This window comes from Cervus elaphus, chromosome 15 (genome assembly GCF_910594005.1).
Source record: "Cervus elaphus chromosome 15, mCerEla1.1, whole genome shotgun sequence".
NCBI lineage: Eukaryota > Metazoa > Chordata > Mammalia > Artiodactyla > Cervidae > Cervus > Cervus elaphus.
Genome location: NC_057829.1, coordinates 72,936,245 through 73,007,280, shown reverse-complemented (window position 1 = coordinate 73,007,280; position 71,036 = coordinate 72,936,245). Strand labels below are relative to the sequence as shown.

Sequence of the window (71,036 nt, the reverse complement as noted above, 5' to 3'; positions counted from 1 at the left end):
CCTGCACCTCCCCCTGTAGTGAAGCATCAGCTACTCTGGGTTCCAAGTGCTGCAGACTTGCATTCTACCTCTGCCTATTCTGACAACAACTTATTTTAGCAAGAGACCAATCTGATCTTGCTTAGCTTGAGCATGGAAATGGAAGTGTTAGTCACTCTGTTGTGTCCGACTCTTTGCAACCCCATGGCATAGTAGGGCCATTAAAGTAGATTTTTTTCTACTTTTAATTCCCTCTTTATGCTAATGGTTCAAAGGCAAGACTTAGGCAAATAAAATCTTCAGAGAACCAATCAACACTGTATTCTGTTCTTTGAGGAATAAAGAAGTGAAAGTGAAAGTCGTTCAGTCATGTCTGATTCTTTGCAATCCCATGGACTATACAGTTCATGGAATTCTCCAGGCCAGAATACTGGAGTGGGTAGCCGTTCCCTTCTCCAGGGGATCTTCTCAACTCAGAAATTGAACTGGGGTCTCCTGCATTGCAGGCAGATTCTTTACCTGCTGAGTTACATGGGTAACCCTAAGTCAAGGCAGCTACTAGTCACATGTGGCTATTTACATGTAAAGCAAAACTAAATAAAATTAGTTCAGTTTTTAAGTCATACCAGCCAGAGTACTATTCATGGGGTTCTCAAGGCAAGAATACTGAAGAGGTTTGCCATTCCCTTCTCCAGTGGATCATGTTTTATCAGAACCCTCCACTATGACCCGTCCGTCTGGTTCATTGTTTTACTTGGGGCTCATTCTAAACTCAAATGCATGTGAGCTAAGTATTAGGAATATATACAGGTTGCTTCACTGGAGTTCAGTTCAGTTCAGTTCAGTTCAGTCGCTCAGTCATGTCCGACTCTTTGCAACCCCATGAACGGCAGCACGCCAGGCCTCTCTGTCCATCACCAACTCCTGGAGTTCACCCAAAACCATGTCCATCGAGTCGGTGATGCCATCCAACCATCTCGTCCTCTGTTGTCCCCTTCTCCTCTTGCCCTCAATCTTTCCCAGCATCAGGGTCTTTTCAAATGAGTCAGCTCTTTGCATCAGGTGGCCAAAGTATTGGAGTTTCAGCTTCAACATCAGTCCTTCCAATGAACACCCAGAGTTACTACTTATTAAATGAGTAGGTACTCGGTAAGTACTACTCTGTAAGAGCCAGATTAGGTACTCTGTAACCACATGTGGCTAGTGACCACCATATTGGACCGAGCGAAATGAATATTTTTCCTCTCCAGAAAGTTCTATTTGGTAGGGCTGGCCTTTAGTAATAGAGACCAACTGCATTCAATAGGTATGCTTGGGCTGGGCTGGGACAGATAGCAGAATTAAGTAGAAGAGAAGGGGAAGGGCCTTCCAAGTGGGAGAAACTGTGAAACTGTGCTCGGATGTTGGAGTGAACCTGACAGTTTGGGGCGACACCTGGGGGGAGAGATGAGCTGGAACACAGAATTCCTCTTGAGGAACTGCGGAAGCCATCAGCACTGATTCCCAGAGTGAGAATGAAAGGAACAAGGCTATCCACCTCTTCTCAGTTCTCAGCCCCAGATGCCATCCTTCACACTCACTCTACCCCCTCACAGGGAGAGGGTTCTGACTGGACCCTAGCTCCTGATCTCAGAGGAGGGACATCTTGGCATCATAACTCTTGTCATCTGCTCTTTTCAAAAACACTGCTGAGAATGGACTAGGATGGGAATCTAGGACCTGTGACCTCTCTCTCTCTACAACCTGGATGTCTGATGAGCTGACCTCTAAACCTCCTTGGCCGAGTAGAAAGTGGGGTAAGCCTAGAAGTCAGGCTCACCTGAGTTCAAGTACTGGCTCAGTAGCCATATAATTTAACTCCAAGCCTCAGTTTGAAGTGAAAGTGAAAGTCACAACTCTTTGTGACTCCAAGGACTATACAGTCCGTGGAATTCTCCAGGCCAGAATACTGGAGTGGGTAGCCATTCCCTCCTCCCGGGGATCTTCCCAACCCAGGAATCGAACCCAGGTCTCTCACATTGCAGGCGGATTCTTTACCAGCTGAGCCACAAGGGAAGCCCAAGAATACTGGAGTGGAGGGCCTATCCCTTCTCCAGGAGATCTTCCTGACCCAGGAATGAAACCCAAGTCTCCTGCATTGCAGGCAGATTCTTTACCAGCTATCAGGGAAGCCCCAAGCCTCAAGTTTAAGCATCTGCAAAATAGGGGTGATAATAGCACTGAACTCATAGGGTAATTATATGTATAATGGATATTCAATAGATAATGTTTGCAAAAGGTGTGGCATAGTTTATGACAAAATAAATGCTACCGATTCATTATGTTATTCCTTAGGCTGAAGCTGTTTGCATGTTCATTGCTGTTGTTTGTTTCCCTCTTTAGATAATTTTTGTGTAATCGATTAATCATTTTTCCTTAAAGATTTGTGTTCTTTGTGTTTTATTTTAGAAATTGTCCTTACCCTAAGATCTTAAAGAGAGTTTTTTTTTTTTATTTTATTCTGAAAGTACCTTTAAGTAAAATTTTCACTAATTTGTTTATAGGCAATTGTGTGAGCTGTAATAGTGCGTCTCTATGAATTTTCACAAAGTCAGCACATCCGTGAACACAAACCTAGATCAAGAAATAACATCATCCACTCCCTGGAAGCCACATTTCATCCCCGTTGCTCTCTTGCTAGGCTAACTACTAACCTGACTTCTAATGTTACAAATAAGTTTTTCCTGTTATTGAACTTTATAAAGGCAGATTCATACAATACCTCTTAGATGTTTGGGTCCTGTTTGTGAGAGTCATCCATGTTGTGCATGAGCAGTAGTTTGCTCTTTCTCATGGTTTTATTCTATCGATTGTATGCATACACCACAATTTATCCACTTTACTGTCTATGGACACTCGGGCAGTTCCTGATTTGGGGTTACAATAAACAGTACTGCATTTGTAAGTGCCTCTTAGTAAACATATGTCTGTCTGTCTGTAGGCTGTGCAGACTCAGGAGAGGAATATCTTGGTCATTCTTCACTTGATATTAGAGTCACCAAATGCTAGAGCAGGGGCAGGGCTTGAAGGACATCTGATCTTCCATATTACAGAGAGAGAATTTGACCCAGTGGGGACAGTGACCCCTGAGGTCACACAGTTCAGCAGTTGGCAGAAGCAGGTCTCCAAAGACACTTTCTCCTTCCAATTCTTCCTCTGCTTCTCTGAGAAATCAGTTGGATCTCCTTTTCCTTAAGTGCCATGCCAGTCCCCCACCCTCTGCTGCCCCCAAACACACACACACACACACCTGGAAGCACAGCTGCTGCTCCAGGGAACCTACAGCCTTTTAGAGCATTCACCATGTGCAAAGGTCCTGAGGCATAAGGGAAGGTCCCACTGAGGAACTTGATGGGGAGGCTGGAGCCCAGAGTGAGGTGGAGGGTTGGACAGAGCCTTGCCCAGCACAGCAGCAGCTTAAGGTTTTTAGACTTTCAAATCCTGTTTGCAGTAGACAAGTGATCATGTCACACTGTTGCAGGGAGGAAGCCAATTTTGACTTCATGTTGGAAACTGTTTGACTTGTTTTTATTATTATAATCATACTCAATGGCTTGCCAGGAGGACCCTGCCCCTCTGCTTAGCTGTAAACTAAAGTGCCTTTGTTCAGCTCATGGAGATATAGTTTGTCCCTGCCACCTGTGAATAGAAGAGATTAAAGAAATTGCACACCCCTTCTGAAGGCTTTCCTTTCCCTTGGAGATGTTTTGCAAGACTCAAGAAAGACCCTTTCGCTTTACCTCCCCACTGCATCTCCCTCTTTATTCTGCCTTTTGACTTTAGTTCCTCATTGCTTCTTTCTCTCTGAAAGAACCTGGCATCCAGACCCCAAGAAGATGGTTACTTTGAGGCACTAGCCTGCCACCTTCTCAGTCTGCCGGCTCCCCAATTAAAAGTCTCTTCCTAGCTTCAACACCTCCTTTCTCGATTCATTGGCCTGTTGTGCAGCGAGCAGAGCGAGCTTGGACTCGGTAACAGCACAACAAAACCTTCTTTAGACAGTTTCAATCTATTACATTTATTTTTTATTACTTAACACCCACATGATTCCAATTCCACCTAACTTCAAAGGAAGGAAGAAAGACCTGGTTGGTGATGAGGTCATAAGATTGAATACTTTGTTTTCCTCTCTCTGTTGAAGAGCAGTTCCGCCTATGCTCCTACTTCCTGAAGCCACTGCATGGCTTCTTTGTGCCAGAGAGCTGGGGGCCGCCAGGGGGCCGGGCTGTTTTCACAGCTGTGCTGAGCTCCCACCCGAGCTGTCCATCCCACTGCCCATACACTAGGGCTACCCCAGCGAAGAGGGGAAGGATGTAAATCATGCTCTCCCACACGTGTTCCCGGCTCATTTGTCTCTGAGCCTCACCCAGGGGCCTCTTAAGTTCTGACTATTAAGTGGTGAGCCAAAACTGCCAGGAAAGGTGACTCTTTAGCATAACAGTGGGGCCTACCCCGCGGGCAAGTCGACCCCGGAGTCTACAGGTGCGCCTTGCTTTACACAATAGGGGCATTGACAGGACCCTAGACGGAGGGGACCACACACGGATCCCGGCCACCGCCTCATCTGAGGGAGGAGGAAACTGCTTTCCCTGTAAGTTTAGGGAACTGGATGGTCTCCGCCGGCTCCTCAGATTTTGACAGTTGTGATTTTATGAAGATGTATCGATATCAGTTTTTTTCAAATGCACTGGGGGAGCTCGCCAGTAATAACAGAACCAACACGGCTTGTGTTCTTTCTGGGCTCCAGACACAGCGCAAAGTGCTTGTCTGGCGTTCTTTTGTTTAGTCTTCGGAATCGCCTTTAGCGTCCCTCGTATTCTTTTTCCCGGGTCACCAGTTAGCAATTGATGAGATGAGCTGATGGTGCTGCACCGCAGAGCAAACTAGATGGCACTTTCTGGAAACAGCAAAGCCCAGCGCCTCCAACCTAGGGGGCGGAGGGGTGGTGAAGGGCCCCAGCTCACGAGATGGCCTGCTGTTCCCAAGAATTTCTCTTGCTCTGAGGCTACATACCGTCCCCATTTCTCTGAAATCTGTGGCGGCCTTGCAGCATCTGCTGCTTATTTTTTGAACCGAGGCAAAAAAGAGGCCCCACAGCCCAACCCCCCCCCACTCTGCTTCTCCCAGCACTCTGGTGTTCCTGTTTTGATTGTCTGCTCCCCTGAAAAGTCCTGCAAAGATCTCAACTGCCCGCAGGTATTTGGCTGGCTGGCTGGTGTGCATCTTTTCTCTTTAACCAGGGTCCCATGCAGAGAGGGAGTACTGCAGACAGCAAAAGCACTGAGGCCTCACATAGATCTCAGTTACTTGGACTAAGAGCCCTAAATTCAAGTACTTTCAGGAACAAGGCAGGCTGCATGATGAACGGAGCCCACTGGGATGGGCATTGGGTGGTACTGCTCAACTCCAGCTTGTTTGTTGCAGGAACCACAGACCCAATATTAATAGATTTGGGGGGCGGGGAGGTGAAATCTCATTTTTATGAGTTGGCAACTATTTTTAAAAAATCTTAAAATACCATGTGTGTGCATGCTAAGTTACTTCAGTTGTGTCTGACTGTGTGCTATCCCATGAACTGTAGCTCACCAGGCTTCTCTGTCCATGGGATTCTCCAGGCAAGAATACTGGAGTGGGTTGCCATGCCCTCCTCCAGGAGGAGATCCTCCTGACCCATGAATCAAACCGATGTCTCTTATGTCTCCTGCATTGACAAGCGGGTTCTTTACCACTAGTGCCACCTGGGAAGCCCCAAATACCACGTAGCCTAAGCTAAACATACCTATGAGTTAAGCTCAGTTCTCGGGTACCCAATTCACAATCTTTGATCTAGGTTTTGACTTGAGTCGGTTTTGTGGTAGGAATTATCCAGAGAATCATCTCATTCTTCTCTTTGCTTGGTGTGTGTATGGATGCAGTCCTTGCTCTTGAAATTATAACTGTCCTGGTATTTGCTGAGCTGGGTTTGCTCAGATCAGTGAATGATAGTAGAGAACCAGCAGTGCTGGGATCCAGGCTTATTCTGCAAGAAACCAGCTGCGTGGCCTTGCTCACATGAATCTCCTGGGTTGAGCACTCTCATTGATAAAAATGAAATCACTGGTTGAGGGACTGCTAGGCTTCCTTCCAGTTCCTAAATTTCATAAATCTATAGCTTTAATTTACATAATTGAATTACTTTCCTTTGTGTGTATCTAAAATATCTAGACTAGGTACTTACAGACCTTGGTACTTACACATCTGATTTACTGGAGTAATGGGGACCTTTGAAATATAATTTTTCCAATGACTTCCCTGAAAAGAGAGGCTAAAGTGAGTGGGTTCTCTAAAATGAAGTGCCTCTTCACTTCCGCAGTGGCAAAAACCATTTGAAATTTCAGTGAAATCTGGGGAGAGTTAATGGAGAAGGAGGGCAAACATTTCAATCAAGAATAGTAAGAACAGGGACTTCCCTGGTGGTCCAGTGGTTAAGAATCTGCTTTGCAATGGACAGGATGTGAATTCCAGCCCTAGTTGGGGAACCAAGATCCCATATGTTGTGGGGCAACCAAGCCCATGTGCCATAACTAGAGAGCCTGTGTGTCACAACTACGGAGCATGCATGCTGCAATGAAGACCCCGCATGCTGCAACTAGGACCCAATGCAGCCAAATAAACATTAATGTGTATATATATATATACATATATGAAAGAATAGTAAGAACAGATAAGGATGTGAAGGAATTGCAACCCATATTCATCACTGGTGGGCGTATAAAATGGTGCAGCCACTTTAAGAAACAGTTCCTCAAAATATTAACCATAGAGTTACCATATGACCCAGTTGACCCAGCAGTCTAGTCGTAAGCATATATCCAAGACAAAGGAAAACTTATATCTACTCAAAACAACTTAAACAAGAATGTTCATAGCAGCATTATTCATGATAGTCCCAAAGTGAAAACAACTTAAATATTGATTAAAAATCAAATTAATTAATTTTTGACTAGTAAAAATTATATATATTTAGATGTACAATGTGATGTCTTGATATATGTATACATTGTGGCATGATTACAACAATCATACTAACACGTCTATCACCTCCCATGGTTATATTTTCAGTGGTAAAAACACTTGAGATCTACCTTTTCAGCAAATTTCAACTACATAATACATTATTATTAGCTCTATTCACCATGCTGTACCTTAGGTCTCTAGAACTCATTTATCTTATAACTAAGATAACCCTCTGATCAATATATCTTCTGTTCCCTATCCACCAGCCCCTGGTAATTGCTGTTCTACTCTGTTACTAAGAAATTGACTTTAATATTTCATACATTAGTGAGATCATGTGATATTTGTTTTTCCTGTGTCTGGTTTATTTCACATCATATAATGTCCTTTAGACTCATCCATATCTCAAATGAGAGTCTTTCCTTTTTTTTGAAGACTGGATGATATTCCATTTTGTATATATACCACATTTTCTCAATCCATTCATTTGTTGATGGACACTTAGATTTTTTCCATATCTTGGCAATCGTGCACAATGCTATAATAAACATAGGAGTGCAGATTTTTCTTTGAGATTGTGATTTTATTTTATTTTTGGCAGTATACCCAGAAGTGAGATCACTGGATCATATGGTAGTTCTATTTTCAACTTTTAGAGGAACCTTCACACTATCTTCCAAATGGCTGTACCAGTTTACATTCCTACCAACTGGGTAGAAGTGCTTCCTTTTCTCTACATCCTTGCCAACATTTGTTATATTTTTAATTTTTTGAAATCATAGCCATCATAAGAGGTGTGAGATGATGTTTCATTGTGGTTTTGTTTTGTAATTTCCTGATGATTAGTCATATTGAATACTTTTTCATATACTTATTGGCTGTTTGTAAGTCTTCTTTGGGAAAATCTCTATTCAGGTACTTTGCCCATTTTTAAACTGGATTATTATTATTATTGCTACAGGTTTGTATGAGTTCCTTATATCTCCCAAATGTCTATTTGGACAGATAAATAAAAAGTGGTATACCCATAAAGAAAGAAAGAAAGTGAAGTTGCTCTGTTGTGTCCAACTCTTTGCAGCCCCATGGACTGTAGCCCACCAGGCTCCTCTGTCCATGGAATTTTCCAGGCAAGAGTATGGGAATGGGTTGCCATTTTCTCCTCCAGGGGATCTTCCTGACCCAGGGATCGAACCTGGGTCTCCCACATTGCAGGCAGACGCTTTACCGTCTGAGCCACCAGGGAACAATGAAATCTTATTCTGCAATAAAAGGGAATGAGGCACTAATGCATGCTACAACATGGACGAACCGTGAAAGCATTATGCTAAGTGAAAGAAGCCAGACACAAAAGACGCCATAATGTATGATTTCATTTATATGAAATGCTCAGAAGAGACAACTCTACTGAGACAGAAAACAGATTAGTGGTTGCCCGAGACTGAGGTAAAAATGGGAGAAATGAGGAGTGATGATGAAAGGTAAGAATTTTCTTTTTGGGGTGATGAAAATGTTCTGAAATTAGACAGTGTTGATGGTTGCACAGTTCTGCAAATATACTGAAAACTACTTACTTGTCCACTTGAAAGGGTGATTTGTTTGGTATGTGAATTATACCTCAATAAAGCTGTTTTTAAAAAAGAAGAGTAAGAGGACTTCTCTGGTGGTCCAGTGGTTAAGAATCCACCTGCCAGTGCAGGGGACACAGGTTCAGTCCCTGGTCTGGGAAGATCCTACATGCTGTGGAGCAACTAAGCCTATGTGCCACAATGACTAATTCCGTGCTCTAGAGCCCGTCCTCTGCAACCAGCCCCAGTGAGAAGCCCAAGCACCACAACTAGAGAATAGCCCCCGGTCGCTGCAAGACCATGTGCAGCAATGAAGACCCAGCACAACCAAAAATAAGTAAATAAAAAAAAGAAGAGTAAGAATAAAAATATTTAAATGAAAGAATGGATGAATAAAGAGTTAAACAAAAATTAATGAGAAATAGGGGAAAAGAATGTTCTATGACCAGGTTAAATTACTAATATATCTTTTTAGAGATATTTTCATTTTATTCTAAGAGAGGACTCTTTTTTTTTTTGACAGGCAAATTATGATCAGGGAAAAGGATGGTTAGCAATCAGAAATTGTGATTTTCCACTCTTGGCAATGGTTTCAAGCACAAAATTGTTTTCTGGTATTTTTGTGCAGTGTTTTGAAGCTCAGGCAGCCTGTTACTTTATTTTTCAACTACATTTGTTTGGCTGGTTTGAGTTAGTGATGAGGACGCATTATGGCAAGGGACACTCATGACATCAGTATCAATAGGGCTGCCAAAACTCTGGAGCCCTTGCCAAGCCCTATGCCTTACAAAATCCAAATCACAAAACAGGAAGAGTGGGGGAATTTGCTGAATTATGCTATGTTTTGGGGAGTTGGTGTTTAAGTGCCAAAGGTGAGAAACATTCTAGCAAGAAGTATGTGTGTTAGTCACTCAGTTGTGTCTCATTCTCTGTGACCTCATGGACTGTAGTCTGCCAGGCTCCTCTGTCCATGGAATTCTCCAGGCAAGAATACTGGCTTGGGTAGCCATTCTCTTCTCCAGGGGCTCTTCTCAACCCAGGGATCGAACCTGGGTCTCCTGCATTGCAGACGAACTCTTTACCATCTGAGCCACCAGGGAAGCCTAGCAGGAAGTGCTTGATTAATTGCAAGGGTCATTTCAGTGGAGTGTAAATTCAGTTCGTGCTTTGTCAAATTCTCTAAGAGAAGGAATTACAAACTAAGATGTATACAGGGGCCTAGCAGGTAAAATAGAAAAGATCACGTGATCCCATCCCACGGGAGTAGCGCCTTCTCCGGCTGGTTGCTGCTACATAGGAGGAAGGACTAGTGTTGCCAAACCAAACTTCTGATCTTCAAAAAGAAGACGAAGATGTAACTTTAAAATTTTTATTTATTTATTTAATGAACTTACATCCTTTCTTCCCACCCTCTTTTTTCTCTTTTGGCTATGCCATGTGACCTGTGGGATCTTAGATCCCTGGTCCCAGGCCCTTGGCAGTGAAAGCTTGGAGTCCTAACCACTGAATCACCAGGGAATTTCCAAGATGTGTGTGTGTGTGTTTAAATAGAGAATGTCTCCTTTTGAAGTGTTGCTATCTAACTAGAATAAAAGATGCAATGACCCACAGAATGGGAGAAAACATTGATATTTCTAAGTCATATATCTGATGAGGGAATTACATCTAGAATAAATAAAGAATGCTTATAACTCAATAATAAAAGAAAGAAATAATCCAATTTAAAAATGGGCAAAGCATCTGAACAGATATTTCTCCAGTGGAGAAATACAAATGACCAAAAAGCATGTGAAAAGAAGCTCAACATCATTAGCTACCGGAGAAATGCAAATCAAAACAGAGAGGTACGATTACGCATCCAGTTAGATGGCCAGAATCAATAAGAAAAATAATAATGCATATTGGTGGGGATATGGAGAAACTGAATTCCTCATACACTGATGTTGGGAATGCAAAATGTGTAGCCACTTTGGAAAATATTTCTGTAGTTCCCCAAATGGTTAAACACAGAGCGATCATATGAGTCAATGTTTCCACACATAGGTATATAATCAGGAGAAATGAAAACATATGTCCACAAAAAAACTTAAACATGACTTCATAGAAGTCATATTTATCATAGAAGCTCATAGAAGTATGAAGTTCACAGAAGTATTATTTACCATATCCTCAAAGTGGAAACAATCCACATGTTCATCAGCTAAAAAACAGGTAAACACAGGGAATATTATTTGGCAATAAAAAGGAATCAAGTACTGATATACATGACACCATAGATAAACCTTGAAAACATTATGCTAAGCTAAAGAGGCCAATGACAAAAAAAAAACCCACACATATATTATGATCCCATTCATACAGGTCCAGAAGAGGCAAAACTATAGAGACAGAAAGTGGCTTAGTGGTTGCCTAGAATGGGGAGGATGAAGGGAATTGGGGAGTGATGGTAAAGGGTGTAGATTTCTTGTTGATGTGATAAAAATGTTCTAAAATTGATAGTGGTGATGGCTGCCCAGCTCTGTGAATATGCTAAAATACCTCTGGATTGCAAACTTTAAATAGGTGAATTGTATGGTATGTGGATTATACACCCATAAAGCTGTTACTAAACAAGAATACAGTGAGGGCCACATAAAACATATCTGCTAGGCTGCCAACTTCAGGTTCTCTTACTAGGACTTGATCAAATGAACAACAGGTCTGGAAGGGGCTGGTCCCATATAAATTTTTAGGAAACCAGGAAGAAGTTGCCCTGCCAGTTTTAAAGTCACGTGCCTTTTTAGAGGCAGAGCCAGGACCAGAGTTTGTCTTTTGACTTTGACCTTTAGGCATGCTGAAAGTGCAAGTGAAAGTGCAAGTCGCTCAGTCATGTCCCACTCTTTGCGACCCCATGGACTATACAGTCCATGGAATTCTCCAGACCAGAATACTGGAGTGGGTAAACTTTCCCTTCTCTATCCCAACCCAGGGATAGAACCCAGGTCTCCCACATTGCAGGAGGATTCTTTACCAACTGAACCACCAGGGAAGTCCAAGAATATTGGAGTGGGTAGCCTATCCCTTCTCCAGAGGATCTTCTCGACTCAGGAATAGAACTGGGGTCTACTTCAGGGCAGGTGGATTCTTTACCAGCTGAGGTACCAGGGAAGCCCTTCTATCCAAAGCCCCTCTTGCAGGGCACAGCCAGGAAGGGAATGTGAGAAGTCAATGTCAGGAGCAGCGAAATATACTCTTTCTTTTGCTGCATCTTACAAAGGTCCCCCCAAGATTTCTTGAGAAAGGGATAAAATACAGTTAAAAGGAATCCTCCTTAAGGGAAGAGACAGACTGCACTTTCCTGAGCCTTTTTTTTTTTTTGTATAGCATGGGAGGGTGTGTGTCTTTTAGAGTCACTTACTCAGTATGTTTCTGATTCATTTACACTTAGCTCATCAATATGTTGTTTGTGCAAGAAACTTTTGATGTCCAAGAAATCTTCTGGGCCTCCTGAGGTTTTTTTTTTTTTTTAAAACCAGAAAACAGAGCTTTGCCAAGAGTAAATGGAACTCAGATATCAAAGGTCTGAGTTCAGTTTTCATTGAATACAAAGGGTGAGTGGATTCTGATCTGAGCCAAATGCATTCTCCCACCCTTAATTTACAGTACATTGTTTTGGCAGACTCTACGATCCTGAAAGTTGGCTTTTCTTCTCTGATTCCTTTCTAGGGTGTAACCACAGGCCTATCTTTTAGCTAACATTACAGAAAATAAGACCATATTAAAACAATTTATAAGAGCCTCACTCATCACTGTTCCTATAACTATCAATTTTATTAGAACAAATTGAAATGTTTGAAAAGGTTAAAACCATCCAGTGAAGTTGTAATTTTGTTTAATAGCCTACAGGAATCTCTGTCTTTTCAGTCCTCTCATTTGGGGGTTTACCAACAGGGATGCCCCACTTCCCCAATCAACGGTCAGGCCATCAACCAGTTATCAAGTTGAACATTGAAGGACTACTATAATTTGTGATGCTCATATTTGAGGGATGGAACAACTTCCCTTCTTTCACCTTCTCTCTTCAAAGGTGAAAGAATCAGAGAAATGATCAGTATTGATACTTCAAATTTCTTTTAGATTAAAAAAATCTCAAAAGAACCAAAGAAGCAAAGCAAAATTAAGATCATCCCAAATTCTGCCACTTTGAGGTAAGCATTATTAATATTCTGTGGATTGCTTTCTTTTTATTCTTGATTATTTATTTATTTAAAAAAATTTTGGCCACACTGCGCAGCATGTGTGATCCTAGATCCCCAACCAGGGATCAAACCCTTAACCTCTGGCAGTGGAAGCATGAGTACCAACCATTGAACCACCAGGGAAGTCCCTGATTACTTTTTATTGTAAAAAATAAATCTTTATCAGTATTAAATAGGCGTGCATGCTAAGTCACTTGAGTCATGTCTGACTCTGTGAGACCCCATGGACTACAGTCCACCAGGCTCCTCTGTCCATGGGATTCTCCAGGCAAGAATACTGGAGTGGGTTGCCATGCCGTCCTCTTGGGGATCTTTCCCACCCAGGGATTGAAGCTGCATCTCTTAGGTCTCCTGCATTCGCAGGCTTTTTTTTTTTTTTTTTTACTGCTAGTGCCACCTGGGAAGCCCAATATCTTAATTCACAATTGTCAATATTAATACAACTATATCCATTTCATACATAAAATCCAGTTGTATAGATGGAACATAACTTACTTAAATGATTCAGTGAGGGTTCTTTGATTGCAAGTGACAGAAAATTTATGTCAAACTGACCTAAACACAAAAGGAAATATTTTGGCTGACTTCCAAAAAGTCCAGAGGGAGATCTGGTTTCAGGCTTGCAGGATACAGGGCACAGATGATATTATGAGGTTTCTGCTTCTCTTTCTGTCTCCCTGCCCCGCCTTCTGCTGCTTTAGTACCATTCACATGTTACATGGAGAGGCAGCAGCTCCAGAGTAGGTGCTTCTGGGTTCTTGCGTGGCAAAGGAGAACAAGGCTCTCTTCCAGCAATTGCCACGCAAATTTTGTTGCATTGGTCCTATTTCTGAGCCTATCTCTGTGGCTTGTGCTGGAATCCAGGTGTTTCACCAAATAACTTGGACTGAGAGTAAGAGAGGGAAGGATGGAAGTAAAGATGGATCCTCAGAGGGAAATAGAAGAATGGTTACCAGAATTAGAATGAATGAGTGCTGTGTGGCCAAAATAACAGTTCCACAGTTCATATACTTGGATGTTTAGAACTCACTTTATATTGTTTCCTAGGGCTTTTGTAACAAAATACCACAGACTGAGTGGCTCAAACAGAAATTTATTATCTCATAGCTCTGGAGGCTGGAAGTCCAAGATCAAGGTGCCCTCAGTGTTGGTTCTTTCTGAGGACCATGGTGGAAAATCTGTTCCAAGCCTCTCTCCTAGCTTCTGGTGGCTTGCTGGCAGTCTTTGGAGTTCTTTGACTTAGAGAGGCATTGCTCTGATTTCTGTTCTCATCTTCACATGTCATTGTCTCTGTGTTCAAATTCTCTCTTATAAGGACATCAGTAATTTTGATTAGGGGTCCACTCTACCTGAGTACAATCTCATTCTAACTAACTATATCTACACTGCTCTACTTCCAAATAATGTACCTTTTGAGGTTTGGGGGTTGAGGCTTCAACATATGAATTTTGGTAGGACACAAGTCAAGCCATAACATATATCCATACAATGTTTCTTTGTTGTTGTTGTTCCCTCACTAAATCATGTCAGACTCTTTGCAACCCCAAGGACTGCAGAATGCCAGCTTCCCTGTCCTTCAGTATCTCCCAGAGTTTGCTCTAATTCGCATCCATTGATGCGGTGATGCTATCTAACCAACTCATACTCTACTGCCCTCTTCTCCTTTTGCCTTTGATCTTTCCGAGTATCAAGGTCTTGCTTTGGTGACTTAGATAGTAAAGAATCTGTCTGCAATGCAGAAGACTCAGGCTCAGTCCCTGGGTCAGAAAGATCCCCTGGAGAAGGGAATGGCAACCCACTTCAGTATTCTTGCCTGAAGAATTTCATGGACAGAGAAGCCTGGTGTACTAGAGTCCATAAGGTCGCAAAGGACTGGACAAAACTGAGCAACTAACAATGTTTCTGGATACATTTAAAATCCATCCAGTCTGAGTTGGAATGATGAATCCAGTTGCTTCCTGCTTTCCACTGTGTGGACTAAGAGATTGTATGAGGTGAACCCTAGTCAGTTAGTTCAGTCATCCACTTGTGTCCGACTCTTTGTGACCCCATGGATGGCAGCACGCCAGGCTTCCCTGTCCATCACCAACTCTTGGAGCTTGCTCAAACTCATGTCCATCGAGTTGGTGATGCCATCCAACCATCTTGTCCTCTGTCATCCCCTTCTCCTCCTGCCTTCAATCATTTTCCTTCTCCTCCTGCATCAAGGTCTTTTCTAATGAGTCATTCTTCACAACATGTGGCCAAAGTATTGGAGCTTCGGCTTCAGCGTCAGTCTTTCCAATGAATATTCAGGACTTATTTCCTTTAGGATTGACTGGTTTGATCTCCTTGCAGTCCAAGGGACTCTCCGAAGTCTTCTCCAACACCACAGTTCAAAAGTTCTTTGGCGTTCAGCTTTCTTTATGGTCCAACTCTCACAGCCATACATGATGAGACTAAGATATTATATGAGGACTACAAGATTGTATGAGGTGACCTCTAGGGTTCCTTCCATATAACCTAGTGATGATTCAGTGTCTGAGGGCGAGGAAACCATCCTGTCGCCTGAATGTACACCTCAGTCCAACCACTTACCAGCTTGAGAACTTTGGGCAAGTGACTTAACCTCTGCAAATCTGTCTCCTCAACAGTGAAATGAGGATGACAGTCTTTTATTCCTTGGGTTGTTGTGGTTGAGGCACAAAGTAAGTATTAGTCAATATGACTATTCCATCTCTTCAGACACGTGCGGACTTCAGAGATCGGAGGAGAGCCTGACATAACCCCAGTGTTCTCACCCTCGCTGATGATTTGGCTCAACAATTTCTCCCTGAGGTTCTTCTGAAAGAAATTCAAGATGGGGAGGGATGCTTTGTTATCCTGCAAACAGAAATTCAAATCCGGTTCAGAGAACACAAAGTATTTTTCTTTCTCCCCTAAAGCCAGATGCGATAAATTTTGAGCAGACTCTAGGCGATGTGATTACGAAATACCTGCTCCCTTTAGGTTCCACTTAATCTGTCTCTCTGACATCTATTTTTTTTCCCCTTACAACTTGATCTTTCCCACCATCTTTCAGATGTGGGCTGGAACCAGTCATTTTATTTACAATCTTTTTTTTGGCTTCATAAATTTGGGGAAATGAAACAGACATCTGCTACTTTCCAAGGCGCCACATCTTTTAGTTCTTTTATACTTTTTCTACAGGCCCTAATTTAGCTTGTCTAGATGCTGACTGAATAACAACTAGGACTCCAAGCTCTTGCATGCATCATAGCTGCTTGCTACAGATGTATCAGGGCTTCACCAAGGTCAAAGGAAGAGGTGTAGATTGCTTTCATTTAGTAAATATTTCTGAAGTGCTGACTTTGTTCCGAGTGTTGGTTTAATCACCAGGTTCATAACAATGAACAAGAGAGCCACTGTCCCTACCCTTGAGTACTGCACATTCTGGGGACATTCATTCAAGCAGAAAATGAGAACTTAGTACATGTCAGGTATTGTTCATCGTTAAACAACACAGACACCATTTCTGCACTAATGGCTATGATGTGTGTGTGTGCTTGTGTGTGTGTATAAGGTGGGGGCAGAATACAATATACACATACATATATATTTTTTTATCATGTTAAAAGGTAGTAAGTGCTGTGGAAAAAAACAGGTCAGGGTAAGGGGATTAGGAATTTGGGGGGTTTACAATTTTAAATAGGGTGAGCATGGTAGGTCTGTTGAGAAGGTGATGCTTGAGCAAAGACTTGAAGGCAAGAGGAGGGAAAGGTGAGGAAGGGAGCCTGGATATTTGGGGCATGAGTGTACCCAACTTTTTCAAAGAAAGCAAGGAGGTCAGTTTTGCTGGAGCTGAGAGAGCAATGTGAGAACAGAAGGAAATGGTTAGGGACAAATCAAGCAGAGCTTTTACCCTGAGTGAAATGATGAACAAACAGAAAGTGCTAAGCAGAGCAGGGACAGGATCTCAGACGTGAAAGGACTGACCTGGCTACTAAGTTTAGGCTAGGCTGTGCAGGTGCTGGTGGTATTAGGGAAGCCAGAATCATCAATCACAAGGGTGAGAAGGTAGTGACATAGGAGCGGGGACAGGTCGGGGTAGTGAGAAGAGGTTGGATGACGGATCTGTATTGAAGACAGGACCAACACGATTTTCTGACAGACTGGATGTAGGGTGTGAAAGAGGAGGCAAGGATGCCTCCAAGATTTATCCACTGACTCGGGGAGCACGGTTCTGTTTTGGTGCGTTGGGCCAGGAGTGCCGTTCGGACATAAGTTTGAGATGCCTATTAGCTATCCAAGTGGACTGAGCAGCTGGCTTTTGCCTGTATAATTGACTTTGGGAATATGCTTACGCTTCAGGAAGGAAGTGAGATCGTGTTGAGGCACTTTCAGAACTGGGTACGTCCTCCTCCTAAACGCTAGATCATCCCTGAAGGGCAGCTCATCGCGCCGCTGCAGCCCCTTCGGCCGACAAAGCCCTTCTTTTTCCTCTTTGGGGAATGGCGAGAAAAATGAACCGAAACCACACGCCAAGGCACGGCCTCCATTCCGTCACTTGCCGCGAGGAAAGAAGCCCGGGGATTGAGAAGAGAACGCAGATGGGTTCAGCGGGGTGGGCAGTCCGGCGGGGGAGTGGGCGGGGCCTGGGGTAGGCGGGGCCGCGGCGCGGGCGCCCGCCGCAGGGCGGGGCGTGCCCGGCTAGGCGCGCGCGCCGGCCTTCTTAGCTCCTGCAGGTCCGCCGGCGATCAGCTGGTCTGCGCTCCACTGACGTGGGCCCCTGCACGTCACCGCCGAATGGCAGCCTCCAGAAAGGCACCGCGAGTAAGGTGAGGGCGCTCTGCCGGGGATCCGGCGTCCGGGCAGCGCGCGGCCCCCCGGGCCTGGGCTACGCGTGTTGCACCCGGGAGGACAGGGACGAGCGGGTGAGGAGCTGCGGGCGGCCCACCGCAGTCGGGCGCCGGCAGGGGCTGGCTGGAGCCCCCAGAACGAGGCCACGGGGGAGGGAACCATGCAGCCGGGCAAGTTCCGGTTGGTTTTCAGCGGTCGCGGCACCCCCAGGCAGCCCGAGCCGGGTCCCCGGACGTGTGTGTGTGCCGAGCTGCGGCTATCGGCCCGAGGGGGCGGTGGCCATCGCCGCCCCTTCCCGGGTCGGGTGAGGAGGCCCCGCTCTGGCAGGAAGTTGACCCCTACCGACTCTTCTTGGGGTTCGGGGAGGCGGGCGAGCCCCTGCCCTCTCTCTTCTACCCTGGGAATCTAATCCTCAAATTACAACCCTGACAGTATGACACCTGCAATTCGCCTTACTGATCTGTCACCGCCACAAGGATCGGCAACCGCGGGCCCTTCCCCACCAAGTGTTTTCAGAGGCTAGGGAATAATACTTGGGCATAATCTCCAGGAAAGTCCCACCAGTAACCTGCCCCGAGTTCTCCCTGGATTCAGGGAGGTGAGAAGGATAATCCTCTGGTCTCACATTAACAGGTTGCAGCCTGTGCTTCCCCCATACCCAGGGAATACTTATCAGAGCAGCTAACAAAATGGGAGCAGGCTGAGAGATACCTTGAGGGTCACAAAGGTCAGAAGCCAAGCACCCTGGCAATCCACACGAGGTCAGCCATCCTCTAATCAGCTGAAACTTGAATGAATAAGCTTCGCAGCCTGGGCAGACTCACTTGCTGAACACAGACCAAGGTTTGTGCTGGTGTTTGTGAGTGGACAAATCCCAAGCCGACCTTGAGTTGAACTTGGCCTTGCCACAGCATGTTAGGGATGAGTAGAGAACCTGCCCACCCTGTGAAAGGGTGTCTGATGTGTGGCTAACCTGCACGGGGAAGGAGCTGCCTGTGTGTTAGGTGCTGGAGGTGGGGTCAGATGAGTGGATCCTGAGTTAGGCCCCTAGGCTGAGAAGTAGCCTTTGAGGACCAAGTTGGTCTTTGCTGGCTTCATAGACTCACAACATTTTAGGGGTAGAAGGGTCTTTAGGCATCAACTGAGAGAGACTTTCTTACCACTGAGAGCTGAGAGAAGGGGGGCCATTTGCCCCAAGTACTTCCCCTAATGGCAGAATTTGAGTGCTATTATTGTAAACATGACTCGGTTTAGATGATGGAAACTAAACTCAAATTGACTTAGTTAAGGGGTTGAACCAGCTTCTAGTGCAGCTGAGTCCAGGTGACCACACCAGCTTCAAAACTTGGTTTCTCTCTTGCACTTCTTGGCTTTGATTTCTTTAGTGTTGTCAGGCAGACTTTCTCCTTTGGCAGGTTATGACAGTTGTGGTCTGACAACCCCAGCAGAAATAGGGTCTTTTTACCTAATGGTTGGAGCAGAAATTCCAAATCTGATCCTCACTGGACTGATTTGGTCCTATGTCCATCGCTGGTTTGGAAGGATGGATTGATCCTATGTCCATCGCTGGTTTGGAAGGATGGATTGATCCTATGTCCATCGCTGGTTTGGAAGGATGGATTGAGCAGGCCTGGGTCCCAGAACTTGGTAGGTGAACAGGTGAGACTCATTCCAACTCTGTGGGCTGAAAGTGGAGAAGAGACATTTTCAGAAGGAAAACCAAGGTGCTCTGATCAAAAGGAGGAGGGTTGGATCCTGGGTAGGCAAAAATAACATTGCCCACTTCTTCACCCTAGAACCTGTTCTGTTCTACCCTTGTCTCACCTTACAGGGCATGACTGAGCATCTTGGTCCTTGATTTGCCCCATCCTGAGTGATATACATGTGTGATTCTCATCATGGACTGGGGGCATGGGGAGGGTAATAACACTGTAGGGATTTCTTTAAAAAGAGAGAGGGAGAAAAATGTGCCATAACCATCTTATAAATAGATTGAATAGGAAGTTCTCTGCATGCTTCTTTCCTCTTACTCATCTCATGGCACATCATGACATCGAGAAGGTGTTGGCTGGAGAAGAGGCTTCTCAGGTGGTTCAGTGGTAAAGAATCTCCTACCCAACAGGAGACATGGGTTCGATCCCTGGGTGGAAATGGCAACCCACTCCAGTATTCTTGCCCGGGAAATGCCATGAACAGAGGAGCCTGGCAGGCAGCAGTTCATGGGCTTGCAAGAGTCAGACACACGATAGTGACTAAACAACAACAGCCACAGGCTGAAGAAGTCCTGGTCAGGCAAAGAGCACTGAAGTGAAACTTGGGAGGCCTAGACTCCAGTTCTAGACTAGCTGTGTCATCAAATAGCTCTGAGGCCTTGAGCAATTTGTTGATCTCTGTCTCTCAGTTTCTTTCTAGAGGTGGGAGCTGAGTTGGATCATCCCTCAGGTATATTCTAGCTCTAACATTTAATGATAACCTTGCTCTGAGAGCCGGAGAATGTGTCTGTCCAAGCAAGTGAAGGGTGGATGGATCTCAGACTCTGCAGAGACCGGGATATGACAGGAGCATGATTGTTTTAATGTGTAGCTGCTTTGTGGCTCCTTTGATCCTTACAGGAAGATGGAGTTGGTGATGCGGACAGAGAGTGCTTGAACTCAAGTTCTCTGGGAACATCACCTGTCAGACTGATTTCTGGTCTTGTCTTTGCAGCTCCTAATGTTTATGGCCTGTGGCGAGTTGTTTCTTCTCTTGTAAAGTGAATGAATAGGGCTGCTTTTGAATAGTTTCCCTCCAGCGCTCTTGTCCTGTCTGTGAACCAGTCACTGGCACCAGTTAAACTTGAGTAGGTAGAGAAATTGACATCCTTGGCTCACCATCTTTTAAAAGTGTATATGAAGTCAAGGGAAACCAGGTGAGAATGTGACTTGTTTCCTGTCCAAGGAAAAGAGGTTTTTTTACTTTGTAAAATATTATAACAACTTTATTGAGATATAATTCGTGTACCACACAATTTACCTATTAAAAAGTACAACTCAGTGGTTTTGAGAATATTCCCAGAGTTGTACAACCATTACCATGATCAGTTTTCAGGAAATTTTAATCCTCCCCGGAAGAAGCCCTGTACCCAGTGCAGTTAGTCCTTATTTCCAGCTCCACCCTAGGTCCAAGCAACCACTGCCTACTCTCTCTCTATGGATTTGTTTCTTTTGGACACTGCATATGAAATCATACAATATATGGTTGTCTTTGGCTTTTTTCACTTAGCATAAAATGTTTCCCAGCTTTACTAGGTTGTAGCATATATCAGTAATTATTCCTTTTTATTGCCAAATAATAGTCCATTGTATGCTTAGACCACTTTTATTTATCCATCAATTGATGGATGTATGGGTTGTTTCTACCTTTAGAATATCATGAATAATGCTTCTGTGAACTTTGTGTGCAAGTTTTCATGTGGACTTGTGTTTTCAGTTTCCTTTGGTATGTACCTAGGAGTGAAATTTCTGGGTCATAGGCTAAGACTGTATTTAATCTTTTGAGGAATGCTGGACTGTTTTCCAAAGCTACTGTACTATTTTACATTCCCACCAGTGATTTTCTGGTTGTTCCAATTTTTCCACATCCTTGCCCATACTTGTTACTGTCTTTTTTTTGTTGTTTTTAATTATAATCTTCCTAGTGGGTGTGAAGCGGTATCTCGTTGTGGTTTTCATTTGCATTTCCCTTATGAATAATGATGCTGAAAACCTTTTCATGTTGATTACTGGCCACTTGTATATCTAATTAGGAGAAATGTCTATTTGGAACCTTTGACCATTTAAAACTTGTAATATTTTTTTTTTTATTGTTGAGTTGTAATAGTCCTTTTAAAAAAAAGTTTTATGTATTTTTGGCTGTGCTGGGTCTTTGTTGCTGGGTGCAGCCTTCTCTAGTTGTGGTGAGCAGAGGCTACTTTCTAGTTGCAATGTATGGGCTTCTCGTTTCAGGGGCTTCTCATTTCAGGCTCAAGGGCATGTGGGCTTTAGTAGTTGCAGCTCATGGGATTAGTTGCCCCATGGCTTGTGGGATCTTCCCAGATCAGGGACTGAACCCATGTGCCCTGTATTGGCAAGTGGTTGCTTAACCACTGGACTACCAGGCAAGTCCCTATAGTAGTTCTTTATATACTCTGGATACCAGAATCTTATCATATATTTAAGTTGCAAATATTTTATTTTATGGGTTGTCTTTTCACTTTCTTCATGGTATCCTTTGAAGCATTAAAGTCTTTAATGAAGTCCTGTCTGTTTTTCTTTTGCTGCATATGCTTTTGATGTCATATCTAAGAAATCATTGCCTAATTCAGTCAGGCAGATTTATGTCTGTGTTTTCTTCTAAGAAAACATTTATGTCTGTGATCCATTTTGAGTTAATTTTTGTATATGGTGTGAAGGTGGAAGTTCAACTTCCTTGTTTTACATGTGGATATCCATTTGTCCCATCATCATTTGTTGAAGAGACTATATTTTTCTCCATTAGATGTTGTTGTTGTTGTTCAGTTGCTAAGTCGTGTCCGACTCTTTGTGACCCCATGGGGTGCAGCGTGCCAGGCTTCCCTGTCCTTCACCATCTCCCAGAGTTTGCTCAAACTCATGTCCATTGAGTTGGTGATACCTTCCAATCATCTCATTCTCTGTTGCCCCCTTTTCTTCTTCCCCTCAATCTTTCCCAGCACCAGGGTCTTTTCCAACGAGTCAGCTGTTTGCATCAGGTGGCCAAAGTACTGGAGTTTCAGCTTCAGCATCAGTCCTTCCAATGGACATTCAGGACTGATTTCCTTTAGGATTGACTGGTTTGATCTCCTTGCAGTCCAAGGGACTCTGACTCTCAAGAGCCTTCTCCAGCACCACAGTTCAGAAATATCAACTCTTTGGCATTCACCTTCTTTATGGTCCAGCTCTCACATCCATACATGACTACTGGAGAAACCATAGCTTTGACTATATGAACCTTTGTTGGCAAAGTGATGTCTCTGCTTTTTAATACGCTGTCTAGGTTTGTCATAGCTTTTCTTCCAAGGAGCAAGCATCTTTTAATTTTGTGGCTACAGTCACCATCAGCAGTGATTTTGGAGCCCAAGAACATAAAGTCGGCCACTGTTTCTATCCCCCCTGCCCCCAATCTATTTGCTGTGAAGCAGTGAGACCAGATGCCATGATCTTCGTTTTTTGAATGTTGAATTTTTTCACTCTTCTCTTTTACCCTCATCAAGAGGCTCTTTAGTTCTTCTCTGCTTTCTGCCATTAGGGTGGTATCATCTACATATCTGAAGTTGTTGATATTTCTCCCGGCACTCTTGATTCATCTAGCCCAGCATTTCTTATGATGTATTCTACATGTAAGCTAAATAAACAGGGTTACAGTATACAGCCTTGACATACTCCTTTCCCAATTTTGAGCCAGTTCATTGTTTCATGTCTCGTTCGAATTGTTGCTTTTTGACATGCATACAGATTTCTTAGGAGGTACATCTGGTTATTGCTGTTTAGTCGCTAAGTTGTGTCCAACTCGTTTGCGACCCCATAGACTATAACCCGCCAGGTTCCTCTGTCCATGGGATTTCCCAGGCAAGAATACTGTGGTGGGTTACTATTTCCTTCTCCAGGGGATCTTCCTGACCCAGTGACTGAACCCATGTCTCCTATATTGGCAGGCAGATTCTTTACCACTGAGCCACCAGGGAAGCCCTCATTGATATATAAGTCTATCTTTATGCTAGTACCACACTGTCTTGATTACTATAGTTTTATTAATTTTAAAGTCAGGAAAGGTTGAATCCTTCAGCTTTGTTCTTTTTCATGATTGTTTTGGTTATTTCGGATTCTTTGCATTTCTGTATGAATTTAGGATCTGTTTATAGTGGAAGAAAATTCATGAATTAGAGACTGAGATTGAGATTTACCTGCCATGGTGATGTTTTATCTGAAACTTACTTATTTCATCACTGATATTGGGGTGAGAGTTTTTCCATCTCATAAAGGAAGATTGCTAAGTCAAGTTGATGTTCCTCTCTGACTAAACCTTGCCACGTTTACTGAGGTCAAAGTCTGCAATAGCCTATTCTTTCTTTTCCTTAGGGCAAACTACCAGGATTTTCAGCTGAAAAATTTAAGAATAATTGAACCTAAAGAGTTGACATACTCAGGAGACCCAGGTGTGGAAACAGGTAATAATTTTGCCTCTTACTTTAGACGGAACATCTCGGAAGAATTTTAGATTCCTCAACTTCAGCACCAAGTTGAGAGAGAAGGGAGGGTAAGGGGTTAATAATTGATCATGACTAGAGATGAGGGGATGTATGTCTGGAAATTAAAAACCATTTTGTCCTTTGGCTTCCTGGGTTGTTGGTTATTGTGTGTATGTGTGTATTTTGTGTGTGTGTGTATATATATATATATATATACACGTGTCTATAGCATTTTTGTATGTTACTTTTTTTCAGTAGAAAGTAGAGACATATGGTTTTTGAATTCATTGTTCTTGGCATGGTGGTGGTGGTAGTGGTAGAGATAGGTTGTTATTGAAAAAGTTCTAGTCTGATTTTTCTAATTTCTAATATAATTTATTGACATCCTTAGAGATTGGCTTTCAGTTTTCATCTTAAGACTATGAAATAAGTTTATAATGTATTATTGTGCTTTATAAATTGAACAGGCATTCAGGAAAATCCTTTGGGGAAAGATTTCTGTAACCATATCCTCTTCCCAGAACTGATTAGTTATATCGTTGGGTTGCCAGAAACCCAAATTCCGAAAAAAAGTGGTATTTTTCTATATTTCCAGTCCCTTTTCTGTGGACTACCCAGGAGGACTACAGTGTTTCCTTCTAGTTGACTGAAAAAGATCAATCCCACGAAGCACATTAGAAACCATAACTGATCTCTCTTTGGAAGATCAATGCTGTTACTATATGCAATTTTAGGTCCTTTTTCTTTAAAAATGTGGCTGTATCCAACACATTTTGGGCCATGTTAGGAGGAAGGAGAGGAAGGACTGAGAAGAAGAGGAAGTAGGACAGGGAAAAGTGATAGAACCATTGGATTTAGAGTTTGGTGAGAACTTCTCTTTTTATTACATATGAAGAAATAGAGGTTCAGGGCGCTTCAGTTGTCTGAGGTCGTAAATTCCAGCTGGAAACTGGAGCCCACTTGTTTTGACTCCTTTGGTCTTTAGAATTGCTTTAAGAGAGCCGCCTCTGTTATGTTCTCTAGATAATATGATGTATCAGTGCATGGGCTTGGTAATTGGATAGGCCCTGGGTCCTCGTCCTGATGACCCACTTGACTTGGGTCATCAAGTATTTGACTTCTGTTTGTTTATCTGTGAAATGGGAAGAGTCGAACCTCCCTGGCAGGGATTATTATGAGGATTAACCACTAGTGTATAAAGCTCTTGGCGCTTGCTCAGCAGTGGGACAGAGCAACAAACTCTAAAAGCTCTGGGTGCTGGAAGAGCAGCTTGGCATCTGTGAAAATGTTAAGATGCTGAAATTGGAGTAAACCAGCCCCTTCTATTCTGGTAACAAGACATGTAGGAATCCCAGCTGGTGCTTCAGATTCAGATTGAAGTCATATTTCTTAAGCTTCTACAGTGTATCAGTTGCCGTTCATGATGCTTTCACACAGGCTCTCATGTTAAATTCTTCTAGCCACCCAGTGAGGTAAATAGGGTGTGCTCTTCATGTAATTCCAAGCGGTGAAAAGTCTTTTGTTTGTGATAAAGGTTGAAGGCTTAGGAACTTATTTCTAAAAGCAGACCCACATATGCAAGAGACTTTCAAATGAGTCATTCTTTTTAGAGCATGATTTAAAAATACCTGGCAATGTATGGGCTAATTTTACATCATGCACTAGGTTTGTTGTTCTTGGCTCCCCACGTCTCTGCACACCCTGATTAGCTCTTGGCTGCTTCTAACGTTTTTGAAAAGTAATGGGATGTGGAATGAGCAGATGCTAAAATATGGCATCTTTTAGGATGCTAGCTTTCTTTCACAGAAGATTCATCCTTGTTTTGTTGAGTCTGAAAAGATAGGCACAGAGCTGTGGTACTCATTCAGCCATCTTCAAGTGAGCTTATGCATGTTTGAGATGCTGGGCTAGGTACATGGATTCAGGGATGAAGATGACATGGCAACTGCCTTAAGGAGAAGTGATATATCCACCATTTCTCACCATTTCTCACATTGCTTTCACAGTTATTGTAGTTAATTGTGTATCTACCTCTAGTAATTGCAAACACAACATTTACTATGTGCCAGGCGCTGTTTCTAAATGCTTCCCATATGGTAGTACATTTAATCCTCATAAAAACTAGCCTATGAGGATCACCAGCCATGATTTTCATCTCCTCCATCGTGACTGTCGTTTCAGCTGCTGCCGCCTCAGTGGTCAGGTCTCGTAATTGTACCTGCCTTGTCTCCTCCTCAACTCCAGCTGCTCACTAGAGCAGCTTGTAAGGCCTGCTTACACTCACTTGAAAGGCCTGTTGTCCTGCAGCCACCGTTTCTCATTGTATCCATCTCCATGATAGCTGCCTCCATGGCCACAGCCCATTTGTTGCCTCAGCCACAGCCATCCTATTTGTTGGCTGTGGTATTGGGAATCTTTTTGTTGAGTCTCATATAGGTGACAAAGACATGTCTGCATCAGACTGAGGACATTGACCAAATGTGAAGGGCATGAGGGATGAGGAAGGTGGGCTCAGGGGAGATGTTAATAGTGGTGAGGGTGGCAGGTGGCATTGTGGAGGAAAGTGTGAAGATGCCCCTGTAGTGGAGTGAAACTGAGGACGCTGGTGATCCTGAGGGAGGCCAGTCTAGAGGAGGAATGTAAGTAATGAGGCGAGAGATGGTGATGAAGGTCAGAGTGTGTGCTGAGGAAGCAGGCTGTGGCGACCAGGAAGCAGAGATGCCCTTGACCAGCTCCATCTTGCCTTTGATGGTTTTCAGTGTTTGCTTGCTGTGCTGTCGTGTCAGTTGTGTCTGACCCTTTGTGACCCTGTGGACTGTAGCCAGACCCCTCTGTCCATGGGATTCTCCAGGCATAAACATTGGAGTGGTTGCCATCCCTCCTCCAGGGGATCTTCCTCACTCAGGGATTGAACCCATGTCTCTTCTGTTTCCCGCATTGGCAGTCAGGTTCTTTACCACTAGTGCCACTTGTAACTGAAGATTTTGTGCTTGCCATTGGGTCTGTTGACTTCACTGATGAAGTCAGTAACTGATCATATTGATCCGTACTACAGTCAGCACAATAAACACCTAGTCAGTGCCAGCAAAATCCTTAAGTCAGGATGTGTCAATAGAAGTCAATTTCTTCTATTTGGAAGAACAGAGGAAATTAATGATCTCAAAAGAAAATACACTGGTTTCTATCATATAGTTGCTTTTTAAAATTCCAGATGCTCAGGCTGTACTCCCTAGGTAGCTCTCATGTGCCACCAAGGTTGGAATACTGCTCCAAAGGATGTGTGCTTGACTTTTAAAAATATTAAATTGCTCAGAAATATGATTTGGAAACACAAATTTATTCCGAAATCCTGAAAGACATCATAATAAAGTTTTCAGATGCTGGCAAGCTTGTGAAGTCACAATAGGCTTTATTTTGAACCCAGTGGAGGTATTAACATGTAAATTTAGGTCATTAGATACTTCTGATCCCTCTTTTTCATGTACATAAGAAATTATAGGCTCAGTAGGACAGACAAAAGGAAAGGATGTGCCTCTGAAAAGTATTCAGAAGCAACTGTAATGCAGGGATCATGGACATGTTTGATTCATGAATAGGACCGTTTCTGGTGTCTCTCTCTTTTGGAGACTTCTGTCTTTTGGAAACTTCTGAGTGGGAGCTCTGAGCCCAGTAACTGAAGCTGCCCTTGCAGATTATGAATAAGATGGGGGCACTTTCCCAGTGAGTCCCAAGATTAGGACCATACCCTGTAGGGGAATCTATTGGAGATAACCATAAAGACTGAGGCTTTTATAGCCCAAGGTGGTGGTGGTGATGGAGAAGCACCAGATAAAACTGTTAAAGAAAAAGAACCAAAATTAAAAAAAGGATCCATACCTAGCAGACTATAAGCTACAATGAGTCAGGGTATAAACTTTTAAAAAAAAGATTTATTTATTTTATTTTTGGCTGTGCTGAGTCTTCCGGGCTGCACTTGGGCTTTCTCTAGCTACAGCAAGAGGGGGCTACTCTTCATTGCAGTGCACGGGCTTCTCCTAGCAGTGGTTTCTCTTGTTGCAGAGCATCGGCTCTAGGGTGCGTGAGCTTCAGTAGTTGCAGCATATGGGCTCAGTTGTTGTGGCTTCCAGGCACTAGAGCAATAGCTCAATAGTTGTGGCACACAGGCTTAGCTGATCTGCAGCCTGTGGGAGACTCTGGAACCAGGGCTCGAGTTCATGTCTCCTGCGTTGGCAAGTGGATTCTTAACCACTAGACCACCAGGGAAGCCCCAGGGTGAAATTCTTAAAGATAACCTGTAGTACAATGGCCTCAATATAACTCTCCATTATTTAAAGCATGGTGCATTCGGATGTTTTTGGTTAAGCCAAGTATTTTTTGTTTGTTTGAAAAATTGGTTGGTAAAATCCCAAAGTCTGAAAACACCAAATGCTGGCTAGGATGTGGACCAACAGGAACTTGAATTCATTAATGGTGGCAATGCAAAATGGTACAGCCACATTAGCAGACATTTGCTAGTTTCTTAGAAACCAAATATACTCTTACCATATGATCCAGCAGTCATGCTCCGTGGTATTTTGCCAAAGGAATTGAAAACTTACGTCCATACAAAAACCTGCAACATGGATGTTTATAGCAGCTTTATTCAAAATTGCCAAAACTTAGGAACAATAACCAAGATGTCTTCCAGTTTGTGAATGGATAAATATTAATAAGCTGTGGTATATCCAGACAATGGAATAATAGTCAGCAATAAAAAGAGATGAACTATTAAGTCATGAAAAGACATGGAGGAACCTTAAATCCACATTGCTAAGTGAAAGAAGCCAATCTGAAAAGGCTTTATACTGTATGATTACAACAATGTGACTTCCTGGAAATGGCAAAACTATGAAGGCAGTAAAAAGATTAGTCATACCAAGGGATTGGAGGAGAGAAAGGAAGAATGAATGGACTGAGCAGAGAGGATTTGAGGGCAATAAAAATTATTAAACTCTTAAATCATAATGATGGGTACACGTCATTATACATTTGTCAAGACCCATAGAATGTACAGCACCAACAGTGAACTCCAGTGTAAACTATGGACTTTGGAGGATCATGGTGTTTCAGTGTAGATCATCAGTTTTTATACAACGTACCTCTCTGGAACTCAGCTGGTCATTGAGTTACGTGGGACAGTCTGACTGGTTTTGGAACAAACTCTCTTGTTGTTGCAGACAGCAGAATGGCTCCAAAGGTAACTTCAGAGCTGCTTCGGCAGCTGAGACAAGCCATGAGGAACTTGGAGTACGTGACAGAACCAATCCAGGCCTACATCATCCCGTCGGGAGATGCCCACCAGGTACTGAGTGGAGATGGGCTGGTGATGGGATTCTTTCCTCCTCCTTTCTTTTCCTCCTTTCATCCCTCAGTGTGTTTGTACCCTAGGATTCTAGTTGTTAAACCACATCTAAATGTGTCCTCTAGGGCTCGGCACAGGGAACTGTGTCCATTTGAACAATTTCTTAACTATAGGATTTCTCAGAGCCTTTGATATACTACGGTGCACTGTGTAACTCTAAGAAGCAGATGAAATATTCAGCATTTTCCAGATTTAAACATCTGTGGAATTTCCAGTCGTCTCAGAGTGGAGTAGGGGACTCAGTGTTCCAGGGAATTCCTTTTTCTGTAGATCTTCAGTAGCAGTTTCTATACAATAATGGGTTCGAACTTGCTCCTTGAAGAGGAGAGAGAGGGGGGAGAATAGGCCGTAAAGAGGAGAGGCTGCTGAAGAGGAGGATTTGGCACGTGAAAGTGGTTGAAAGGTTGAAGGAGGAGGTGGGAGAGCAGGTGTTAAGTGTGGAAGCAGAAGATCAAGCAGGACAGGATGTGGGAAGACGTGGTGGCCGGGTACATTAATGTTAAGTTTAGTAGACAGTGGGGAGATAGAGACGTGGGATTTAGGGTGGGGGTTTGGTAATGGAATTCTTCCATTCGCCTCTGTTGTTTAGATGGACAGGATTCACTAACTTCATAGGAACCAGAGTTTCATCTTTCGTCTTGACTGAGGGCTGAACGTGAGTAGGTAGCATAGCTAGCACAAGTTGGGCCTGAGGCGTGTAGGTAGCAGAGGAGGCGGGCATCCCACCATTTAAGAAGGACAGACCTTGGCCTTATCCCCAGGGAACTGCCTTCTTCTTCCCCTGCCTGGGTACTTCTGATGGGCCCTTACCTGCTTCCCGTCTGTCCCAGAGTTCAGCCTTTGGACTTGGGCTTCAGGTCACATGGATTCTCTGCTGAATTTATCAGTGGCGTTTTTCATTCTCTTGCCTTTCAAGCATCAGGCAGTTGTCCTGGACTGATTTGACTGTAACTGTCATATCTCAGTATTGGGCAGGATGGTGGAGCACATCATGTAGCAGTTGGTTTAGGGTCTTCTGTAAGTCCCTGCATCAGTAAGGTTCTCCAGAGAGACAGAACCAAACACATGCATATGGGGAGAGGGGGAGAGAAAGAGAGAGATATTATGATATTATGAGTGGTGGCTCACACAACATCAGCTCTGTTGGTTCTCAGGCTTTGGTTTGAACTGGAATTACACCTCTGGCTTTCTTGGTTCTTCAGCTTGCAGAGGGTACCAGGGATGTTTTCACATCAAAGGCCTGAGAACCAGGAATGCTGAAGTCTGAGAGCAAGAAAAGATAGATGTCTCATTTCAAACAGGAGAGAGTGAATTTGCCCTTCCTGCACCTTTTTGTTCTATTCAGACTGTCAACGGATTGGATGCTGCCCCTGTATATCGGTGAGGGCGATCTTTTTTGGGTCTGCCAACTCAAATGTTAATCTTTTCCAGAAACAACCTCACAGACACACCTAGAAATAATGTTTTACCAGCTTGCTATCTGGGAATCCCTTCACCCAGTCAAGTTGCCACTTAATATTAACACTCACAGCCTTGCACACTGTTGTCTGAAATTGGGTCTCTCCTTTCAAAGGGTCTCATAGGTGGTCATGGAGCCTCAGCCAAACTCCTAATAGTTCTGCTTTATTTATGAAACTTCACCTCAAGGTGAGGTCTCATTGTATGGAAAGATGTGACCTGTGAGTATTACTTGCTTTAACCTTTGACGGTTTTTTCCACTTAAGAGTGTGTGGAAACTTTGTAATGTTGGTATTTCAGTTTCAGTTTTCTTTTACCTGAAGTAAGAAGAGATGGCAAGAATACACAGAACTGTACAAAAAAGATCTTCATGACCCAGATAATCACAATGGTGTGATCACTCACCTAGAGACAGACATCCTGGAATGTGAAGTCAAGTGGGCCTTAGAAAGCATCACTACGAACAAAGCTAGTGGAGGTGATGGAATGCCAGTTGAGCTATTTCAAATCCTGAAAGATGATGCTGTGAAAGTGCTGCACTCAATATGCCAGCAAATTTGGAAAACTCAGCAGTGGCCACAGGACTGGAAAAGGTCAGTTTTCATTCCAATCCCTAAGAAAGGCAATCCCAAAGAATGCTCAAACTATCGCACAATTGCACTCATCTCATACGCTAGTAAAGTAATGCTCAAAATTCTCCAAGCCAGGCTTCAGCAATACGTGAACCGAGAACTTCCAGATGTTCAAGCTGGATTTAGAAAAGGCAGAGGAACCAGAGATCAAATTGCCAGTATCCGCTGGATCATCGAAAAAGCAAGAGAGTTCCAGAAAAACATCTATTTCTGCTTTATTGATTATGCCAAAGCCTTTGACTGTGTGGATCACAGTAAACTGTGGAAAATTCTGAGGGAGATGGGAATACCAAACCACCTGACTTGCCTCTTGAGAAACCTGTATGCAGGTCAGGAAGCAACAGTTAGAACTGTACATGTAACAACAGACTGGTTCCAAATAGGAAAAGGAGTACGTCAAGGCTGTATATTGTCACCCTGCTTATTTAACTTATATGCAGAGTACATCATGAGAAACGTTGGGCTGGAAGAAGCACAAGCTGGAATTAAGATTGCCGGGAGAAATATCAATAACCTCAGATATGCAGATGACACCACACTTATGGCAGAGAGTGAAGAGGAACTAAAAAGCCTCTTGATGAAAGTGAAAGAGGAGAGTGAAAAAGTTGGCTTAAAGCTCAACATTCAGAAAACTAAGATCATGGCATCTGGTCTCATCACCTCATGGGAAATAGATGGGGAGACAGTGGAAACAGTGTCAGACTTAATTTTTTTGGCCTCCAAAATCACTGCAGATGGTGACTGCAGCCATGAAATTAAAAGACACTTCCTCCTTGGAAGGAAAGTTATGACCAACCTAGATAGCATATTAAAAAGCAGAGACATTACTTTGCCAACAAAGGTCCGTCTGGTCAAGGCTATGGTTTCTCCAGTGGTCATGTATGGATGTGAGAGTTGGACCATGAAGAAAGCTAAGTGCTGAAAAATTGATACTTTTGAACTGTGGTGTTGGAGAAGACTCTTGAGAGTCCCTTGGACTGCAAGGAGATCCAACCAGTCCATCCTGAAGGAGATCAGTCCTGGGTGTTCATTGGAAGGACTGATGCTGAAGCTGAAACTCCAATACTTTGGCCACCTCATGCGGAGAGTTGACTCATTGGAAAAGACCCTGATGCTTGGAGGGATTGGGGGCAGGAGGAGAAGGGGACGGCAGAGGATGAGATGGCTGGATGGCATCACTGAATCGATGGGCATGAGTTTGAGTAAACTCCGGGAGCTGGTGATGGACAGGGAGGCCTGGCATGCTGTGATTCATGGGGTCGCAAAGAGTCGGACACGACTGAGCGACTGAACTGAACTGAACTGAAGATTAAATCTGTCTGTTTACAGACAGAGGAGCCTGGCAGGCTACAGTCCATAGGGTCACAAAGAGCTGGACACCACTTAATGACTGAACAACAACAAATAGGCCCAGAGCAATTTCTTATTCAACTTTGGAATGGCAGGGACACTGGCCAAGCCCCAGGTGATGTTCCAGGCTTCTGCTCAGTGCTTCATCTCCTATAATGGGTCTGGAATTTCAGAATTGAATGGCCCCTCCATGGATAAGAAAGCTGAATCTCTGATCCTGGAAAAATGTGTTTTCCAGCAACGTCCTGAAAACAGAAAGTTAAGCTTGCTTGATATTAGCTGTCACTTTCGTTGCAGAAGTTACTGTAGACGCTCATAAACTTATATTCTTGGACTCTTGCTGTCCTCTTCTCTTTCACCACACCCGCCCCCCCATTTTTCTTTTATAATCTTTGACTATCACTTCTATTGCTGTAGCCTAGCCATCGGCCTTGCCAGGCAGGAGAAGTTGTGCTTGTTTGTCTGATGCATGTTTCCTGACTGCCACAACAGGACTAAGTATTGGGTACTGGCTAAGTAGAGGGCCAGCAGTTGGCGTATTAGTATGTGTATGGGCTCTAGAAACTGTCTGGGTTCTGGTGCCAGGTTTGTCACTTAACTAGCTGCTTGATCTCAAGTTAGTTACCTCAAATTCCTAAGTGTTAGTTAAACACTCTGGGTCTCAGTTTCCCCATCAGCAAAAGAGGGATAGTGACATACCTGTCTCTTAGGGCTATTACTAGGATTAAATGAGTTAACAGATATAAATGCTTAAAGCGTATCTGTCACCTAATAAGTCTCTTTATATTTGTTGCTATTATTACTATTATAGTGATGAATGAAGGGAAATGTTCCCTTAAAGAGATTACAGAGTAGATATAGCCCCTGTCACAAATCTAACACAAAGTTCAACTAGTAAATGTCCTAGGGAAGAACTCAGTCAGTCCAATAGAAATATCTGAGGGATGTATGTAGTTTAACAATTCTAATATTTATGGTGGAAAAAAAGTAAAAAGAAACAGTGAAACAATTTTTTTTTTACCCCAGTATGTCCAAAATACTGTCATTTCATCACATCATCAGTATAAAAAATCATTAATGATATAATTTACATTCCTTTTTTTATGCTGCTAAGTCACTTCAGTCGTGTCTGACTCTGTGTGACCCCATAGACGGCAGCCCACCAGGCTCCCCCATCCCTGGGAGTCTCCAGGCAAGAACACTGCAGTGGGTTGCCATTTCCTTCAGTGTGTGAAAGTGAAAAGTGAAAGTGAAGTCGCTCAGTTTTGGTCGACTCTTAGGGACCCCATGGACCGCAGCCTACCAGGCTCCTCCATCCATGGGATTTTCCAGGCAAGAGTACTGGAGTGGGGTGCCATTGCCTTCTCCGTCCTTTTTTTATACTACGTCTTAAATTCCGGTATCAGTTTTATTACAGAACATCTCAACTTAAGTGTGGACTGTTCATTGGACTTATTTGATCTGTATTTAGATTTCATAAGATCTGCAGTTGAAAAAATGGACTTAGTTGCCAAAGTTGTTCCAGACATACTTTAAAAAATTTATAATAATGGAGTCTTGAGCATCAGTTTTAAAATTTAAGTTGATTGAAATGAAATAAAATTAAACATTTAGTTTCTCAGTCACATTAGCCACATTTCAGGTGCTTGGTAGTTACATGTGTCTGGGGGCTACTGTAATGGTCAGCACAGATTTAGGTAAAGTACAGACTGAACTCATTGGTGAGAGAGAGTATTTGAAGCTGGCAGGGTAAGGAAGGCTGCATGATGGAATTGTATCATGTTCACATTCCTATTTAAATGCAGTAGGGACCCACTGCGGGTCTTTGGACAAGAGGGTGACGCGATCAATCAGTGGGAGCAGTGTTCAGTGTAGATTGGAGAAGGGGGACACTGGGAACTGGGATCCCTGTTTGGAGGTCATTGCAAGATCCTGGAGTGAGAGTTCAGAGGGCCTGGACTTGGGTGCTGTCCTTAGGAGCAGGAAAGAAGGAAAGGATTTAGAGGAGAAGCAGTAGATAGACTGAGGCATGAACCTTGCAGGCAGCTGAATGAGGGAATGGGGAATGAGGGAATGGGGGAGTTTGGAGACCAGGAGAGTTTGTGATGCCATCCACAGAAAGAAATGAGAAGCCCCACATTCTTATTTTGGGTCCGTGAAGAGGAGGGGCAAAGCTGGGATGACTGTGGAGTGGGGCCTGGGTCTGCGCCAGGACTGTGAGGACAGGAAGGAGGGCTGGCTTTGCGTGACTTGCCGCAGCAGCCTCCTCAGTAATAGAGAGGCTGCTGTTCTCTGGGGCTCTTGTCCCTAGCTGTTTCCTTTCAGGCCAGATTCTGGGTTGATGGAATTTCTCCTCTGGGTGGGGGAGGGGGGTTATTGGAGAAAGGAAGACGAATCTTGAATTCTGTCCTTTGTGTACTTTCCAAACCAGAAACGTGTACACCCACACACTGTTGCGTGCTGGAGAGAATATGCACCCCAAATGCATGATTGTGCAAGGTCTTGGCGCTCCAGGCGTCTGCTCTTCTCTGTCCTCTGCAACTCTAAGGGTTTTTTCTTTTAAATTCAGAACAAGGGTTATGGTGCTAATGAGTTTGGGCCCTGAGGGACTTTTACAGCAAGGATGTGTCCTTTCTGTCTTGTAATCTGGGTGTTTTCATGTACTGTCGAAGTCAAATGTTGGGATTTGTGGGCACCGCTGGCCCCAAACCAGGAGAATCATTGGTTGGGGCCAGATCTGCACTGGCACCACCTTTGAGAAATCTGAACTCTTCATCCTCTCCTTTTGTAAGGCCCCTCATTCTGCTTTTGGGCACAGCTTAGTCAAAAGATCACGTCCTGGCGGGGCTGACTCTGCCAACTTGAATTTTTGGCTGTGTTTATGGTTCCTCCTTCTGGAAGACATGAATCAGATTTTCCTAAACTCTTTGGATTCTACTCCCATTCCTCCTGGAGTTGGCTTCCTGTTTTTTTATTTTTTAAATAGACTCTCTCCTGGGGTGGAGGTAGTGATTTTTATCCCACAGTGATTTCAGCCACTGTCTTATTTTTTATTTTTTTTTAATTAGTTGGAGGCTAATTACTTCACAGCATTTCAGTGGGCTTTGTCATACATTGATATGAATCAGCCATAGATTTACACGTATTCCCCACCCCGATCGCCCCTCCCACCTCCCTCTCCACCCGATTCCTCTGGGTCTTCCCAGTGCACCAGGCCCGAGCACTTGTCTCATGCATCCCACCTGGGCTGGTGACCTGTTTCACCATAGATAATATACATGCTGTTCTTTCGAAACATCCCACCCTCACCTTCTCCCACAGAGTTCAAAAGTCTGTTCTGTACTTCTGTGTCTCTTTTTCTGTTTTGCATATAGGGTTATTGTTACCATCTTTCTAAATTCCATATATATGTGTTAGTATGCTGTAATGTTCTTTATATTTCTGGCTTACTTCACTCTGTATAATGGGCTCCAGTTTCATCCATCTCATTAGGACTGATTCAAATGAATTATTTTTAACGGCTGAGTAATATTCCATGGTGTATATGTACCACAGCTTCCTTATCCATTCATCTGCTGATGGACATCTAGGTTGCTTCCATGTCCTGGCTATTATAAACAGTGCTGCGATGAACATTGGGGTGCACGTGTCTCTTTCAGATCTGGTTTCCTCAGTGTGTATGCCCAGAAGTGGGATTGCTGGGTCATATGGCAGTTCTATTTCCAGTTTTTTAAGGAATCTCCACACTGTTTTCCATAGCATTAGCCACTGTCTTAATTGGAGTAATGTTTGCTGTGGGAACACCTCTCAAAGTGGCAGTGACTCGGTGCTGTAGAGCCTTATTTCGTTCCTGTAGCAGTCCAGAGTGGGTGCTCCTGGTTGGTGGGTGACTTTCTTCCACGAGGAGGAGGGGTGGTTCAGGGATCCAGGCACTTTCCGTCCTATGATGCCACCACTCCAGCTGGCGGGAGGGGAGGAGTATGGACAGGGCACGTCCGCTTGCATGGCCCTGACCCAGGCAGCACTTCCCACCCACTTTGCATTGGTGAGAACTAGTCACGTGACCCCACCTAGCTGCGAGGGGGTCTGGGACGTGAAGTCCTAGATGGGAAACCACCCACTTTCAGTGACTGCACCGTAGGGAAGGGGTATCTTTGACTCTTTGGACAGCTATCCCGTGTTCTTCCTGTTACCTTGACTTGGTTTCATTTAAAAGGGACGAAAATGCCGAGGACCGGATGTTACCTCAGAACTCGGGGTTTGGTAGTTCTCGTCTCTGTTCAGTCTGAACGCGGGGACTTCCTGTGCACACACAGCCATTTAGTCTTTCGGTTTCATTTTTTGGGAAAACCTCATATATCTGAGGCGTTGTGCCAGGCTCATGGCTTGTGGAGGTGAAGGGCCATTGGGGTCACCGCTGTCACCCCGCACAGGCTCGGGTGACTTCAGTCATGCTTACCATGGCGCCCAGCCATCGCCTCGCTTGCCCTGTTCAATCTGCATGTGTCCATGTTGCTCACTCTTCTCAAAACCCAGCTCTGGTCACGTCACTACCCCCTCTTGAACTTTTTCTCTATCTAGAACTTGCAGGAAAAAGTTGAAGCCTCGAAGTGTGGTGTTTGAGGTCCTTGACCATTGTCTTCAGCCTGCCTTTCCAGGAATCTCTGCTGCCACTCCCTAGAACGTTCTGCCTCAGCAGTCAGGTTAATCATTCGCTGTCCTGCCACAAACCTCTGCTTCTGGGCCTTCTTGAACTTTGCCCCCTCCCTGTGTTACCTTCCTGCTTCTCCTCACCTGTCTGTGGTGGGCCAGGTCTAACCTTTGAGCTTGGTATGAAGGATTCAAAGCACATCTGAGCTTGAAACTATAGCAGATACCATACAGCATATGCAGCATAGTTTATGTACTGATTATTAGGGCTGATGTTTCACTGACACCTGTCTTATTTTGTTTGCTGGACTGTCCACTCAGAGAAGATATTTTCTTATGTTTCGCGTAGAGTCTAGTTCATCATCTGGTACATAATAGTAAGTGCTATAGTTTATCAAAAGCTTAGCATGTGCTAGTTGCTTTATGTCACACCTCAACCCTCCCACATGGGTGTTTTTATCATCCCTGCCTTACAGATGAAAAATTGAACCTTAAGGTTTACCTAGCCAGTAAGTACAGGAGCCAGGCTTGAACAAGGTTTGATTCCTGGGTGTGGGAGTCATCTGTCACGTGGTTGATGAAAGTAGAGGTGACTGGGGGGCATACCTGTGTTCCTTGTTCCCTCAGAGTTTATAATCCAATTGTGCAGACCAGATGTGCAGTCTCTATACAGAATAAAAAATGTTGCTTGGCAGTGTGGCAAAGGCATGGACTTTGGAATGTCAGACCTGAGATCAGATCTCAGCTCTGCTTTTAGAGCAGTGGTGTCTTGGGGAGGTAAGTAAGTAATTTACTTCTCTGAGCTGCTGTTTCTTTTCTTTTTTTTTTAACCTGTAAGTGGGTAGGATGATACCTTCTAGAGCTTCTGTAAAGATTAGAATTAGGGGGAATGAAGATAGTTACTGGCAACTAGTCAGTCTTAGCCAGTATTATTTGTTATCATCACCCAAGGTGGGGGGCATGGATCAATGCCAACGTGGATGGTTCTGTGAAATTCAGAGATGTGGGAGGTCTCTGAAAGCTGGGTGGGTCAGAAAGCTTGTGGAAAGGGGCAAGTGTGAGCTGGATTATGAGATATGGCTGAGGCTTTCTTTCTTTTTTTTTCCTGTAGCTTACTGATAACGCTTTATTTGGCTGTGTGTTATTTCATTGTTTGAATTAGATGCCAACATTTAAAAATGGGATGGTATCTCATGAGCACACATCTCTTTAGCCTCTCCTGAAATACTGAAGGTGGAACCCACACTGCAGCGTGACAGGAATCAAAGCTGAGTAGGAGCTGCTCTCTCGAAAAGGCAGCCCCTCGTCCTGCTTTACTCTTAATTTATCTGCCGTACCCTAGGGCTTGTGAGTTTGAAACCCCAGTTATAATCCCTTCTGGTCTTCTTCCTGTTGGACAAAGCATTAGCTTCCTGTTGCTGCTGTGGCAAGCTTAGTGGCTTACCGTGGCGCACATTTATTATCTTCCAGCGGTGGAAGGCTGGAATCAGCAGGGATGGGTGACTTCTGGAGGCTCTGGGGATAATCCATTTCCTTGTCTTCTCCAGTTCCTAGAGGCCACCTCCATGTCTTGCCTTGGAGCTCTTTCTCCATTTTCAAAGAGGTGGCTAAAGTCTTAAGTATGACGAAAGGTCCATCCTTCTTCCTGCTTGTTTACTTATTCCGCAAGTATTGGTTGTGGGCCTGTGCCCTGTGCAGGGACAGTGACGAACAAGACAGACAAACACCCTGATCTCCGGGTACTTACATTCCGGGGGGCAGGACAGTGCAGTAACAGCATGAAAGAGTCATGCGGGAGAGCACGTGCTAAACCAGGAGGAAGAAGGGGCTGCGTGGCTACTGGAGCTGGCGAGTCCAGTCAAGCTTCTCTGTGGAGGTGACATCTGACCTGAAATATAAGGAGCTAGCCATGCCCTGATGAGAGGGAGGCTTCTACAGGCACAAGGAAGAGCACGTGCAGTGGCCCTGAAGGAGGAATGAGGTCGGGGAGTGCAAGGAGCAGGAAGCAGTGGTGTGGCTGGAGTGCTGTGAATGGGCGGGCTGTGAGAGGACAGTTCTGGGAGGAGAGCAGGGCTTGCCTTGCCCTGGGGTCTGGGCTGGGGTCTGAATTTTACCCTAAGTGTGATGGGAGGTCGTTGATGGGTTGTAAGTATACTGCTAATGTGATGTGATTTCCCAGGTGGTGCCAGTGGTAAAGAATCCGCCTGCCAATGCAGGAGATGCAAGAGACATGAGTTTGATCCCTGGGTCGGGAAGATCCACTGGAGTAGGGAATGGCAACCCACTCCAGTATTCTTGCCTGGCAAATCCCATGGACAGAGGAGCCTGGCGGGCTGCAGTCCATAGGGTCACAAAGAGTCGGACATGACTAAGCATGCATCCCCTTGAAAAACATAACATATATACATCCACACATGCTATCATGATACACACACATATACACACACCTGCTAATATGATACACACACACATATATATATACGTGTTAATATGATATACACACAAACACACAGTTTGAAAAGCTCGCTGTGAGTGTGTGTGAAGAGTGGATTGCAGGGGCAGTGGTCCAGGTAGAGATGAGGGGGGCTTGGATGGGGGTGTTAGAGATGGAGAGACATCACAGTTTTGGAGAAAAAGCCCATGGCTGTGTTTCTTTGAGCCTTTTCCCTAGTATGCTAAGGCTTTGGCTTATTTTAGGCCTTTTGCTGGCCTCTAGGGAGAATGTTCCCGGGCTTTGCCAGCCTCATGGCTGGGGGAAGAGGGGGGAGGCCTGGAGTGCTTGTCTGGCATCTGCGTAGCCTGTTGGTGTGGAGGTGACAGCTTCGGTCAGTGATGTCTCTCTGGCATGTTGACCACTTAGGTCATGTCTAGACATTCTTTCCCCAGCCCTCATCTTGATCCCAAACCAAACATGTCCACCTGCTGTTAATTCCACCTCTCTTCAGAGAAACTCTAGGTAAACCCCTGGGGGGCCCCAGGCCTCCTCCCAGGCTTCCCCAGGTCGGGAGCGGGCACTCTTCAAGAGTGTCCCTGTGTGCCAGAGCCAAGCCAGGTCAAGGTCAGCAGTTCTTCTCTGCCAGCCTGTCGTTCCAGTCCTTGCTGTGTGTTGAGTAGGAGAGCCCCAAGCCAAGGGGACCTCCTTGTCACTCGAGTGTCCGCTCCGTGTTTTCTCCTTGTGTGCTTGTCCTCTTGTGTACTGTGATTGTTAGCACAAGGCTTTAGTTTTCCCAGCCTCTCAGATGCTTTTCCACCACTCAGGAAGGAGACATTAGTATCATCTCTTCTCTTGTGTGTGTGCAGCACGCTCAGGTTTCTGGTGATTTGTATGGAACATGTACTTGCTATTCCTTCAGCAGAACTTGAAGGATGGGAACCCACTCCCCCATCTTGGCCTTTTTCTTTTTTTTTCAGTCTTGCACTCAATAATTGCTGGGTTAATAAACAAAGGGCTCTACAGTTCATCAGTGATGCTGGTGGCCATTTCTTTCTGTGTCCTTAGTACTATCTGGTCAATGTTCCTTTGTGTGTTGGGGATCAAACATTTGCTGGCCGTTGCAGTCAACCATCTGAAACGACCCGTTGTAGGAGTGAGGACTGAGGCTGAGAGAGCGGGGGAGGTGCCTCACGGAGCACGTAGCGGGGCCTGCTGGAGGGCAGCGGTGGCTCAGAGATCACAGAGCTCCTTCATGCCACCATTGTGATTCTCTGTGGCCCTTCCAGCACTTCTGTGGGTCGTGGTCTTGTGCCTGGTCTGAGGCTGTAATTATGACTGCCCTGGTGAAAGGGGAGGCTTTCATCCACATGGCAGGAATGAAACCTGGGAGCCAGTTTTTCCCCTGTGTTGTGTTGATTGTCCCCAAATGCCCTCGGGTCCAGCCAGTGCCTCCCCCCCACCCCCCTTCTCTATCCTGAGCATTCTGCCTGCACCACTGGGGATCTTAGTTCTCCCACCAGGCATCAAACCTGAGCTGCCTCCATTGGAAGCACAGAATCTTAGCCCCTGGACCACCCTATCCTAAGCATTCTTAACCTTGCCAGGTCCTTTAGCTCAGGAACAACCTGCTGACAGGAGAAGGAACAGCAGCTCTGGGCTCAAGCAGATCAGATCCTGGCCCTGCTGCTGACCTGTTAGTTACTTAAAGATTCTGTCTTTGAACTTCAGTTTTCTAATTTGCTATTGGTCTTATCCTGGAGAGTCATTTTGAGGATGGAAGATGATGTGTTTAGTGGGGCAGTGTGGCATAGGGCTTGAGTGGAGGCTCTGGAGCTGACTGCCCAGGTTCAAATCCTGACTCTGTTACTTTTGAGCTGTGTGATTTTGGACAAGTTCCTTGAGTCTCTGTGCCTCACTGGCACAGAAGTACACACTGTGGCCTCGTACCCTCTCCCCAGGGATGGAACCTCTTACTTTCTTCTCCCTGATCCCATTCCATTCAGAGGCTGGGGAGGGCCTGGATTTGAACATGACGTTTTATTTTGCTGAAGCCTTCTGGGTTGGAGGAAGCATTTGTTCCCTAACAGGAAGGGACAGGGTCTGCGTGGGAGAGATTGGTGACACTGCCTTGGATGGGGGATACAGACAGGAAGTTCAGAAATAAGCTGATAGCTAAAGAGAGTTAAGTTAGAGAGTTATTGGCACATAAAACAGAAATTCAGGCTTTTCAGAAAAATAACAGATGCCTAAATGTCAGTGGCGAGGAAGGGAGAAGGCTATCAGATTGTTTTTTGAGTAAGATCTCAGTGAGGAAAGAGCAGTTTTGATCTATTTCTCTTGCTTTGTTTGCCAGGTGAAAAAATTGAGACTCAAGGGAGTAGCCCTTTTAGCCCTTAATTAATTAGGGTCATCTATAGGGTGCACTAATTTTTTTTTTTAATGTTCAGCTTGCCTTTTTGGCTAGATTGTCAGTTCCTTGAAGGCAGGTGCCCAGCTTTTGCCAGCCTCTGTGGTCCTGCTGGGCTGTGACTGATCAAGGTCCACTTCCTTGACCTCTCTGTTTTCCAGAGTGAGTACATTGCTCCATGTGATTGTCGGCGCGCCTTTGTCTCTGGATTTGATGGCTCTGCAGGTGAGTCACTAAATTCTGTCTTTGTTCTTGTGGTACTTGTGTTTGCCTCCCTAAAATAACTGGACCCAGTTTCAGTCTATGATACAGAACCAAAAAGAAAATGAAGACCAGACGTCCCCATTGACCCTCTGCAGAGGGGGCGTGGTCCTGGTGCCTGTAGCTCTAAGCTTACCTTTTAGTTTTTTTTCTTCTCTCATGTGTTAATGATGCTTCTCTTTAATGACCTTTTGCTTTTCAAGTCAAAAAATTTTATTTTAAAAACTGTTGGGGGACTTCCCTGGTTATCCAGTGGAAAAGAATTTGCCTTCCAAAGCAGGGGGTGCGTGTTTGATCCTTGGTGGGGTAACTAAGATCCCACATGCCTGGGGCAGCCAAACCCTCCTGCTGCAACTAGGGAAGCCTGCAGGCTCTTGAGCCTGCCTGCCACAGTGAAGACCCAGCACAGCCAAAAAAAATATTGTTGAACTTTTTATTAAATATAACATACACACAGATAAGTATATCATGAATACCCCTGTGTAACTGGCTCTGCAGATAAGAAATGGGACAAGAATGGCATCCTCAGGACCCCTTCCTTAGCTTTCTGGTCCCCTGTAATTCTCTAAGCACTTAACTTTTGGTTTCCTCCTTTTCCCTTTCAACTCGAATAGTAAAGATTAATGTTGAGCTACACTGGCGCCCTGCATTAACTTTCCAAGAGCTGTTGCGCCCTCAAGGGCGGGTTTCCCCTTCAGGCTACCATCCTCTTAAGTGGCTAGGCTTGGCGGGAGTCCCTATCCTCACAATTAGTGCACTTCTTCCATTGATGTAGGTGCATGTGTTGGTTGGCACATTTCAATTGGTTTTGGCTGACACCTCTGCTGAAGGCCCTGAGTTCTTTTGGGCCTGTGGGAGCTGAGGGCAGGTAGAGGTGGAGGCATAAACTCCCTGTATCTCCCTGAAGGCTCACAGCGCCCAGGTGGTCTCCCTTGGGAAAGGCCAAACACCTTCCTTGGGGTGTCTGTTGAAGCAGGTAGCTGTGACTGCCGAGCAGGAACCATTTTTGCCTCACTCCGGTTGACTAGAGGCCCCTGTGGCCCTCTGTCCACAGACCTTTGTTCTCCTGGTCTTGACTCACGTTGTGCACATGGGGTCCTTTCTACTGGTCCCGTGGTACCGGTACCCAGGCTGCCTCCAGACTGCTTCTTTCAGCGGTTGGCCCACAGCTGGTTGTCAGCGGTGCTGTCTTCTCTTGCCTGGAGGTCTCCTTGGAGTCAGAGGCCCAGCTGCCCCCCCAACGTGGGGGTGGGTGGTGGGGCCACATGGAGTCTGGTGCTCTCTCCTGCTCGTCCGCCTGCTGCCTTTATGTGAAGCTTCTCAGTGCTTGTCAAGAACCGCTCTCATTTCTTTGCCCCCCTCCTCCAGGCACAGCCATCGTCACAGAAGACCATGCGGCCATGTGGACGGACGGGCGCTACTTTCTCCAGGCTGCCAAGCAGATGGACAGCAACTGGACGCTCATGAAGATGGGTGCGTAGAGGCACAGCCATCTCAAGTTTAGCTGGCCGGCTTGGGAGGAGACCCTGGAACTCCTTAGGGCTTCTGGATCTTAACCCTTTTATGGGGTCAGGGACCCTTTATAGAATCCAAGGTGTCTTAGTAACAAACTACCATAGACTGGGTGGCTCAAACAACAGAAATTTAGAGAAGGGATACATGTATATGTATGGCTGAGTACCTTCACTGTTCACCTAAAGCTACCAGAACATTGTTAATAGGCTGTCATTGTTCACTTGCCCAATCAGGCCCAACTCTTTGTGACCCCATGGACTGCAGCTGTACCCCAATACAAAATAAAAAGTCTAAAGTTTTGGGGGGGGGAAAAACAAGAGAAATTTATTTTTTCATGGCTGGTGGCTGGAAATCTGAAATCAGGGTGCCAGTGTGGTCAGGCTCTGGTGAGAGCTGTCTTCCTGACGTGCAGATAGCCACCTTCTCACTTATCCTTACATGGTTCTCTCTCTCTCTTCCTCTTCTTAGAAGGCTACCAATCCTACTGGATTAGAATTCTACCCTATGACTTCATTTCACCTTTAGTATCTCCTAAGCTCCTGTCTCCAAACATAGGTCACATTGTGAGGTAGGGCTTTAGTGTATGAATTTTGAGGGAACACATTCCAGTGGATGATACAAGGAAGAACAAGAAAGTGACAGGCTTCTATGTACAAACCATCATGCATTCAATTTTGGAAGGTCCTGGCTCATACCCTTGTTTCAGTGAGGAGTAGCTGAGGGCCAGAGAGGACCCTGTGTCTTTGACTCACATCCTGGGGGCCTTCCCATTGCTCTCTGCTGCCTCATGATTTCAAATGAGGTGAAGGTAAGGGGCCCCTGGCAGCCGAAATAGGAAGCTCTCCCTCTGAGGATCCTGACTTGCTTCTGGCAGCTTAGCCACAGGGCGAGAGCATGGGTCTGCAGCTTTCTTGGGCAAGTTGCTTCACCTTCAGTTTCCTCATCTGTGAGGTGGAATGATAATAGTACCATAAAGTGGTGAGGATTAAAGAAATAATATATGGAAAGCATGGAGCTCAGTGTTTATTGGATAATGATAATGTGTGTGTGTGTGTACACGGGTTTTTCATTTAATTGTGTGCTGTATTTTTCCTTGTCATCAGAGTAGTCTTTCAAAACATGGTTTTAGTGATTGTACAAAGGTACAGCCTGCTGCATTTTGAACTTAGACAATAGAAGAAGGGGAAAGCAGCTGCCAGGGCTGAGTGAGGAAGAGGAAAAAAGGCCAAATCCCTGATGTTTCTTGTTGTTGGAAGTTATGAGGAAATCGGGTTGTTACCAGACTCACAGTTCAGGGAACAGAGGGCTGTTGATATTGAGTTGAGTTGACCCCAGGATCTATTACTGAGGTTATGTGTGTGTGTGTGTGTGTGCGCTCACGTGCATGCTCCACACACTGTCAATATACATGTATAAATGTTTGGCTTAGGGAGGAGTTAAGAATGTTTTTATCCTGGCAATGGATTTATTTTAAACTTGGGTTTCTCAAAACTCTTAAAATATAGAAACGTCAACACTACAGGTTGATGTCCCAGTTGTGTTCTCTCTTACACACACAGACACAGGCCTTCGGGATTGTGGGGCTGTTGTAAGTGGATGGGCCTCTAGGCCTTTGTAGTTTTTGATGACATGTCTCTCTGTTGCTAGTTCATGCGCCCTTAGCATATATGTATATTTGTTTGTATGTTAGGTGCATGTGCTATGTCCATGTGTATTTCAGATACAAGCACAGTTTAATGTCTTATTTTTTAAGACGAGGTACATATGGAAGTTCTGATATTTTCTGCTTGCACCCCAGGGTCTCATTTAGTGTGCTCCTGGGATGTGAGCATCTCTCTTTGGGGCCTAAACTACAGCTGTTAGATATGTCAGTGCTTTGGGGGTCAGAGTGTCAGGGGAGCGAATACTATCTGCCTCTTCCCTAGACCAGCCCTGGGGGAGGAGTCCTCCTTCCCTCCGAGCCGACTCTAGCCTCTGCCGCAGCCCACCTCCTCACCGGCTCTCCTGTGTAGGGAGGTTCTGGTGGGTGTGGCTGGGGAGTGATTGATCCCTGGGGTTTTTCCCAACATCTGTCTGCTAGGAGATGATATGACTTCACCCTGTGCAAGTTACACTAGGGGCATTCAAGAAACTTCCTTAATAATTGGCTTGTTTTGTGGTTTGAGGAAAAAAAAATAAGAAAGAATCAGATAGGAAAATCACTCAGTGACAGTTTCTAGGCAGGCTTTTCGAACTGAGATTCATGAGCTCATTTCTTCATAAACCTTTGAACGTCCGTTATGTGGTTATCAGTACTCAGGGAAGGTAGTAAAAATCAGTACTGTTTTGGAATATGTGAACTTTCACTCTTTGATATTTTACCAAAATGTTTGTTAATTGTTTAGCAAAAATCTGATGAAAAAGTATACATCTGAAATGTACAAGATATACTGGGTTGGATTAAAGAAAAACTGGGACGTCAAAAATAATTTTAGTTCCTTTTGTGAAGCTTACTTGTTGTCCTATGACTAGTCTCTTAGACATGGAAAGGGCTGTGTGCTCTTGGTAATTGGGAAGCCCAGGGAGCCAGTTAAAGACATGATGTTGGATTCCTGCGTGTTCCTTACAGTCTTTGGATAGGTTTCTGCTGCTAAGACTTGAGCTCAGCCTTCCAGTCAGGCCTGATTGTCTGGCAGGGCCTTCCCTCTGCAATGATACCCTCTAGGTGAGGGGAGAGCTCTGTGCATGTATTTGCCTTACCTGGCTGGGACGTAAGGGAGACTCTGAGCTTTCACCTGCACCATCTCACCACTCATGCTCTCGTCACCATTAGTGGGGAAGTCACTGAAGGCCAATGAGACAGTCTTGGGATGACATCATGCACCTGTGTTGCAGTGATTCCCAGGATGCCTTTTACCAGGGGTCTAGGGAAATCCTGCTGCTGCTTTCTTCTGTCTCATCCTCCTCTTATATACCATCTTACTTTATGCTTTCCTTTTATAGCATCTAACCCTTCTAGCCTTCCAGGATGAAGGGAAGTTCAGATTTTCCAAGTGCTGTCAATCCTTTTTAAAGAAGGTGCTTGATAAAGACCCTCTTCTTATGCTATTGGTGAATTGCACCCTTCTGGGTAGGATAGGGAGCTCAGGCTCCCTCGGAATTGTTTCTCATCAGTTCTTCCCTCTGTAGGTCTGAAGGACACACCAACTCAGGAAGACTGGCTGGTGAGTGTACTTCCTGAAGGATCCAGGGTTGGTGTAGACCCACTGATCATTCCTACAGGTGAGTAAGCCGAGGCCCTGCCAGTCCTTGGGTAAGGACTGGGGTTCTAGATGCCTCCCCACCCTCCTCATTTGCTTGTGGGTGGTAGAACCTTTGGGGGCTCAGCATGACATGAGGTCACAGCAGAGGTCAGGGTGAGGAGAAGAGTAGCAGAGGGCCGCAGGATCGCCTGTCAGAAGGTGCCAGGCTCTCAGAGCCCTGCTGCCTGTAGAGGGTGTTCAGTTCACAGCGAGACCACCAGTATTTCTCCTCAGATTACTGGAAGAAGATGGCCAAGGTTCTGAGAAGTGCTGGCCACCACCTCATTCCTGTCAAGGACAACCTTGTGGACAAGATCTGGACAGACCGCCCTGAGCGTCCCTGCAAACCGCTCATCACACTGGGCCTGGATTACACAGGTCAGAACCATGGCTGGCCCGGCAGGCCCTGGCCATCGTCCCCTCCACCTGAATGGAAGTCCTCTGGAGCCAGGTCATTGAGCCGATGGGAGGATTTGGCCCCGCTCTGGCACGTGGGGCATTGGGTGCAGCAGGAGTTCAGTTTGTTTCCACCGTTGGCACCTGTTTGGGCATAGTGTACTTTCACAGAGCTCTTCTGGGCAGACCCATGGGTGCTGCTGAGATGGCTGTTTTTTTAACCACTCAGTTGCTCACTGCCCCTCTAATGCGTCTGATATTGGACACAGAGCCTAGAGGTTTCTAGATTCCATGTCCTTTTCTTCTGCCAGCACTTGTAGGTTTACCTTCCCAGGCCCCCTGCCCTCTATCTGTCCTCTGCCGTAGAGGCTTTGGGGAGTGGGTGGGTTTCTTTGGCTTGCATGATAGTGGTGAGTGAGGAGCAAGTTCTGTGAACAGTCTGTGAGAGATGAAAGTGTGGATTTATGGAAGAGTGAGGAGCGCAGAGGGAAAGGCCTGGAGGTGGGGCAGAGGGGAGTGAATCTTGCTATAGAAACAGCAGAGGAGAGATGGAGCGGGGATGTCTGGAATGCAGGCACCTTGCCCAGAGGGGTCCTGGGAAGAAAGCATTACAACCCAGACTCTCAGCCAAGTTTTAAGCAGAATTCCCTAGCTGACCTTCACAGCAGCGTTTGGCTGTGGGGACGCCCCCAGCTTGCTTCCTTGTGACACTCTGACCAGAGGGTATTGCAGACCGGGGAGGGGGATGGGTCCAGTGAGGGGCCCTGGGTCAGCTAAACATTGTCCATCAGCATGCTTGGGATTCTGTTGAGCTGAAGGAGAGGCTCTGACCTGTTGCTTACAGAGCAGGGAGAGCAGGTTTGGCTGGTGAGACTTCGGGTCAGCAGACACGTGGATGCCCACCCTGTGCAGAGCACTGCCAGGTGGTGTGTGCATGAGACAGATGCCTGCCCTGCTCACAGGTGGCTGTACCGTGGGGCACAAGTGCTGTCTCCTGTCAGCGGGTGGTGGTGGGGTGAGCGTCTTGGGGGCCCACAGGAGAAGCAGGGAGTCGCCGGCTGTGTCTGACAGCGCGTGTGTGGTTTGGAAGTGGTAGTCACACTGAAACAGGCTGTGGGGAATTCCTAGATCTTAGCACTGAAAGGCAGGTCTTGAGGCTCTAGAAATGTAAGGTAGAGGGTGATATTTGCCTGACCTCTAAAGATTCGGTGAGTTCTCTCTGCTGGGTAGTGTCTTCTCAAAGCTCCCTGTGCTTCCTCTGTGACAGCAGTCTTTATACAGAAGTGTAACTAATTGCTGGTTTAATTGTCTGTCTTCTCTTCCAGATTATAAGCCCCATGAGGGCAGGGACTGCATGTAGCTCAGAACTGTAACTGCAGTGACCAGCATTGCATCTGCAGATATTGATGCCTGGGCAGGAGAGATGTTTCATAGACATTTGTTGGATGAACAAATGGATTAATTTTGTTGTGAGGCAGTCAGGGCTCTGGACAGTCAACTAGCTTAGATGGAGTCACTTCTCTTGTATGGGATTGGTATCCAGGCATTCTGTCTGCTCAGATAACATGCTCCCTGGGATGTGGTGCTGGTTGAGAATGTTTGGAATGGGTTCTTTCACTTGGCTGTCACCCGTCCCCGGGACCAGACCAGGGGCTGGAGTGGCAAGTATGTTTGTTTCTTGCAGGCATCTCCTGGAAGGACAAGGTTGCAGACCTTCGGTTGAAAATGGCTGAGAGGAACGTCGTGTGGTTTGTGGTCACTGCCCTGGATGAGATTGCGTGTGAGTGCTCTGGTTTCACTGTTGGGGCGTGTTAACCAGTCTCTCAGTTGGTTCTCTGGGAATCTGTGTGTTCACAGAATTCAGTTTTCTGTGTAGTCAGAGAATAAGCAAAAGACCGTCACCAGTGGGTATATGGCATGCCAGGTGGGATGGAGAAGGGATTATTGGATGGAGAATTACAGGGGAGTTGGGGAGGAGATTGTGGTTGGTCTGGAGCAGTATTACAGCCAGGCGCTGATGTTAAATCTGTGGTGGTGTCCCCATCTGGCCCGTCTACTCAGCACTGTGACACCTCTGAGGAAGGGCGCTTTCTCCAAACTTTTTGTGTCTGTCAACATTCATTTGTCTCTGTAGGTATGGAAGTGAGCTTATAGGAGATATTTTTTCTTTATACTTCTCCTGTATTTCCCAGATTCTCCACAATGAGGATGTTCTAGAAATATTTCTACTTCAGAAAACTCAGGAGCTGAAAGTTCACCAAACCTTTTGGTACAATAGCAGTTTTTTAATCTTTAGATCTTAAACTATCCTCATGGGTTGTTCAGTGCCTTCTAGAACCTGAATGAATAAGGTTGAACCTTCTTTTTCTATTTTCTGACTGGATTTGACCCACGGTTCCTGAGAAGAGGCACTGCCTTATCTTTTTATTTTTTCACTAGAGGAAGATGGCTTACTGCACAATCTCTAATCCCTAGCCCCCAAACTGTCATGTGTGTTGGTGATTTATATCCTTGATTAACTTAATAACATCAACATCAGAGAAAATAACATATGAAGCTAATCTCCCCTTGATTATTTAAATATCCCCCGTTTTCATTGTGGAAAATCTGGGAAGTGCAGAGCAAGTAGAAATAAAAAAAAAAAAGTCACCTATAATCTTCTTGCACAGAATCAGTTAACATTTCTGTGCATATATAATTTTGTAACTTGATTTTTTCCACTGTATTTACTCTAAGCATATATAAACATAATTTTAAGTGAATATTAAATATCCCATCATATGGTTATAGTGCAATTTACTTAACCATTCCTCTCAGGATGACCTTTGAGTTATTTCCACTTTTTCTTATGATTGTATTACAGGACTGCCATCAAAGTCTTGGTGCATCACAATCTGTATCTTAGTTTCTGAGAATTTTCTTTCAGGTTTTGGTTGACTTTGGAGGTGGTGTTATGGGCTGGAGGGTGTGTGCACGGTAGGGCGTTTGACGGTATTGCCATGTACCTGCCAGAGAGGTTGCACCGCATGTATGAATACACCCCTCTTGCCACACTTTCACCGACCCCAGGTGCTATCATTTAAAAAGAATGCTAGTTGGGTTTGATGGGTAAAACATGTTGCCTCCATGCTGTACTTGAAGAAGCCATGGTTTTAAAATAGAGGCAGTGCGTTTTGTACCAGGGTCTTTTTTGCACTCCGATTCTCCGGAGAGCAAGTGTTAGGCTGCGGGAGGTCCTGGGACGAGAGCTGTGCTTAGCGCCGGCCCCTCTAGTTTCTCCAGCACGCAGTGACCTCCCCAGGGCCCTGACACTGGCCAGGCAGGTCCTCCACCCAGCTGTGGTTCCGGGTGGGCCGCCGGCTCGGGTTTCACTCATGGGCCGAGAGCCCCACTGACTCACTGCTTTTGTTCCTCTGCTGGGAAGCTCCGCCTCCCTGGGCCTCCTGACCCTCACACAGAGGGCTGCATCTGGCCTCCCTGGTGGGTGGGTCTCCGTTTCTCTACCCTTGGTCTCTTGCCTCAGAAGGGAGCGAGTCCTTGGCTCCCGCCCCGGTACTTGGGAGTGCCAGAGGTGTTTCTGTGGCAAGGCCAGGCCTGGCGGGTCACCGCCGGGTGGACCATTTCAACTCTTTGTCTGGAGGGCAATTCTCGGGTGTTCTGACTAACTCTTTGCATTCCCTTCTCGGGATGGTGATGTGGCAGCGACAGACACAGTTCTGGTGCCCTCTTTCGGTGGATATGCGCAACTGCAGCTCAGCGGCGAGACAGGGAAGGGAGGCGCCCGGCCTCTGAGAGGTCCGCCCCGCCCTTCCCGGCCAGTGGAAGCGCTCTCTGCATCCTCCCAGCTGCCCCTTAACTCACAGTCGGGCGGGTGACAGGAATTTTTTTTTCTTCCAGGGCTATTCAATCTCCGAGGATCAGACGTAGAGCACAATCCTGTATTTTTCTCCTATGCAGTCTTAGGACTAGAGACGATCATGTGAGTGTTGGCCCCGCACCTGAAGGTCTTCCCCACAGCTCCTCCGAGCCCCAGTCCATCCCCCTGGCTCGGGCCCACCCGTCTCGGCCTCACGTGCACCAGGGTCCTGCTTTTCTCCTTCCCTTTCCTGCCTCCCTTTCCCTTCTGCCTTCCTTAACAATAGGTATTGATTTATATCCTGCCTCTCTTATAATCCTGAAAATGATTGGTAGTACTAGAAGATAAAAAAAATAAGTGTTGAGGACATCAGAACAAACCCAGAGAGAGTGAGCTTAGTTCACAGAATTCCTGCTGCAAACACTTGTTCAGGCTGCACGTTGGACTCCTAGCTGCCAAGGCAGAGGGGGATATGGACTTTGTTATACAGTCCTGGGTCCACAATGCAAATAGACCTCATCATTCAGAAGGTCAGAAGTGACGCAGGAAAAACCCGAGTTGTGCCTTGTTGAATTATCTTTTAAACTGCTGCTTGTGGCCTTCCTGCCATTGCTCTTCTTGTTTCAGTGGCTTTCTGCATTCAGACATGTTTATTGAGTGCCTGTTATGCGGTAGAGTCTCCACTAGGTGTTGGGGTGAATGAGGCAGACAGGGTTCTGGGTTAGATTGGCGATTCCGATGCATAGTTGGCACTCACTTGTCAGTGGGGCAGGTACGGATGTTATTGGAGGGGCCTGACCTGATCAGAGGAGACAGTAATATTGAGACAGAGATTCAGGGTACTTGGGAGTTAGCTCGGTGAGTAGGGAATGAGGAGGAAGAGAAACAGGTGATCTAAGCCGGGGAGCAGCATTCTCAGAGACTTTGGATAGGAGAGAGTGAAGGACCCAGGCTGGTCCAGTGTGGTTGGAACCTGGAGTGGAAGATGGCAGGTAGGCAGGGCCACATAAGCAAGGCCTTGTGAGTCAGGTTCAGGAGCTTGGGCCCTTGTCCTGAGGATGCTATGAGTTTCCACAGGGCACCACATGGTCAGGCTTGTAAATCATAGAGAATTTATGATTGGAGTGAAATTATGGGGTGGATTATGATTATTGAAAAATAGGGTGGATAGGGAAGACTGGTGGCAGGGAGACCAGTTAGGAGGCCATGGCACTAATCCATGAGAGATGTAGTGGTTAGCCCTAACCCTAACCTGGGTAGCAAGTGGGCAAGGCTACAGTGAAAGCTGGAGAGGTTTGAGGGGTGCTTAGGCCATAAGTTCAAAGATCTCCATGAAGGAGGGAAAGAGGGGCATCAAGGAGGACAGTGCCCAGGTCCTGGCTTGGGGGACAGGGTGGAAGGTAGCATGCACGGGGCAGGGAGCACAGTTTGGGGAACAGGGTTTGGGAAGGGCATGGAGGGAAGAGAGGCTGCTCATTTGGGATGCTGGAAGGTAGAGCCTGTGCCTTATGTGTGGGTCTGTGTTCTCGGCCTCTGATTCCTGCACCCACCTTTCCTATCACCTCTCCTCTGGCCCCTCTGCAGGCTCTTCATTGATGGTGACCGCATAGACACCCCCATTGTGAAGGAACACCTGCTGCTTGACTTGGGCCTGGAAGCCGAGTACAGAATCCAGGTGCTTCCGTACAAGTCCATCCTGAGCGAGCTCAAGATCCTGTGTGCCAGCCTTTCCCCAAGGGAGAAGGTTTGGGTCAGTGACAAGGCCAGCTATGCTGTGAGCGAGGCCATCCCCAAGGTTGGTAGCCCCAGAGCCGATCAAAGCCTACCACTCTGGCCACCAGGCTGGTCCTGGCATCAGGCGACTTCTCTTTGAAGCAGAGTTTGGTTGTTCAGGCAGATTTCCAGGACTGGGTGTCATATCAGAGGTGTCGTCCCCTCAATGAGCCCTTTGGGCTCTTAGAACCCAGTGAGTCCTGTGTTTTCCAAATGTGGCATGAGAGATGATTTTAGGTGGTACACATTCATTCTTAGGTTTATTTAAATGTATCTATTTTAAAAGCATTTTAACAGATTTAAAGAATAAACCAGTGGTTACCAATGGGGAGAGGGAAAGGAGATGGGGCAAGATTGGGGTACCAAATTCAGAGGTACAAACTACTATGTATTAAAAAAAAATAAGGTACAAGGATATATTGTACAGCACAGGGAATTTAGCCAATATCTTATAATAACTTTAAATGGAGTCTAACCTTTAAAAATTGTGAATCACTGTATTATACATCTAAGACATATATCATATATCAACTATACTTCAATTAAAAAAAGCATTTTAGTGTGTAGTTGAAAAAAATATAATTAGCATACGAGACCATGTATTATACAAATTATTTCTTAAGAGAGAGTTGATTTCAATAGACTGTTGATTCAAAGATCATCTAAAGAAGAGTCTTAAGTAAATAAGGGTCCAGCGAGTAGGCAACCCGGGTAAGCCCTGTGCAGATGGTGTGAGAGTGTCTGAAGTTTGGGAAACACTACTCTATATCTGCCTCCCCCACCGTATTTTATAGTTAAGGAGACCTGAGGCCCAGGAAGGCTTAAAGAGTTGGGGATTTATCAAAGGTCAAATGATAGTGATAGTGATGCCCTTGACCGAACCCCTGCTGGGTGGTGCTAATCTGCTGACATGTGCCCCCTCATTTTCACTGAGGCCTGGGGCAGGAGTCCATGCCGCCTTAGCTGAGCCTTAGTTGAGGCCCAGAGTTGAGTCCTACTCTGGGCCTCTGGCTGCTGAATGGCCTTTGGCAAAGCCAGCAATATCCTGTCTCCTCCACTAAGCAGGGGCCATCCTGGGAGGGGTCCAGGCCTGACCACCTAGTCCTGTTTTCCCATTGCACCCCTGTCCCTATCACCCTGTGTGATGGAGTTACTCAGAGCTTTACTTCCGTGGGGGTCATGCTTGCCTTGTTTCATGAGGGGCAGGTGTGCAAGAGAGAGAGAACAGGGAGTGTGGAAAGAGGGAGCCCTTTGAGAAGTTCGGTGCAAAATTATTCCCTGCTCCCTCTCACACAGGGCTGGATTCTGACTTGCTCTCAGTTGGGAAGGCTCTTCCCCAGCCCTTTAAGACCTGACTGTTAATGGTAGCCGATCCCTGAGCATGAGGTGGGAAGGAACAGGAGCTCCCTGCCCCCTTATCGGTCACATGCATCCCCAGACAGTGGGAAAAGGCCTCATTTTTGCAGCCAGAAAGGGGTTATTTCGGTCAAGCTTTGATCCGTTAGTGAACCCTGACCATGACCATGGAGGTTTGAAAAGCAGCATCTTGCTGCTGGCTGGCAGCCAGCTATCTCAGAGAGCCAAGGGGGTGGGGGAGAGAGGAGAAATAGCTTGTTTGATGTACTTTATCTTTTTGGATGAGCTCAAGCCCCTTTCACCAGTGCTCAGAGTCACCACCCAGAAAGGGCAGGTCTTTGGGCTCCAGGGGACAGCAGGGAGGGCCTGAGTGGGAGCTCTCTGTGATTTGTCTAAAGTGAGGAGTCCTGGCTGGAGGGGTGATCCTGGTCTGGGGTGAGTGATTCCCACACTACTGCCTCCCGCCCCAGGATCATCGCTGCTGTATGCCTTACACCCCCATCTGCATCGCCAAAGCTGTGAAGAATTCTGCTGAATCAGAAGGCATGAGGCGAGCTCACGTGAGTAAAGCAGCCTGTGCAGAAGAGGGGGTGTGTGGTGGTCAGAAGGCCCACCTCCCTTACCTGTTGTGTGGCTTTGATCCTGGCGCAGGTGGGAACCTCTCTGAGCCTTCCAGAGTTCATGAGAGAATGAAATAAAATACTGGATGGGTCATGGGAATCGCCGGCATGGAAAGCCCTGACTGCTGGTGGTGCGTGGTCCTCTACATTAGGGCCGGGCCTTGGATCTGCCCGTCTGATTTTCAGTCATAACTTAAAAAAATGTCTCTATTATTTGCACAGATTAAAGATGCCGTTGCCTTATGTGAACTCTTTAACTGGCTGGAAAAAGAGGTTGGTTCTTAGTCTTTGTTTAACACGTGGACCAAGATTATTCAGAAATTATCTACATGTGATTCTAACTGTGACTCTGGTTGACCATGAGGTCTAAGATCTTGATCTAATTTTAGTACCCCTTTTTAAGAGTTCTTTGTGGGAATTTGTTGTGTGTGTATTTAAAAACTGTAGAAAACAGTAACAAAGATGAAGAAAGAAATTCCTTAACAGAATGGATCCTTTCTGGGTTAAGGAATTGTCTTGTAATGAAGTGGACTTTCATTATAAGGAAAAATGACTTACAGGCAAGCTGATTGTATTGAGAGAAAAAGATCTTTGTGTATATTCTGAACTTTAAGGCATAAAACTTTTTATATTGATTCTTAGTCATTAGTTTCTTGCCTTTTCACTCCTTGTAGCTGATAGGAAGGTGATTTCTTTGTGCTCTTATTAAACGGTATCATATTCCCTTTAAATATTTTATGAGCAACTCTTTGAAAGTAGCTTACATTGGGAGAAGAAAATACTTTGATTCCCACAAATTTTTCCCGTCTGGCAATTGTTCATCTGTGTATGTCATTTTTTGTTTTTTTCAGCGTAGGTCATTTTTACGTCTTTCACTGTACCCGCTATCATTTTGTATTCTGTTTTATTCACTTAGTATCATAGTGTGAGCATTTCCCATTTTCTTTGAGATTTAAAAAAAATGATCCAAATGGGGACTGTGTTTAGTGGCTAGGCTGCTTTATTTACCCATTCCTCCTATTTTCAAATGTTAAGAGTGTTTTTTGAATTTTTTTTTTTGCAATTACCAAGCACCTTGTAATAATATCTTTGCATTTATCTTTATTCAGAATCTTTTTCTTAGGATATTGTAGGTGGGAATGCTTTTGAATTTTTAAATTTAGGTTAAATTTGGGGATGTTTTAGGATATAATACTGAGGGAAATAGTTGAGTGAAAAATTAAATGGATAGAAGTCCTTTTACTTTTAGATAACTTTGGTAAGAGCCTTTGGGAATTCCCTCCTTGTTGAAGATGAGACATAATCTGTGTCCTGTAGGTTGGACAGTTGAAACATGGGGATTGAGGGAAAAGTAAGCTTTTAATGTACTCCCTATAACAGAGGAGCCTAGCAGCCTACAGTCTGTGGGGTCGCAAAGAGTCAGACAAGACCGAGCGACTAACATTTTTCATACTATGTGGGAGACCCGTGAATTTATCACACCCCAGTGGTTTATAAGCAACTTCCTCGCAGGTGCCCAAAGGTGGTGTGACAGAGATCTCAGCTGCCAACAAAGCTGAGGAATTCCGCAGGTAAGGATCCCTCTGGGGGGAGCCCTGTGAGTCCTGTGTGCCTGTCCTTGGCAGATTCAGTGAAGCTGGGCGGGGCCCTGATCGCTGGCACAGTAAGAACCCTTAGGCCGCTCTGCCCTGTGTGTGTCTTTCTGTTCCAGGCAGCAGGCTGACTTTGTGGACCTGAGCTTCCCAACCATTTCCAGTACGGGACCCAATGGCGCCATCATTCACTACGCGTAAGGCATGCGGAGGAGCACGCTGCCTGGCTTTGCTGCTGCTTCTGCACAGGAGCCTGAGCAGGGGAGAGACATTGTTTTATCAAAGGCCCCTGCGCCCACCTCCCTGTGTCTGTTGAGATCATTCTTATGTGTGAAATAAGATCTCTGAGGTCTTCTTGTCTCTCAATCCGAAACCTCTGCCTTTCGGGAGCGACTCTTTGGCACCGATGTTGCCCATCGACATTGTCCATGATGTAGTCAAACGGGTCATCCCCCTTTCCTCTGAGACTGCAGTATCTGTCGTCATAATCCCTGAATCTTAATGGTTGGAAGTTTTAGTGTTTTTCTTTTTTGACGGCGGCAGCCTTCTTGATGCACTAGTCCAAACGTCTTGTGAGCTCCATGACCTCCATTCCAAACAAACTTACCACTGGGTTGTGGAGCACCCTGTTATGTTTAAGGAGATAATCTGTACCCTCTCTTTCCTCCCCAGCCTGGGGATTGGTACCACATGAGCCCGTGGACCCACAGAGCCAAGCTTCCTTCCACTGTGAGGCCAGGAGGGCACTGATGAATCGGAGAGCTAGACCCACCTGTGGAGGTGGTGGGAAATGGGACTGGGCTTCTTGCATGGGCTCCAGCTTCAGCTTCGCCTGGCTTACGTGGTTTTGCCTCGTGTGGGGTATCTTGAGTTCTTTGCTTCCCATCTGTGATGGGCATCATGATGGAGCACTCTGGCTGTCTCACTGTACTGTACTTGGGCACAAGTCCCCCCTCCACCCTTTTTACTAATCGCTTTTAGAGTTTTTAGTCTTGGGACAAATTTTGAAGCTACTGTGTGGGAGACAGGCACGGATGTGACTGTACAGTTCTCTCATATTAATGCTTCTGTTTCAACATTAAACTATCAAAAGGACTTGAGTTCTTGTCTTATATTTAGCACAGGTGGTGAATTTCCTGGCTGGATATGACCCTAGAACTTAAAATAAAAATTTTCAGTCCAAGTGGGGAGAATCTCACTTTTCCTTTGTGTTTCTTCATTGTGGCTGTTGGAAGCCTGTTGAGAAGCAGGGTGCTGGGCCCATATCTGGTGGTCTTTTCTAGTTATTGGGATCAAGTTCCTACTGGCCCCCTTCCTGCCTATGAATGAAGCAGAACCTCTGTGAGACCCTCTCTGCACTGCAGGGCAGAGACTTGGAATGCTCACGTCCCGTCTAGCTTTTCCCAGTGCAGAGTATTGTCTGGAAGGAGATGTGGAGGAATGAACTACTTTAAAAAATACCTTACGTTCATTTGAAAATAGTGCTCTAGTATAAAAGCATCATGATCTACTCCTTTCCCCAGCAAAAGTCCCTTTAGTTTTTCTCCCAAAATGAGACACTCACCTTCTGCCCCTCTGGTGGTCTGGGAAGCAAGTGGGGAGGCTCCTGGTGGGGTTAGGGCTGAGGGAGAAAAGTGGAGGCTTGAGGCAGGGGACTGAACCATCACCCCCCCTCCCCAAATAAAGACAAATGACTCCAGACTGCTCTCTTCTCATTTCCCAGCTTGGTCCTCTTGCTTCTATTGATTATTATTTTTGTAATTTTTACGGTTATCTCATGAACACTTATTTTGTTCTAGTTACAAATAGAGGTAGATATAAAGAAATATGTTATTCTTCCTTCTCTTGAGCTCCTTATCTAGTTGGGGAGATAGGTTGACTAGTCTTGAGTAGAAGGTTAATATTACTTGCAATAATTAACCTATTGGGTAACTTGGGTTTGATATAATTTCAGGCTTACATAAGTTGTTAGAATAGTACAAAGAACTCTTGTATTCCCTCCTCCCAGATTCAGGAAGCATTTACATTTGTGGAATAATTAATTTGTAATTAATTTTCTTAGGCCGGTCCCTGAGACGAATAGGACCTTGTCTCTGGATGAGGTGTACCTCATTGACTCGGGTGCTCAATACAAGTAAGTGAATCGGGGCTACTGGAGAGCCTGACTCCGCTGTCAGGGCAGTTGAGTAGGTGTACAGGCCAGGCTCCAGCCGAGATCTCTCAGCGGGTCATCTCATTCTGCGCCGGCCACTGATGGAATTGTTCCCATGTCTTGTCCTTTTCTTCACCCTTTGTTGAAATAGCCCTGTTGTGATTCTGTTCCCACAAAAGACTGTTTGGTAGAAATGTTTAGTCCTTAGCTGAAAGCTGTTAAATACTAAATAAATAACTGAAAGTAGGCTTTCAGAACCATTTGGAAGTCTTCTGCCCCAGCCCATAAACCACCTGCCAGTTCCCCAACTTGCAGTGACCTCAGGGCCTTGGGCAGTGAGGGCTTAATTTTGAAAGGATGAATGAGAAATGAGGGTCAGCCCTGAGTTTCTGAATTTCTTTCTTCATGCCTTGCTGCTTTCACAGTCATCAACTAGAATAGTCTCTCAGAGAACTCAAGATTTGATTGGGTCTTGAGGTGGAACCCACGGGGAGGAGCTGGAATAGGTGTTGTCTGCGTTGAGAGAGCATGAGCCAGGCCTTTTAATCTTCCATTTTCCACTGCAGCTGGGACTTTGCCTGGTGGAGAATGTTGTTATTAAATGAGCTCAGCCAAGTATGTGAAAGCCACAATCTAGCCTGGGAAGTATGGGTTGGTGTTAATAACAGTCTAGAGCTAAGAGTATTGAGATTACTTGGGTAATGGTGTAACTTTGGGTCACTTCTACATTTTAGCAGGATTCTAGAAGCTATCCTTTCTCTGTTGGGGGTGGATTGGGGTGTTCTAAAAGATGTATTTGGGTATTTTTAGGTTCTAGTAAACTGCTTGCCATCCTGACAGGAGGAATTGGAGTTTGACCTTCTTTTGCCAGAAGGTCCACTTTCATTCATAACCCCAGGAATGGTGTCTTCCATGAAACAGTCCTCACATTGTAGACTATGAGTGTGTGTGTGTCAAGGCCTGACTGAGTTCACTCCCACTGCACTGGGCCATCCTTGCTTTCACACTGTGTCTCATTTTATTTTTTTATAATAACTTTATTGAAATATAATTCAAGTTATTAAAGTGTACAATTGATGATTTTTAGTTTGTTCACAGAGTTTGCAACTATCACCATCATCAATTTTAGAGTATTTTCATCACCCCCCAAAAAAGAAGCACTATTCCCATTGGCAGTCACTTTCCATCTTCCCCTAGTCAGGGAACCACTAATGTACTTTAGTCTGTATGTACTTGCCTGTTCTGGACATTTCATATTAATGGAATTATATACTATTAATATATGGTGTCAGTTTCTGACTTCTGTCACTTAGCGTAATGTGTTCCAGGATCATCCACGCTGTAGCATGCATCAGTACTTCATCCCTTTTTATTGCTGAATACTGTCTCATTGTATGTATGTACCACATTTTGTTTACTCATCAGTTGTTGGACATTTAGGTTGTTCCCATGTTTGGGATATGAAGAGTAATGCTGCCGTGAACATTAGTGTACGTGTGTTTGTGTGGACGTTCTCAGTTCTCTCGGGGGTTTACTCGGGGGAGTAGAAGTGCTGGGTCATAAGGTCACTCCATGTTTAAGAAACCTTTTATGAACCTGCAAACTGTTTTCCAAAGTGGCTGTACTATTTTACATGAACACCAGTCGCTGCATGAGGGTTCAGTTTTCTCCACATCGTCACCTGTCTCGTATTTGAGCAAGAGCTTCTTCGGAGTGAACACTAACTTGCCCTTTCTTTTGGGCAGGGATGGAACCACAGACGTCACTCGCACCATGCATTTTGGAACTCCTACGGCTTATGAGAAGGTAAGAGAATGCTCGAGAGGCCCTCTGCTTTCTCTGACCGTTCCCTCTTGTGGAAAGGGATTGTATAAATAAGTAAAAGTTACATGTGGGACAGTAAAAGAGCTCATTACTGTGGAGTCAGGCTTATCTGCTTTATGACATCCATTTAATTGATTATTGGAAAGATTTTAAGAACATTCTGTCTGCTAAGGTCAGGCTCAGATTCAAGTTTAAACAACTTTGGCCTTCTTTGGGGAAGGGAGCAGGGTAGTGAGTTTGTTTTTTTTTTTTATGAACAGTGTCTAGATTTGATTCTGAAAGCTACCCTCCTTTTTTCAATTTCAGTGTTCCTATTTATAGGCTCAGCCCTCTAGGAACCCTCTGAAATGACATGCACTGCTTAGTGTCTGGGCTGTCCGGCATACAACTGTAAGGTAGAGAAATGTGTGCTCGGAGTCTAGACACTGGGCTTCAGATCTCTGCTGTTCACAGTCTCCATGACCTTGATACTTGACACTTAGACCATCCATAAAAATGGGGGTAGAGTACTCACCTCCAAGGCTGGCTGGGAAGGTTCTGTGAGCCCAGCTGTTTCCTGGATCATAGCCACTGCTTGGCAAATACTGGTTGAATCTCTGAGTCTCTCTCTTTTCCCTGGGAACTCCTTCAGGAAGCTTGCCCCGGGAAGAGGGCTCCGTGGGATGCAGCAGGGCATATTTCCCAGTGCTGGTCCCTCATGTCCTTCATTAGTTGGCACCAGCACCTTGGACGAGTTTGACCTTGGGTCCAGATACCTTTAATTTGGGGCCTCCTTGGTGGCTTAGACGGTAAAGAATCTGCCTGCAGTGCAGGAGACCTGAGTTCGATCCCTGGGTCAGAAACATCCCCTGGAGAAGGGAATGGCTACCCACTCCAGCATTCTTGCTTGGAAAATTCCATGGACAGGGGAGCCATGGAGTCCCAAAGAGTCAGACACGACTGAGTGACTAATGCACACACCCCTTTGGTGTGTGTGTTACCAGGGGTGTGTAGAACACTCCGCTTCCTGCGCTGTGTTCAGTCTGGACCAGATTGGACAGTGAGCGGTTTAGTGCTGACTCTGCACCTTACTGGCAAGCCACTACCCATCCAAACAGCACTTTTCTTATCTGGGCGGTAAGGACTGAACCCTGAGTAGAGATGGTGGCGAGGGGCACAGAGGAGTAGCAAGACCACCTGGCTCCAAGGCCAGATGCTGCCACTTACGAACTGCGTGGCCTGGCATGTTACTTCATTCCCCTGGAAGGTGAGGGTGGCCGGAGTGCCTCCATCAGGAAGTGTGGGCTTAGACATGCAGTGCTTAGTACTGTGCTTGGCACCGGGGAGTAGCTTGACAGTGTGAGCTAGTGTCATCAGTACTTCTTACTCCTTTTTCTGTCTTTCTGAGGCTCTGATGGCAGAGAGTTCATTTCAAGGGAAAGACTAGTGGGGTCATCTCTTGGACAGTTCTCTTTTACTAAATCGAATTTCCAGATTTTCTAGAAAATTGGTCCCAAGGCCAGGTTTTTTTTTTTCCCACCAGTTCTTTCCTGTTCCCCTGATTTTCTCTGTGGTATTGCTATAAAACCCTAAGAGGCAAGGTTTTCTGAACTACCTGAAAACTGCAGGATGAAAGCATCTGTGCCCGTCCTGAACATGCCCTCCGGGTTTTTCTTTGGCAGGAATGCTTCACATATGTTCTCAAGGGCCACATAGCTGTGAGCGCAGCTGTTTTCCCGACTGGAACCAAAGGTAGGTGGTACCTTCTGTCACATGGCGGGCTGTATCTTGTTCAGGCATCAAGCGTGTCTAAATTTGGGTGAAAACACATGTCCTCCCCTTGCCATAACAGCCCCCAGACTACTCCAGGCCCAGCCTGGGCAAGTGGGGGTGCTGTTGGACTGAGCAGAGAGGACCTCCAGGGAGCCAGACTTAGGATCGGGCCCAGGGTCAGCTGTCCCTCCCTCCTGAAAACTTGTGTCGGGTGACCTTGGGTGGGTGGCTCTCAGGAGAGGACAGCAAGGCATGAAGGCCCCGGGGGGGCCTGGTGCAGCCTCCTGTCTGCCCCGGGTGTTGGGCCAGCGCTCCTCTTAGGACTCGTGTTGGGATTTATTTTACTGGGAGCCTGACTTGAGGACTAGACCTTGTTGCCTGAGGACTGGTGGGTGGGCCACTGCATGGGAAGTTGATAAGACCCAGGCCTCGAATCTGCTTAGACTGCCCTGGCACTCATCTCCCCGGGCACCACTTTCCTCATGCTTGCAGTCTGGTTAGGATCTCATCTCATAGTTCCGAAACCGTAGGGTTCCAGCACTGGGAGGGGAACGTTCGTGTCATCTCCCGCAGCCTTCACCTGCTGCTGGCGACGTCCCTGACCAGCATCCTCCAGCTGTAGACTGAGCTCCAGCTGGTGGGGGAGCCGTCCTGCTCAGGAGCTCTGGTTGCCAGAAAGTTCTCTGTGCTGGACTGAAACCTGAATCCTCCAGTAACTTTTACGCACTCATTTCTGTTTCATCTTCCGGAGCCAGACCTAACAAATCTAATCTCTGAAGTGCTTTGCCAGTTGGAAAGTACTGTACAGATATCACGAAATGGTCCTTTATGTGTCTTTCAGGCCACCTCCTTGACTCCTTTGCCCGCTCAGCGTTATGGGATTCTGGCCTGGATTACCTGCACGGAACGGGGCATGGTGTCGGGTCTTTTCTGAATGTTCATGAGGGTCCATGTGGCATCAGTTATAAAACATTCTCTGATGAGCCCTTGGAGGCCGGCATGATCGTCACTGATGGTAGGTGTCCCTCACCTAGAGGCTGCGTGTGGATCCTCTGCCTTTTTGAAAGCTCTGTGTTGTTTCTTATATTTTAATTATTATAAAGTAAATTGGAAAAAATTTGCCCCTTCCATCACTTTGGGCTTCCCTCATGGCTGAGATGGTAAAGAATCTGCCTGCAATGCAGGAGACCTGGGTTCTATCCCTGGGTTGGGAAGATGCCCCGGAGAAGGGAATAGCAACCCTCTCCAGGATTCTTGGTTGGAGAATTCCATGAACAGAGGAGCCTGGTGGGCTACAGTCCACGGGGTCACAAAGAGTCAGGCCCAACTGAGTGACTAACACTTTGACTTCCCGTCACTTTGAATTAGACAACAACAACATTTTTTGATCGTAAAAGTGATAAATATTCATTGTAGAAAATGTGAGACTGTGGAATGATATAAGGAAGAAAATGAAAATCATTTGTAATCCAGCCACCCAGGGGAAACACGACTTACCATTTGGATATGTTAACTTCTTGTTTCTTTATATATGTGCATACCTTTTTTAGTATCATTGAAATTACACTGGACGTATGGTCTGTATTCTGCTTTCTTACCTAATATGTCCCTATGTCATTACCAAATCTTGGTGAACGTATTTCAACACCCGCATCATTGTATCTTATGGCTCCGCCCCATACTTCGTTTGGTGGATTTTCTGTTATTCTAGTCCCTACCCTGCAGCCAGTTCTCAGGAATTCCAAGCCTTTCTCTCTCTGGACCTCTAGATAAAAGTGCCTCATGGGAAGAGGTGTATCTGGGCTCTTGCACTGGATTGAGTGGCCCTTCCTCTGTTTCTCCTTCGGAGAAGCGTAGTCGTCCCAGGAGTGACAGCTTCTCTGTGCGTGTCTTCCTCGCGGGCTGCTCCTCATTCAGGGTTTGGTTTGTTTCAGAGCCAGGGTATTATGAAGATGGGGCTTTTGGAATTCGCATTGAGAATGTTGTTCTAGTGGTGCCTGTTAAGACCAAGGTGAGTAATGATGTATTTATTTTCTTTTAAAAATTCCCTTATTCCTTAATGGGGGAAGATGAGGACTTTTGTCCTTCAAACCAAGAGCATGCCATTCTGGGGCCAAAATGGTCTCCTTCCCTTGGTATTGGGGTCTTTCCTGGAATTCGTTCTCTTCTGCAAAGCTAGAAAGAAAATGCTGAGTGAACGGGGACCCTGAATGGGACCTCAGGTAGCCTCGGGCAGGCCCCTGCTTCTTGTAGCTTGGGGCTCTGAGTTTACTGGAGGCAGGGTCATGTCATGAAACCTTCACTGTGTGTGTGTGGGCGTGGAGGGGGGCGGGTGGGGGGTGCTTGTTTAAAAGCTCCCTCCAGATGTTGAAACCGAATCTCCAGGGCTGGGACCTGGGAACTATTTTCAACAAACGCCCCAGATGATTTTTATCAGGTAAAACTGAGGAAGCCTGAGCTAGCCGCTGGGTCAGGTACCACAGACGGGCGATAAGACAGGTGCGGTGCCCTCTCCCCTTCACATTACCAAGAGGAGGCAGGTTTTTGGTGCTGGGCTTTACCTCCAAGACCTGTTTGCTCCTCCTCCACAGCTGGAGGGAAGTGACTGCCTATGCCTGCAGGGAGGCTGGCCGCCGGGGTCTGCTCTCTGCTTGCACGCTGACGTCCCTGGAGTGGCCTCGCCCCTCCCCATCCCACAGGCCCTGCCAGGAAGAGAGACCCAGCATGGCCCGTGTGCCCTGCCTCGTGCACTGGACAGACCTCTTAACGTCACCTGAGGGGCCTGGCTGGGGCAAGGCAGGCCGCGTACTTGGTGTTAAAAAAAAAACAAAATGATCTGCTGGGGGCCTACAGCTTAGCAGAGGCTTGGGAACCAAACCAGAGATGCGCCTGCATGCCTCCTCCCCATGACAGCAGACAGGAAGGAGCCTTGTGCACCTGCTGACCAGGTCCTCAGCACTCTGCCTGGCCTTTCCTGAAGGCGCAGGCTGTGGTCTGCACAGTGGAGCAGCTCTTGGAAAGTGGTCCTGCCCTGTCCCTGTTTCTTTCATCTGTTAGAAATGGTGACTGGCTAACCACTCTTGATTTCTTGCTACATCTGGCTGAGGGGAGGTCATGTTTGCAGGGAGTGACCTCAAGGTGGGTCATCGTGGTGAAGAGGAGTATACACTCCTATTGTCTTCCCTCTTCCGTAGTACAACTTCAACAACCGGGGAAGCCTGACCTTTGAACCTCTGACTTTGGTTCCAATACAGACCAAAATGATAGATGTGGATTCTCTAACAGACAAAGAGGTAACAAGGGAGTCTTGGGGCGGGGGGCAGAAGTGTGTGTGTGGGGTGGGGGGTGGAGAGCCGCCCTGAGTCCTCCCGTCCATCCTCACTTTTAAGTCCTTCTCCGCCCTGCGTGCTCCCTTCCATCCTCACTTTGAAGTCAGAGTCTAGGCCGGTTGAGTCGGAACATCCTAGGTTTCCCAAGGACTGTAGGTGCTTTTCCTGTAGTTGTTGGGTTTTGAGGTAGATAACCGCCCTGCTTGCCTCACCCTCAGAGGCTGTAGTGTTCACAGGTGGGAATGAACTGTATGTTCTTGCCTCTCGGGAGGGCAGGAGCCATAACTGCTGGGAGGCGTGTTTAGCAAACATGGATCATATGTCTTCCCACAAAAAGCCAGGTGGGCAAAGGGACTGTTGGCTGTTGCACACACCAGATTGTTTTCTCGTGTTGCTTGAAACACTAAGGAACTGAGAAGCACAATCTGTGATCATATGCATGGTTTTCACACAGACAAGTAGGCGGGTGGTTGCTCTGGGCCCTGAAACCCTTCACAGAGCAGAAGCATGGCCATGCTCACCTGTCAAGCTCAGAGGGTGACAGGTCTTGAAACCCCTTCAGACCCTCGGGTGGGTCCCCAGGCTCAGATCCAGAACTTTGGAGGCAGACTGGAAGGGTCAGGCAGGCGATCAAGGTCACGAGCAGGGACGAGGGTCAAAAATGGTAGAAACAACACCACCAGCTATCTGCTGTGAAGTGGTCAGGCTTGAGCCATGAAGACAGAAGCCAGAAGGATACTAATTCCAGAGCAAGGCAGGTGGCTGGAAGTCCAGCAAAAAGCAGACCAGCAGGAGCCAAAGGCAGGACAGCGTTGTGGGGATAAGAGGTGGTTGTTACCAGGGGCAGCCGCTGGCCTCATCCCAGGGGCTGTGCAGAGGGATTGCATCCTCAGTGGAGCCCACGTGGGCCTTGTGCTTGGCACCAGAGGAAGGTGCCTCTGCGGGCTGAGGAGCCCCTGCTACAGGCCTGTGGGATGGGGCTTTCCCCGCCAGTGGCCCCTTCTTCTGCCTCATCCAGCTCACAGATGGCTGACAGGCAGGTCATCCACTTCTCACTCTGATGCCCTCCTTGTGTGGGCACTTCTTCTTGACCTTCAGTGCCCTTGGTTCAGCTAAATGTTCCTGCTCACAGGACCCACACAGGCCCCCTGAAACCGCTTTATTCAGGTCAGAGATGGATATGGAACAGGAAGCAGCACCAGCTGTGTCTCTTCAGCAGAAAGACTCTGTCCTGCAGTCCCGGGGCTCCTCCCTGGTCCCCACAGGGCTAGCTTAGGTGGGAGCAGATGAGAACACAGAAGTGAGCATGGGAGCCCCACTGCTTAGAACCCTCAGCCCCAAGGAACCAGTCTCTTCTCATGGCCCCCAAGCACAGCTCCCAGGGTCTTAGCAAGAGAGTCTCTACTAATGAGTTGCTTTGCACTCTTGGACGCTGAAGGCTGTGTCGTCTGCCAAGTAATCCCGGTCAGAGAGGCCTTGCTGTCCATGTGAGCTGTGCCGGCCAGGAGACATTTCTTCCATGTGACCTTCCACTTTATCTAGGGAAACGGTGCGTGAGGAAAGTTAAGGGAGGCCAGTTTTTCCTTGAGGGAGAGTTTTGTTAACCTGTAACTCCCTCATGACATTGGCAAAGACCGGTACACTCTGTCTGGTCCAGTGTTCATTACTTTATCTTATGGACTCAAATCACTGAACTATTCTTTTAGCCAGTTAGTTATTGTAGGACAGGGAATATCTTCTTACCTTGGAATCATTCGCAAGTTTCCACAAATAACAAGTAGAGGACAGTATTTAATATAACCAAGCGGAGTATATTTATTATCTCTTTCAGCAAAAGGGTTCATTTCCCATATACCACTCAATAAGTCTGGGACTTCATTCTGTCTTAAGGCATAGAGATACCCCACAACAAGATACTGCTCACCGGGCTTTGAAACTCCCAATCATTGCCCTTTACTGTCTCAGTCTTGGCAGTTTTGGGGTTGGGTCTGCAGTCCCATACATCTATCACCAGGTGGCAGCAGAGGACTTTGGACGTAAGTGTGGGCGATGCAGGCTGCCGGGGCCTTTGTGGCGATGCTTTGGCTGCTGACGGGGGCTCCCTTTTCCCCCACCCAAAAAGGTCTTGGGAGTTTCTCTGTGGCCCCTCATTGCTCCTGTATCTTGCACTGTTGAGCTGCCTTACAGCCCTGCCTGGCCTTGCTGCTGACATGTACCAGCAGCTTGCTTGTTTTTGGTACCGACCCCCTTCCATGCCCCCACCTCCCAGACAGACTAGTGACTCTTATCAGTGGGAGTTGGAGTCCCAGTTGGGTCAAAGCCATTGGCAGCATCACCCCATCTGTCTAATGTGAAGTGGGCAGGCCCCCTTCATGGACAGTAGAGAGTGGGTTCTGCTCTAGGTAGAACTTGCTTTCTTCCATACTTCAGCCTCCCTCCCTCCTCACGAGGAGGAGACCTAACCTTTTATACATGCATAACCTCTGTCATCAGGTTCAGCACGTCAGCACCCCACCCCCACCACACACACCCCAAGTCCTTCCTTTTTGCCTCCTTTTTAATCTCCTGGTGTGGTGGCCTCATTCAGTTGAGCGTCTGAAAGTCAGGCTTACTCCCTACCCCACTCTGCAGCACAGCCCTTGACCACCAGAGGCTTTGGGTGCATCTGGACGGCCACACTGGCAAGACTCTTATGGACCCAGATGATCCCACTATATTCAGCTTTGTAGGTGGATTCGGAATAGGAAATTCAGTGCCTCGGTAGGACAGCCTAAGGTGTGTCTTCACAGCGGTCGAGGCAGTAAGGGTGGGTGCAGGAGCCGTGAGACCCCCTGCCCCTCTGTCTCTCATCGTGGCTTCCAGGCAGGGGGTCTGTTGAAGGGAACTCTGGTTACAAGTTTCCCTGCACTCAGGGGAGCCCAGAGCCACAGTCTGCCATCAGGTGTTCACTGTTCCCTCAGAGTCACTGAAGCCCGTGTGCGGCAGACGGTTCTGGGAACGTTTTCACCATCAGCCCTGGGGCTCGTCCTGTTTCCAGGGAGGCAGAACGCAAGGAGTCGCTGTCCCTGGGCAGGGAGAGAGGGTCCCGTGCTCGTTTCCTCTCAACCTGTGAGCTCTGCACGTGGGGCCCCGCTGCTCGATGGGCAGGCTTTGGTGCAGGTGTGATGGTGCAAACGCGTCTGTCTTCCTTCCCTCTTGCAGCGAGACTGGCTCAACAACTACCACCTGACCTGCAGGGACGTGATCGGGAAGGAGCTGCAAATGCAGGGCCGCCAGGAAGCCCTCGAGTGGCTCATCAGAGAGACGCAGCCCATCTCCAAACAGCCTTAATACCTCCTTGGTTTTTATAAAAAAAAAAACCAAACAAAACCAAACAAAAACGCTCTGGGGAAAGGAAGAAGCCCGGCACACCCCTGACATCTACCCCCTGTCCCCTCCTTCTTCCTTACTGCCCCCCTTTTTACTTTTAGACTCTGAGAAGAACTAAGAATGTTCTTATCCTCTTTGATATTTTCTTGCAGACACTCAATCTTTTATGATTTTTTTTTTTTAAATTGAATGAGCCAAGAGTAAATTGCTGCCCCCGAAGGAGGGTTCCCACAAGCCGAGCACTCGATCGGGTGGGCGCCCCGAGTGGCCACAGCCCTCTGGCCGGCGCTGGTGAAGCAGGCAGTGCTCTGCGATGGCCACGTTCCCGGTGCTAGTCCTCAGTCATGATCCCCTTCATGCACACGAGACTGTATTTATGACCTGAGATTAAAATGTCAGAATGGGCTTCGTCTCTGCTGTTTCTGTCCTCCCGGCACCGTCTACCCTACTGTGTGTGGGGTAGGCTTCTCTTTAGGGCACATGTTCTAGGCAGGGGGGTACACTTTGGGGAGATATCCCTGGCCTCCCTGTGTCTCTTCTGACTTAATTTTCAGCTTCTTTTTCTTTTCTCTAGAAAGCTCAGTTTTTGTTGAGTATTTTTATTTTCCTTCCCTGCTTCTGGTTTTAAAATGTCATTGATAGACCAAAAAAAAAAAAAACAAAAAACCCAACAAAAAAATCATGCCGACAATGACCCTTCCATGATCCAGTCTACAGTGGACAGTGTGGACGTCCCATTGTCTCATTGCTCGTAGGAAGTGGTCTTTGGCTAGTGCCTGCGACTTCCTGTCCTTGGGCCTCCCCTGGACTTGCACACGTGGGGCAGCCTGAAGGGCTGGCAGAGCTTAGGACTCTGCAGCCTCAGACTGTGAGGACTGGGTTGGGAAAATGAACCCCTCCGCCCTTAGCCGGGATGTCCGAGGTGTGGTCTACACTGTCTCCTGGGGTTTCTCAGTGGGACTGAGCCCTTCTTGCTGATGTGGGATCTTGTTCAATGACACACCCTTTATTTTCTTCCTTCCCTCCTGGGGCTCATTTTCCTTTTCTCCCCCCAGTATTTCCTGGAGTCATCTCCCAAGAGGTCATTCCATGCAAATCCTTGTCTTTGGGTCTGCTTCTTTAGGAACCCAAGACATACCCTGTTTGCGGCATATTTTTGCCAATTTCTTTCTTTGTATTTAGTATTCAGTAGTATGTAGAATGTGTGTGCACAGATAAAAGAATATTTCTGCACACACACACATCATATGTACAGACATCAGGCCATTCTATACATATGCAATTTCCTTTTTTAACTTGGCAATATATATACCAAGTTATTTTTCCATATTGGTACACATAGATCCAATTGTTTTTAATGACTGTAGACTATTCTGTTGTATGGCTATATCTTTTTAAAACCAGTCTCATTGAATCTTAAATTACATCTTTGATTTGGGTGGTAAATCAAATCATCTTTGATTTGTGAAAGATAAGTAGAAGCATAGGTTGGCTTTTCACCAAAGCATGGCTTGCACGGGCCAGTGCCCATTACTTTCTCCAGCTGGGGAGCAGAAAATGAACTAATCTGTATTTACTAGGGCTTCCCTGGTGGCTCAGATGGTAAAGAATCTGCTTGCAATGCAGGAGACCCAGGTTCCATCCCTGGGTTGGAAAGATCCCCTGGAGAAGGGAATGGCTATACACTCCCGTACTCTTGCCTGAAGAATTCCATGGACAGAGGAGGCTGGTGGGTTACAGTTTGTGGGG

General features: G+C 46.0%; 1 protein-coding gene across 3 annotated transcripts; it reads left to right on the top strand.

Moving 5' to 3' along the window:
- The first annotated feature begins 17,481 nt into the window (after positions 1-17,481).
- Positions 17,482-69,692, top strand: XPNPEP1 (X-prolyl aminopeptidase 1). Of its 3 annotated transcripts, none has more exons than XM_043925669.1 (21): positions 17,482-17,634; positions 23,770-23,858; positions 29,096-29,220; positions 42,373-42,436; positions 43,841-43,945; positions 47,156-47,248; positions 47,503-47,646; positions 49,349-49,444; positions 51,562-51,643; positions 53,105-53,315; positions 55,120-55,209; positions 55,492-55,542; positions 56,782-56,840; positions 56,981-57,058; positions 58,924-58,995; positions 60,759-60,819; positions 62,499-62,568; positions 63,431-63,604; positions 64,524-64,600; positions 65,784-65,882; positions 69,120-69,692. In XM_043925669.1, the coding sequence occupies exons 1-21, from the start codon at positions 17,603-17,605 to the stop codon at positions 69,246-69,248; spliced, it is 2,001 nt and encodes a 666-aa protein (XP_043781604.1). In that variant the 5' UTR covers positions 17,482-17,602; the 3' UTR covers positions 69,249-69,692. The 3 variants fall into 3 exon arrangements, with proteins under 3 accessions (XP_043781604.1, XP_043781607.1, XP_043781606.1); XM_043925671.1 differs by lacking the exon at positions 17,482-17,634 and adding an exon at positions 18,100-18,254; XM_043925672.1 differs by lacking the exon at positions 23,770-23,858 and having other exon boundaries at positions 17,494-17,634.
- Positions 69,693-71,036: the final 1,344 nt, after the last annotated feature.

What these genes read in the sequence shown, in the direction of transcription:
- XPNPEP1 (XM_043925669.1), top strand. Translation starts at nt 17,603, where the DNA reads ATGGCAGCCTCCAGAAAGGCACCGCGAGTAAG. An exon ending in CGTCGGGAGATGCCCACCAG is followed by an intron (nt 29,221 to 42,372) that starts GTACTGAGTGGA and finishes TCTGTTTTCCAG; the next exon opens with AGTGAGTACATTGCTCCATG. An exon ending in GGCGCCATCATTCACTACGC is followed by an intron (nt 57,059 to 58,923) that starts GTAAGGCATGCG and finishes TAATTTTCTTAG; the next exon opens with GCCGGTCCCTGAGACGAATA.